Raw genomic sequence first — 64,358 nt, 5'->3', positions numbered from 1 at the left:
TTCACTACTAACATTTAGACTTCACCCATGTCCTCAAGAACTAAACGAACTACTCACGAGACATCATATGGAACATGATCGTAGGTGATATGATGATGAATAACAATCTGAACATAAACTTGGTTCAATGGTTTCACTCAATAGCATCAACAACAAGTATAGATCGATCACGGGAGAGTTTCCCCTATCAAACAATCAAGATCAAACCCAAATTGCTACGGCGGTGACGGTGTCCGGCGGTGATGACGGCGGTGATGATGGTGGAGATGATGATGATGGTGATGGTGATGATGTCCAGCTCGATGTCGATGACGATGGCGTCGATTTCCCCCTCCCGGAGGGGAATTTCCCGGCGGATTCCTCGCCCGCCGGAGAGCTCTTTTCTCTCGGTGTTCTCCGCCCCGCAGAGGCGGCCGTAACTCTTCGTGAGGTACCCCTCTCGGCTTAGATCTTCGGGACGAAGGGTTTGGCGAAGAAAAGGAGGCGAAAGGGGTCGTGGGCCCCTCACACCACATGGCGGCGCGGCCGGGGCCCGGGCCGCGCCGCCCTAGGGTGTGGGCCCACCCCGGCTCCTCCCCGGCTCCTCCTTCCGGCTTCCTTCGTCATCTTGAAAAATAGGATTTTTGATATAATTTCCTTCCACAGCTTGATCTTCCGAAATATTGCGTTCGACGGTGCTTTTCCAGCAGAATCTCGGCTCCGGTGTTCGATCCTCCAATAATGATGAAACATGCAAAATAGATGAAATAACATAAGTATTGTGTCCCAATATGAAATATATCAATGAATAACAGCAAATTATGATATAAAATAGTGATGCAAATTGGACGTATCACGGGGCGCGGGATCCGCCAGCGGTGACCTCAGTGCCATGCTGCTGACCCCTGCCGGCTCCGCCTCCGCGGCCGCGTCCTCTTCCGCCTCCTGAACCTCCGCGTTGGAACGCCATGGCGACCATGTCGGATCCGCCACTCTTCTGGTCATCAGGGTTTTTGCGTTTATGGCCGTTGTTGTTTCCGTTGTCACGGTTCTTCTTTTGTTGGTGCAGGGGGATTGCTGTAGCTGCGATATCACCGCCTGCATCGTCATCGGCGGCAGTGTGGTCACTGGCAATGGAGATCATCTCATCCAAAGTCAATTTATTGGCGTTAGCCAAACATGTGAGCTTATGCCTCAGCAATCCTCCTCTCTGCAGTCCACCAATGAAGGCGTACATGGCAGTGGTGTGGTCGACGTTTTCGCACTCGCTCCTGCATGCCAACCATCGTGTGAGGAAGTTTCTTGAAGATTCTCCCTTCTTCTGGATACAAGCTTGTAGGTCGCTTGCCGTGGCAGGCCTTTTGTAGGTGCCCCTGAAGTGTTTCTCGAAAGCGGTCTTCAGGTCAAACCAGCAAAAGATGGAGTTTTTCTCGAGGTCGCTGAGCCGGATCCGGGCTGGACCTACAAGGTACAACTCGGAGCATGCGGCAGCGATATTAGGGGTTCCTCCGGCAAAGGTTATCGCATTATAGTAATCCTCAATCCAGTATCCGGCCTTTCGGTGCCATCATAATGCTTCAAGTTTCCGGGTAGCTTGAGGGAGCTCCTTGGCTTTGGTTCCTCGCGAATCATCCTCGCCAAAGCACTTCGGTCCGATGTAGTCGGTTCTGTATTCGTTGAGGCGTTCCCGCGCGTCGCGCGAGCCGTGACGGGGGGACCTTGAGCGAGAGCGAGATCTCCGGCCACCGCCTCCGCCTCCACCTCCGCCGCCACCGCTAGGTGGTGGTGAGGGAGACCTGCGAGGGGGCCGATCCGACCTCTTGCTTCCGCCTTCAGATTCTCCCCGGCCCTCCCGGTGCTGGCTCCGGCTCCTGTGGCTGCCTTCGCCGTGGCGCTGGCTGCCCTGGTCGTTCCGGCTCCGGCGGGGCTCCGGGTCGCGCTCCTCATTCCGGCTCCTCCTAGGCTCGGGCTCACGATCGTTGTTCTGATTCCGGCGAGGTTCCGGCGTGCGCTCCATGTTCCTGTTTCTTGAGGGCAGCACGTTGTCGCGGATAACAATTCCACCATGCCCCTGAGGCCTGGTGTTTCCGGCTGGACTATGGCGGCGAGGGGGACGCGGGTAACCATTAGGCGGAGGAGAGGCGTTGCGGTACTTGTCTCGTCCGAGTACATTGGATCCTTTCCTTTCTCGGATCCGACGGTGGCGTCTTTGATGGTACGGGGATCGGATTTGGGTGTTCCCTGGCTTTCCTTCTGCGTTCCGAGGATCCGGTTCGCGATTCGTCATCTCGATGGCGATTGTCGTGGGCGTCCTTCTGCGCAGTGGAGACGCAATGCTCCGGGTTAGATTCTAACTTGCGCGAAGTGTCTGCCTTGCTCTGCTGTTTAACCGCCGAAGCGACGAGTGTGCGTAAGTAGTTGATGTCAATCTCCTCGTCACTTTTCTTCAGGATCTCTGCAGCTTTCGTCATATTGTCCTTTGGGGTTGCGAACGGCTGCTGATCCGTTGGAGTTGCGAAGGTGATCCTGCGGGGAGCTATCAACTCACGCCGGACCTTTTCAACCTCCCGATCAGCTTCAACGATCTTGTCCTCCCAATGCTTTCGGAGTTCCTTGACCTTCGCCAGTCCTTCGTCCACCTCCTGCTCACGCTGGATGAAGTCTTCCACAAAAACTGCGGCATGCTTCCTTTCCTCCAGCATGGCGGCTGCGGTGTCCTTAAACTTCTTGGTTGTGGCCAGCAGCTCCACTCTTTTAGCTTCTAAAGCTTATACGTCTTCGGGAGTGATGGGTTTGTTAAGAATATCCGAGCGATAAACTGCGTCCATGCCTGCTTGTGCGACCATCTCTTCAGGCGACAGGAGGCTCTCCGAGGAAGAATCCCTACGGGGCCTTTCCCGCGACATCGGAGATCCGTGGTGGGATGGCTGAGGGTCGGATTGGGTGCCTGCCTCTTCTGATCCGTTTTCTCCGAGCGCCGCTACAGTTGCAAGCACCTGCTTTGGCTGGGCGGAATCAACTTCAGGCTGGCCACCGTATCCATATTCCCTCACCTTGCGATCGAATTCTTCAGTGTCCATGGACTGGGTGTCTCCGGAGATTGGGCTTAGATTTCACAAAATCGACTCTTCAGCCGGAGTTTCGCTTTCTCCGACAGCCTCTTGCTGATCCGGAGCAGCGTTGTTTTCCGGGGCCATGACCTGCTCGGGACCAGCTCCGGCTTCTTGAGGGGCGGTTCCGGCGGTATGGGCCAAGAAGTGTACGAAGTGACACCTTTGCTTCTCTAACACCCGGGAGACCCGGGCGGATCCGCATTGGTCTTCCACCGTTATCTCCTGCTCGGGGCGGATTGGGTGGGTTTTGATTTTTTCAGATCTAAGGCGGAATCTTCGCTAGGAAGTTCCCGCGTCTCGGATCGGATCTTCGCGACCGCGTCCTGCTCGGCGGCGGTCGCATCGGCGCTACTTACCGGTGGGTTTCCGTCGGAATCGACGGTTTCCCGATGAAGATGTGTATGCCGCCAACCGGGACGATGGAGAGCTTGACGGGGTCGGTTTTAGCCGGAATCCAACACTCATCCGGAGGGACGATCGGCAGATTTCCGGCGTAAAGGACACGCCCCACGGCGATGGTGTCGTCGTAGCTTCCCATGGCGGAACCCTCCCGGTTCCGGCCTCCAGACGCCGCAGGCCCCACGGTGGGCGCCAACCGTCGTTGCCTAATCGACGGTACCTCGGAGGAGGGATCCTCACGAGGGGGAGAAGAAGTAGGGGCCATAGGGCGGAGTGCACACGGGACGGTGGTACGCGAGTTACCCGGCTTCGGAACACCCGCACGATGACGGGGCCTACTGCTCGCTTGTCCGGAATTATCTGGGCGCTTTCGCGTTGTTACAATGAGTTGTGGTTGTTGTCTCTAGGGCTCCCGGGATCCGGCTTATAAAGGCGCACGGATCTAGGGTTTACATGGAGAGTCCTAGCCGGATTACAGATAGCCTAACTACGGTACAATATCTTGCCGTGCACGTCACGGATCCGCCTTCCACATACGTCGTACTGGATCCGGGTTCCTCATGGGCCTCCATGGATCCGGGTTACTCCTACATCAGTACGGATCCGGCTTACTGATCCTGGGCCGGACTTCCTCCTTCATGATCAACAACAACTGGGCCGCCCGATGGGCCACATGCCTCATCACCGTCTGTGGGCCACCCGAGCTTGCCGGATCTAGGCACTGTCGATGGTACACCCATGAAGTATACCCACAACAGTAACTCTGCTTGATTTGAAGATAAATGTGAAATGGTGCTTGATTATTGTTTATGGAGCTGCTCAAATCTGTGATAAAGAGGAGTTTCTGGTGGAACTTGGTAATATTTGCAGTAATCAAATTCTACCAATTTTGGTAGGAGGATATTTCAACCTTATGAGGTTTTTCAATGAGAAAAATAAGGCCATGACTCATAATAAATGGTCTGACATTTTGAACTCTATCATTAATACTTGTGCTTTGAGAGAGATTCATATGTCTAGTGGTCAGTATACTTGGTCCAATAATCATAGTGATCCCACTTTGGAGAAATTGGAAAGATTTTTGATGAGTAGTTTCTGGGAAGACCTTTTCCCTCTTGTAACAGTCCATAAGCTGGTGAGAGATGTGTCTGATCATAACCCTTTAATTCTTGACACTCTTGATATCAAGGTAAAGAATAGAGATTTCAGATTTGAAAAAAGATGGCTCAAAGAGGACAATTTCCTTGATAGAGTTAAGAGATGCTGGGATCAACAGGTGTTTGCCAAAGACAGTTTAGACAGATTGATAAAGAAGTTAAAAAATGTCAAGAAAGTTTTAAAAGGGTGGGGTGCTAACTTGAGAGGTGTTGATATTAAAAAGAAAAAAGATATCTCCACTGAACTAAAAAAGCTTGAGGATTTGGAAGAGATTGGGCCCTTGTCTCCAATCCAAAGAGAAAGGAGTGTTGGATAAAATGAAGAATCCTTCTGGAGGCAAAGATCAAGAGAAACCTGGCTCCTTCAAGGTGACAGTAACTCTGCCTTCTTTCACAGAGCAACTAATGGTTGCAAAAGAAAAAGGACCATTTTCTCTTTAAAGAAAGGTGATACTATTGTTCAAGGTGATGCTGCTTTGTTGGAGCATGCTACTACCTTCTATAAGGATTTATTTGGTCCTGTGATTGACTCAGGAATCAGACTAAGAGATGATGGTTGCGCAGAGGAAGAAAAACTTAATACTTTGGACTGTGCTGAGATGGATAAATGTTTTTCCTTGGATGAAATTAAAGATGTTATTGATCACATGGAGAAAAATAAGGCAGCTGGTCCATATGGCTTTCCCATTGAATTCTATCAATATTGCTGGGAAATTATTAAGTTTGATATCATGCATGTCTTCACCGACTTGTTTGAACATAGAATTGACCTGGACAGAATCAATTATGGGATTATCACCTTAATTCCCAAGTCTGCTGATGCTGACATCATTCAAAAGTTCAGACCCATCTGTTTGCTGCAAGTCTTCTTTAAGATAGTGACAAAAGCTTTGACTGTTAGAAAAAATCATGTGATGAGTAAACCTTTACTTCCATGCCAGACTGTTTTCATCAAAGGGAGGTATATCTCTGATGGTGTAATGTTGCTTCAGGAAATTCTGAGAGAAGATAAATTCAGGAAAAAACAGGGTGTGGTGCTGAAAATTGACTTTGAAAAAGCATATGATAAAGTAAATTGGGGATTCCTGTTTGAATGCTGTAAACAAAAAGGATTCAACAATAACTGGCTGACTTGGATCAAGAAATCTGTTGCTGGTGGGATCCTCAGTGTCAAAGTTAATGACAAGGTGGTCCCATATTTTACTAGTCATAAGGGAGTAGGCAAGGTGATCCCTTTGCCCCCTTCCTATTTAATATGGCAGCCAATAGCCTGGCCAAAATGGTTCATCTGGCCCAAACAAATGGCTTGATTACAGGTTTGGCAGATAATTTGATTCAGAAAGGGATAGCAATTCTTTAGTATTTTGATGATACCATTTTATTGATTCAAGATGTTGCTCAACAAGCTGTCAATTTGAAACTCCTGCTATATATCTTTGAATCCATGTCTGGACTGAAAATTAACTTTGAGAAAAGTGAAGGGCTGATGATTCTGGAAGATGATACAAAACAGAATTTCTATGCTGAGCTGTTCAACTGTCAAAGAGGCAACTGGCCCATCAAGTACTTGGGGACTCCAGTCTGTGCCAAGAGAGCTTCTGTATCTGATATGAGATTCCTGGGGGAAAAGACTAAGAAGAAAATGAGTGGGTGGATTGGAAATTCTATGTCCATTGGGGGAAAGGTGATCAAGATAGATGCTTGTCTTGCTAGCACTGCTGTGTATCAGATGTCTCTGAGGCTCCTGCACAAGTCAAACATAGAACAAATTGATAAACCTATCAGGTCTTTCTTTTGGGCTGGTAGTGCTGACAAAAGAAAATATCATTTTGTCAAATGGAGATGGATTTGTAAACCAAAACAGAAAGGTGGACTGGGGGTTAAAGACTTGACCAAATTTAACATTAGTCTGATGTGCAAATGGTGGTGGAAACTAGAGCATGATACTGGCCCTTGGCAGGATTTTATGAGATTGAAGTATCTAAGAGGTAAAGGCATTTATTATGCAAAGCACAGGCCTGGAGATTCTCCACTTTGGTCTGACATGTTGAAAGTAAGAGATATATATCTCTGTGGCAGAAGGATGAAAGTTGGGAATGGAGCTTTAACTAGCTTCTGGGGAGATTCCTGGTGCAGCATCAGTCCTATCAAAGATATGTTCCCTGTCTTGTTTGATATTTGCAATGATCAGAATATCATTGTCACTGAGGCAGCTTCTATGGGTTGGAGATTCTCATATAGGAGATGGTTGACTCCTGATCTTATCATCCAAGAGGCTGGACTGCTTCAATTGATGAATCAAACACATCTGACACAGGATAATGACTTTCCCATATGGAAATGGTCAAAGAGTGGCAACTTTACTGTGAAGTCTGTATATAAACAAGTGTGTGGGTGTGGAAGGGACAGATCCTTTAGGCATCTCTGGAAGAGCAAAATTCCTCTTAAGATCAAAGTCTGGCTTTGGTTGATTTGGCATAATGCTATTGTTACTAAAGACAATTTGCTCAAACGCAATTGGTCTGGGGATTCAATCTGTCAATTCTGCAATGAGCAGGAAACCATCAATCACCTCTTCCTTGGTTGCTCAACGACCAAGTTTGTTTAGAGTGATGTTGCTACTGCTATCAACTCTCCCACCCGCCCAGAGAGTTTTTCACAATTTTTTTTGGTGGTTTCCCCAATTTATTCCTGCAAGTCGTAATACACAGATAGCTAGTTTGGCAGCTATCTGTTGGGCCATTAGGAAGCTTAGAAACAGAGCTTGCTTTGAAAAAAAAGCTAATTAGCTCTCCTCTTGATCTAATCAGTTACGCTGCTGTGTTTATGAATCACTGGTCAGGTCTGCATGGCGAACAAGATGCTTCCGACCTCCAAGAGGGCGCTGATGGTCTCTTACGCCTAGCTGCGGCGGCTGGAGCTGGAAATTCTTCCTCTGGAAATGCTGGGCGTGCTGATCAACTTCGGCTGGAAGACAAGAAGCCTGATGACACAAACGATGGCACCACTTCCTGATGTTGGTGGTCGAAGATCCGTCTTGTTTGGCGTTGTTAGTTTCGTATGACTAGATAAGTTTGCTAAATGCCGTTCTGTTTCCTGGCTCCCCTTGGCTGTAGGCAGGGGTTTATGTTCTGAAAATTGCTCTGGTCCTGTAATCATTTTTCTTGAACGTTAGCATTGGGCGGCGACCCCCCCCCCCCTTTTTTGCTTTTCCCTTCTGCTATAATACTGGTGTATTTTCATTATCTCCCCTGGTAATGAAAATTCGATCCCCCTGGTGGATCGTTTGGAAAAAAAATTGCACTATGAGCCTGAATTTAAAAGAGGTCAATCTGCACTCGGTGACCAAGGCTGCAAATCAAAATCAGATTTCTTTTTTATAACATTCAACAAATCTCTCTCACGAAATACATTCCACTTTAGGTTTTGTTAGGAAAAGCCCCTAACCAATATTTGTTTGATTTTGTATTTTTTATTACCTTTTCTTTAACGAAAAATATTGCCATTTTCTCCTCAAAATAGAGCTCCATTGGCACAATGCAAAACGTGCACTTCCTAATTCTATCTATTTTTTCCATCTATTTTGCATAAGCAAGAAACCCACGTTTTTTGTAAGCGGGAAATGTGCTTACCTAACATTAGCCTTGCAAAATGGTTTAGTAGTGCTTACCTAATCGCACACGATTCTTGGGAGGAAAACAGCTCCATTTTCAAAAAAAGGAGGTTTCTAATCCTGCACGCGCCAACGGGCGACCCGCTCGTAGCCGTCCGATCCTGCGCCGAGCGGCTAGGATGCGTTTGCGGAGCAATTACGGAACTGCCCCTGCTTGACCTCCGCCCGACCTGTTCGTCCGTGACCGCTGACCTACATAAGCCAAAGCACCAACGGCGCAGACAAAAATGGAGGAGAGAGGAAATTGTTAATTTTGGGCAGGAGAAGGCGATAGGAGGAGGAGGAGGAACAGGAGGAAGCTAGCTCCAAGCTTCGGTTCCTGCCCTGCCCTGCCTGCCTGGTACGCGCGGATTGCTTCCTCTGCCTTCGGTTTCGGTAAATTTTGTTTGCTCCGGCCGATTGCCGAAGCTCGCCGTCTCGGTTTCACCCATTCGCGTCCAGAGCTGCTGCGGATTTCGATTCGTCGCTGCGAGCTTCTGGGTGTTGATGTGTCCGTGCTGGGTATTGGATTCGCTTAGCTTAGTAGTTGGGTATAAATGCTCCTTTTTGTGAGTAATGCTCGTGGGATTTGGTTTCCTGTAGCTGCTGCTCGCCTGTTCTACATTCGTTCTGACGGCGCCGGTGATGTGGTGGGAAATGGACGAGCGTTTGTGATTAGGAAGGGTCCTTGCTGCAGAAGCTGTGCTCCTCCTTTGCCGTCGATTTTTTCAGCTAATATTTCGATGCGGCGTTTGAACTAGTACTTTAAGCTGCCGGAATTGGTATTCGTTTCTAGAATTGGTAGATGGTATAACGGGTCAACAAATCCATCCCTCTCGGTTGTTGCATACCAGTAGGAAATGTTGTGTATTGACTTCTTGTTTACCTTAGAGATTTAGATTAGCCTGTTTTTCCTTGCATTTGGTTTGTGGCCAGATTTATAGGATTGCAAGAAAATTATATATAATGTCAAATCTTGGATTGCAAGAAAATTTTAATTATATATAATGTCAAATCTTGGATTGGAAGAAAATTTTGATGACAATTTTAATTCTATAATGTCAAAACTTGGAAGACACTGATTGAATTTTGGATGGCAAACGAGGTTTACATTAGTAATTCAAATTAGCGTTTTTTCGTTGCATGATTGGTCTGTGGTAAAATTCTAGTATCTCAAGAAATGTTGATGAAACATTTAAGAATCCTATAATGTGGTCAAATTGTAGGATCATGAAAATATTAACGAAACATTTAATAACTCTATAATGGAAGGGTAAAATCGAATTTGGGATGGTAAATGAGGCTTACCTTACACACAGTCTCTGGTCCTAAGCAATCTTTAATAAAAGTCAGGCTCTGATCTTCCCTTCAAGTGTAATCCTACCTATGATATGTGATCTCTTACCTTACACAAAGGCTCTTATAATTTAAGCACACAGATTGACAGTTAATTGACGTTTCATAACAATTTTCTTCCCTTCAGGTACACCAAAAGTGGCATGCAGGTGGAAGTGTAGAGGGCAAAACTCATCTGTTCAGAGTGTAAGAAAGATATAGAATTTGGTTGAGAACAACTGCATGCCAAGGAAAGTGTCGAGCTAAGGTGCTGACTGAGTTCCAGTTCACAGCCGTTCTTCATATCGAATCACAGGGTGAAGGTGCAACAAATTACCATCCATCACTGATGGATCACCATGTAAATGTCACTCGTAATGATCACACTATCGACATACCAAGGAATGATCTCACGTCACCGTCAACATCTCATCCGCACAATCACACTGACTTGGATGAGTTGAACCGCAACAGGGGTCCTCCAAATGAAGTTCCTCCTGTCCCAGAAATTTCTGGCACAACGGGGTTTCCTGACTTTCGAAGCGCATCTTTCACGAGAAGGGATCAAGGCAATCGTCAGCAGAATCCTCTGAATTCTGGCCTATGGATCTCAATCGAGCTTATCGTAAACCTTGGTCAGATTATAGCAGCGGTTACAGTGCTGTCGGTATCAAAGAATGAGCACCCACAGGCTCCACTATTTGAGTGGGTTGTTGGTTATATAATAGGTTGTGTTGTTACTATTCCCCATCTATATTGGCGCTATCTCCATCGCAACTGCCAGACCATCGAGCAGGAACCAGCAGCCCAGGGTTCCTCTCAAAGGAACATATCCGAGTCTGATTCTTTTGCAGCAATTTCAGCTGCTCACGCAGCAGAAGCTGTGAACGAAAATAATAGTACTGGAGTCTCGAGAAATAATTTCCCGATTGCAAGTCCAAGGTAACTTTCTCTTTGACCGAGCTTTATCCTAGTGTAACGAGCTTCTCTGTGAACGTCCATGAAATATCCATTGGCAGCCTTAATAACAAAGAATTGCTAATACACTAGATCATTTTCCTGGGCCCTGGATGAGACACACATTAAGAACTGTTCCTTATGTCCGAGGTTACTATATATAGTACTAAGTAACAATATATTTCCTGCTTGTAGGGTCTACGCATTAGTTGCCTGCTTGAAGTTGGCTCTGGATTGTTTCTTTGCTGTGTGGTTTGTTGTGGGGAATGTGTGGATATTTGGTGGCCGCTCTAATGTCCATGACGCTCCTAACTTGTACAGGTATGCTAGGTGCTGTGAACCATATGTTCCTTCTGAACTTGTATATTTGCTCATTGGTTTGCAATAATTTTTCAGGCTGTGTATAGTGTTCCTTGCGTTCGGCTTCATTGGCTACGCATTGCCTTTCATCCTCTGCACGATGATATGCTGCTGCCTACCCTGCATAATCTCCATGGTAGGCTTCCACGAGGATTTGGATCTTAACAAAGGTGCCACCACAGAGGTAATCAACGCGTTAGTGGCGTACAAGTACAAGTCGATGAGGATTCGGGATGGAGATGTGGGGGAAGATAATGGCGGAGTCCTGGCGGCTGGAACTGAGAAGGAGCGAACTGTTTCTGCGGAAGACGCTGTGAGTTTCAACCCGTTTTCCATTTTACACTCATGAAGCATGGGATCTATAGTAGTACCACATTACACGATTATCTGACAACTGCAAATTTCTGGGCTCTGCAGGTTTGCTGCATCTGTTTATCGAGGTTCTCGAACAACGAAGATCTACGAGAGCTTCCGTGCGGGCACGTCTTCCACATGGAATGCATCGACAAATGGCTCAAGATCAACGCGCTGTGCCCTCTTTGCAAGTCCGAGCTAGGCGGCTCAAAGGATTCTCCTGACACTAGCTCCGAGGGCCATCCACACGTCAACAGAGTAGGAGACGACGTGGAGTCACAGCGATAGCTGTTCTTCTGCTTCCTGCCCTGAACCTGACGAGGATGAGGATGGAACACGCCCTTTCATGTGGCATCTGAATTTACATGAAAAACAACAAGTAGGAGGACATGACAAGTCCATTTTTTCGTGACGGAATTGTCTCGTACATATTGTATATACACACACACCTGATAGCTAGCGACGACAATGTTTTATAAAATGTGGCATTGACCGGATACAATATTTATCAACTGTATGGATGATAGTATTTATCAAATGCGTCTCTTCTACAAACATGAACTGGATCAATGAGATTATTCTCTGTACCTCTGTATGTAGTGAGCTGATAGACCATGCGCTACAAATAACAATAAGAAGGAAGGGTGACAGAGGAGAAGTCCTGGACTCCTGGTCCACCCAGTATTACTCATACTTGAGGCAATTCCAGTTTGTAAATACAAAAAAATTCTCTCTTTGCCAAATAATTTGCGTTCGGAACAGTAAGCGTGGCAGGTGGCGAGAACTATAATTTGCTTCTCTATTCGATTTTTTTTTGTCCACTACGTACTTTTCTGCAGACTTTTTAACTTTCCAATTTTGAGCTTCAGCGTGGCATCATCGATCAGGCTTGGCCTCCGCTTGTGTTGTCAGGCTACACATTACGTTGGTCACCGGCTCATTTTGGTTGGGCTTCATTCAAAAGCAGCCCAAACGAACCCAGCAAGCAAAGCCGCTAAAAATAACAGAGCGAGCAGCTGTGCAGCCGTGCCCCCCTCGTTTAGTCCCACCTCGCGCAGCCAGAGTGAAAGGAGGCGAGAGGACGCGCTATATAAGCAGACCCTGGGCGCGGGGGAGAAGCATACCTTTCTCGGCCTTTTGGCTAAGATCAAGTGTAGTATCTGTTCTTATCAGTTTAATATCTGATATGTGGGCCATGTGCCCACAACGATATTAAATTTATTTTTTGTGGGGGAGGGTTCACCACAGTGGCTTGCCGCTGGGGCCCTTGCGTGTCGCCTAGATGTTGCACTGCTGCCTGGGCCTGGCGCACCCCAACCAAGATCAATTCAAATTTTGTGTCCTTTTTGAAGCTTTTTGGATCATAAATTTTAGTGGAAATTGAAACAAATAATTTTTTGTGGTGGGAATTTCTCGTTTAGGAGGGATGGAGTAGTTGTTTGGCCTTTGCTGGTGCTTGCTGCTTCGGCCCTTTCATGGAAAGATGCGTGCATCTTCCGTTCACCCCTGACTCCGGTGAGCCGGCGATCTTCGGATTCAAAATCTAATGAACAGCTAAACCGCCTGCACCCCTGCACGGTCGCGTCTTCAGCTTTTGTCCGTTCGATTTTAAGCGCCCGCGTTCCTCCTGACCGGATCTACCCTAACCCCGTGCCGCGGGTCTCTTAGCCGCAGGTGCTCTCGCGATGGCCGCCTCCGCGGAGGGCGGAGCCAGGGATCCAGAGTCCAACGGAGGGGAGAAGCCCTCGGAGGAGCCGGAGGAGTTCGATCCCAGCCGGAGTAAGTAAACGGGCCGCTCCTCCCCAACTTCCTTCGCTTCGTCCATACAATTACCTGCGCATTGTTCCTGCTCTAGGCTAGTTTTAGCTTCGCCAGTAGGAAACCATGAAGCGGATCAAACAGAAAACGAAAATTGTTCGGTGCATACGTATCGAATTAGGCATCCACGGAGAATGTGCCCATTTGCTGTTAAGAATTCACAGGAATCCTCAATGCGCTTGTACACTTGTTGTCGACCCAGCAGGAAGCCATGAATCGGATTCACAGAGATCAATTCATTCACATAACCAGGGTTGTAGTTTTTGTAGCATTTTTGGAATCTGTACCGGATCCTGTTTTCTTATCCCTTAATTTCCAATGAATTTTTGATTTTCTAATTGCTATAACTTTCTCATCCTACATATGCCCTTATGGCGACATATGAATGAATATGAGTACTCAAATATATAAGGAGATACAAGGACTCCTGAGAGTGGACAAGCCTCATAGAAGACACCACACCAAATCAGCTCGAACTAGAGGCCTGATAGGTCCATTGAAGCCTGATAGGTTCAGTAGTTCAACCTCCCAAAGGTTAAAGAAAGACATCGATATTAAGACCACTCCTGGCCAAGGACAAGGCACTGCACATGACCATTTCCCCATGTCTCTCACCCCCACGAGTTGTTATTTGGCGCCCAGCCAAAGGCCAGGTTGAAATCATGGCAATTTCCGTTTACAAAACCATGGGACTCAACTTGCTTCATCTCTCTTCCACCTTGTGAGAACTCTAAGGTGATAGTATCATTTTTACTCTGTGCTACTACAACCACCTTTTATACCATGGTGTGGCTGTGTGCGGATGTGGACCTTTCCACACTTCTTTTTTCTGAACCACAATAATGTTTCTCATAATGTATGCTATTGATTATTCATCATGTACATGAGCAGGAAGCATGTGACTCCTATCTAGGACCACTTTTATTTTCTAGAGTTCTGGTGCACATCTTTATGAAGTTTCAGTGCAGGACAATATGGTTACCACGATTTTATAAAGTTTACACTATGCATGTTAAACACTGGGTAGCCAAGTGCAGACAGGATACTCACTGAAAGGCAGGGGGTAGCCAAGTGGCCCATCATTAGGGTACCATTTACCCTCTTTGGGTAAAAAAATGAACTAACTTGATGATGTCATGGACAAAAGTTAGGAATAATGAGGGTAGAGGGTACCCTAATGATGGACTACTTGCATCATTAGGGAGTAGGGAACATGTGATAAATCATCAAGATTGAGCATGGAAATCTATAAGAAATCAATATAGCATCAATTACACAACATGGAATAGTTGCATGGAGAGAAAAATACCAGTAGACACGCATCCAACCAGTGCTATGAAACAGTTTAGGTGCCTCTGGAGACTGGAGCCGTGAGGTACAAGTGGTCCTTTTCATTTGCCAGTGTTGGGAAAATCAAGTGATCCTTTTCATTTGCCAGATTTTGCTATTTGACTTTTCATCAGAACCCATTAGATCCTTACAGCATTCTGACACATAATTATTTGATGCCTTGAAGTGATTGGCATCATCAAAAGGAAGGCATTTATCAAAGAGATAACTGCTGCTTACCATGCTGAGTGCCTAGCATGCTGTAAGGAGCTTCTGCAGTTTCAGAGAAAGTGGGAGGAGGTATGTATCCTGTTCTCCAAGATGTACTGCTGTTCTGTTAATTTTCTCGTGCATTTGGGATCATGAAGTAACATTACCTGCCTGCCTAATCTGTCATGTTATAAATACATAATCTGTCCTGTTAGAAACTGACAGTCTTTCAACACCTAGATCGTGCAATGCTACTCTCACTTGTCAGATCGTGTTTCTGCATCGAGCCATTGAGCTGTGACACAAGTGTGACTGTTTTCCTGTGACAGTAGCAGCATAGGCTGGGCTTGAACCTTGTTACCCGTGAGGCCGTGACTGCCTAATGTTATGGGGCTGTCTTTGCATTTGTTGGATCATATTAGGGTTGCAATCGGGCATCCCGCATAAGCCTGCAAAAGCATTATTTAGTTTAAACTAGACTAATTTTCTAAAAAAAAGTTACAACCAATCAAACCTGTTTTGACTACTAAGCGGGGCTGATCTGGTACCGCTCTGCAACTCTAGATCTTCTCATTAGACAAATGTTATGTGCCAACAGGATTTTTCTTCCCAACGTAAAGCGAATATCAGTCTGTACCTATTTCCCCATTTCCTTGAGCATCTATCCATGGGAAAACTCCTCATTTTCCCATCAGCTTCCCCCTTCTTCAGTTTAGTTTATCTTACTGCTTCCTATTTCTTACGCTTATAATTCGCTGCTGCTGCCTTCCACTATTACGGAGCTGTTGTACCAGTTAGCGAAATCTTCAAAACCTTTCTCTAGGGCTGTATGTCTTATCTCTAGTATAATCTCTCAGCACAGCATTTGTTTTCTGCATCTTACTCCTGACAGCACATTCTTCATTTCTCCAAGCAAGACATCTATCCCTGACGTGCTTGTTTCTTTTAGTTTTGTTCTGCAGGAGCAACATGCCGAGGCCAAGATGCCTGAAGAACCCAATACATCGTCCGCAAAGCCCTTGAAGCGCAGGAAGAGGTAGCTTGAGAAGACTACTAACTGCTTGTCTTTCAGCATAGATGAAAATAGTGTTGGTCGATGTCTGCCACATTGTCAGTGCTGATTGTTAGCTTAGTTGAAAATTTTAGTAGCGTTCAGGAAGAAGCTTAGACCTTGTTAGCGTAGGCCGCGTGTGCCGGTGACCTTGTCATAGTGATAAAGATAGGTACTCGCCATGTCATTCCGAATTGGTATGTGAAGCAACACCTGGGGTTCCCGGTTAGTTAGAGCATCTCCAGCCGTTGAAAAATGTAACCCATTCTTTCGTTTTTTTTAGCTCACTGGCCATCCGCTGGCAGTTTCGGGCTTAATACCAATATTTTAGCAACAAATCTAAGGGCTCCCCAGGCCCGAAATTCAGCGGTATTTAGCGCCGGATGGATGTAAAATTTGGTCTGGGGAGGTTCATATTCTCAGCGGCGAGCCCAGAATGGATGTAAAATTTAAACAAATATAGTCGAATTCAGACAAAACCAGATGAAATACGTTCAAACATAGGCGAAATTTAGAGATATTTGATATTTACCATATATAGGGGAGTTCGTACATATATTGGCCGAATTCGTAATACATTTGAATTCGGCGAGGGGGAATGCCAAAATGGCGGTAGAACGCCGTGTAGCCGCCACCGCCGCCATCGTCGTCATCGCTGTAGTGGCCGCCGTCCACGGGCTCCCGTGCCGGCGCGGCAAGGAAGGCGCCACCGGTGGCGGCATCCCCAGCACGGGGTAGTTGCCGCCCTAGATGTGCGCGAGCATGTTCTCGAGGATGCGGCCCGGCCCGCTCCACCAGCGGCGACGGCCGGCGGCGTTGTTGCGCGCGGGAGGAGGGGGAGGGCCGTCGTAGGCGGCGAGTTCGCGCTCGTACCTTTGCCGGAAGAGAGAGAGAGGTGGGACGCGAGTGAGTCAACTGGTTGAGTCGCACCTTGTCGAGTCGCACCGGCTCTCTTATCTGCTCCTGCCCTAACGGCTCAGCACCAGCAACGGACGTTTGCTATGACATGTGGGACCGCCTGGTTAATTCTCGTTTAACTCCAGAGTTGCTCAATCTGGTTAATTCTCGTTTAACTCCAGAGTTGCTCAATCTGTTACGACCTGCGCCCAGAAGTTGCACTTACTTGAAAAAATTACCAGAGTTGGTACCTACTCGTAACCGTTGCCCCAAAAGTGGTACCTATATTTACTCGAATGGTTTTGGAAGCATTTTTTTTGACAATCAATACCACATATATTCATAGCAACAAATAGTACATGGTAGAGATACATAAACTGACTCCAACGATTACAAAATAAAGTCTAAAAGATAGTAACAAATCTTCGAGGTCTTCAATTTATTTTTTCTTCCAGAACACAATCTTGTACAAATATAGATACCGAACCATAGACCTGTAGATACCGACGAAAGTTCTCCCATAATTTTTTGAGCCGCAATGCCAAGGCTGCGTGCACGCACGCAACCATTAAAACAGTTATACAACATCGACAAGAGTATCAACATCAGTATGTCAGGAATAATAACCGACTAGCTTTGTATTGCCAAATTTCGGTTTTCATCTATCGAATGATTAGTAGTAGTCTGATGGAGGGATTTCTTGTTCGTTCTGCTAGCTGCTCTGGCCCAATTAATTCATCAATAGCGTAGAGGATGCGTGCGTCTTCCGTTCACCCCTGACTCCGGTGAGCCCCCTTCTCGCCGCCGGCGATCTTCGGGTTCAAAATCTAATGAACAGCCCGCCTCGTAGGCGGCCGAGTAGACGAAGCTGTCTTCTGCCGCACCCCGGCTCAGTCGAATTTTTCTCTTCTCCCCATTCGGTTTTGAGCACTCGTGTTCCTCCTGGCTGGATCTACCCAGAAACCCTAACCCCGCGCCGCGGGTCTCTTAACCGCAGGCGCTCGCGATGGCCGCCGTCGCGGAGCGGAGCCGGGGAGCCGGCGGCCAACGGAGGAGCCGCAACAGTTCGATCCAGCCGGAGTAAGAACTCTCTGCGCATTGTTCGTGATCTAGGCTGGTTTTAGTTTCGCCAGTAGGAAACCATGAATCGGATTAACAGGAAACTAAATTTGTTTGATGCATATGTATCGAATTAGGAATCCACGGAGAATATGCCGATCCGCTGTTAAGAATTCACAGGAATCCTCAATGCGCTTGTACGTTTCCTGTAGACCAAGTAGGAAACCATGAACCGAATTCGGAGGGATCAATTCATTCACATAACCATGGTTGGAGTTTTTGTCGACCCGGTAGCGTTTTTTACTCTGTACAAGATCGTGTTTTCTTAGCCAAGTGCTATCATTTTCTCATGCCGCATATGTGGCGACATATGAATAGGAGTACTCAAATATACAAGGAGATAAAGGACTCCTGAGAGTGGACAGGCCTCATAGAAGACCACACCAAATCAGCTCGAACTAGAGGCTACTCAGTGTGGCTGAGAGAAACTAGTCTCCTTCGTTCCACTCGTCCTTGCTTTTTTTTCTTCTTCCTATCGGTCCCAAGGTCAAAGAAATAGGTTCAGTGGTTCGACCTCCCAAAGGTTAAAGAAAGACATCGATATTAAGACCACTCCTGGCAGAGGAGAAGCTACTGCACATGACCATTTCCCTATGTCTCTCACTCCCACGAGTAGTTGTTATTTGGCGCCCCATCTAAAGGCAAGGTTGAAATCATGCCGATTTCCGTTTAGAAAACCATGGGACTCAACTTGCTTCATCTCTCTTCACCTTGTGAGAACTCTAGGCGATAGTATCATTTTTACTCTGTGCTACTACAACCACCTTTTATAACATGGTGTGGCTGCGTGCGGATGTGGACCTTTCCACACTTCTTTTTTTGTGAACAACAATAATGTTTTACAAAATGTATGCTATTGATTATTCATCATGTACATGATCAGGAAGGAAGCATGTGATTCCTATCTAGGACCACTTCTATTTTCTAGAGTTCTGGTGCACATCTTTATGAAGTTTCAGTGCACGACAATATGGTTATCACGATATTATAAAGTTCATGCTGTGCATGTTAAACACCGGGAAGCCACGCGCAGACAGGATACTCGCTGAAAGGCAAGTAGTATAGTGGTCCATCATTAGGGTACCATTTACCCTCTTTGGGCCATAAAATGAACTAACTTGACGATGTCATGGACAAAAGTTAGTTCATTTCATCATTAGGGAGTAGGCAACACATATGATAAATCATCAAGAGTGAGCATGGAATTCTATAAGAAATCTAGCATCAATTATTCAACATGAAATAGTTGCATGGAGAGAGAAATACCAGTAAACACGCATCCCACCAGTGCTAGGAAACAGAGTCGTGAGGTACATGGAGGCTCCAAACGTGTAGTTTCTTGTTGTCGCTGGAAACAGGTTTAGCTTATGCTGATCACTAGCTGTACTTGAAGAATATGTGATTCAATACAAGTAGTTCCCAAACCGTACTAACAAACTTAAATCATGGATGCGATCATGTGAGACATCATCGTCCTGCGCAGATCCAGCCAATAAGTTGATATCTGAAGCGCAAATTGTACTTCCTATGGTACACTATCTCACCCCTCTGTAGCTTCACTAATTTAGCATACAATGCTTCTGGATTTATTTTTTCAGAAAATATTCACCGGACACTACTACCAATATTCTATTTAAAACGCTGTTAAATAAATTTGCTAGGTTACATTATTACTGCATGATTCCATTTAGTGCAGTATTAGGATTTTCTTGAAAATCAAGTGATCCTTTTCATTTGCGAGTGTTGGGAAAATCAAGCGATCCTTTTTCATTTGCCAGATTTTGCTATTTGACTTTTTGTCAGAACCCATTTAGATCCTTAGAGCATTCTGACAAATAATTACTTGTCGCCTTGAAGTGATTGACATCATCAAAAGGAAGGCATTGATCAAAGAGCCAGTTGATGCTTACCATGCTGAGAATATGCCGATTTTCTGTTGAGAATTCACAGCAATCCTCAATGCGCTTGTACAGTTCTTGTCGACCCAGTTGAAACCATGAACCGAACTCACAGGGACCATTTCATTTACATACCCAGGGTTGGGAGTTTTTCTCGACCTAGTAGCGTTTTTGGACTATCATATCATGTTTTCTTAGCAAAGTGCTGCCATCAATTTCTTATGCTGCCTATGCCCTTATGGCGACATATGAATAGGAGTACTGAAATATATAAGGAGGTAAAGGACTCTTGAGAGTGGACAAGCCTCATAGAAGACCACACCAAATCAGCTCCAACTAGAGGCTACTCAGTATTGCTCAGAACAACTAGTCTCCTTTATTCCACTCGTCCTTGATTTTTTTTCGTCCTACCGGTCCCAAGGTCAAAGAAATAGGTTCAGTGGTTCGACCTCCCAAAGGTTAAAGAAAGCCATCGATATTAAGACCACTGCTGGCAAAGGAGATGGCACTGCTCATGACCATTTCCCTATGTCTCTCAGTCCCACAGTTGTTGTTATTTGGCGCCCCATCCAAAGGCCAGGTTGAAATCATGCCGATTTCTGTTTAGAAAACCATGGGACTCAACTTGCTTCATCTCTCTTCCACCTTGTGAGAACTCTAGGCGATAGTATTATTTTTTACTCTGTCCTACTACACCCACCTTTTATAACATGGTGTGGCTGCGTGCAGATGTGGACCTTCCCACACTTCTTTTTCTGAACCACAATAATGTTTCACTAAATGTATGCTATTGATTATTTATAGTGTACATGAGCAGGAAGCATGTGATTCCTATCTAGGGCCACTTTTATTTTTCAGAGTTCTGGTGCACATCTTTATAAAGCTTCAATGCACGACAATATGGTTATCACGATTTTATAAAGTTCACGCTGTGCATGTTAAACACCGGGTAGCCAAGTGCAGACAGGATACTCGCTGAAAGGCAAGGAGTAGTATAGATCAAGTTAGTTCATATTTTGGACTAAAGAGGGTAGAGGGTACCCTAATGATGGACCACTTGCATCATTAGGGAGTAAGAAACATGTGATAAATCATCAAGAGTGAGCATGGAAATCTATAGGAAATCAATATAGCATCAATTACACATGGAATAGTTGCATGGAGAGAAAAAATACCAGTAGACATGCATCCAACCAATGCTAGGAAACAGTTTAGGTGCCTCTGGAGTCGTGAGGTACATGGAGGCTCCAAACGTGTAGTTTCTAGTTTTCGCTGGAAACAAATTTAGCTTATGCTGATCACTAGCTGTACTTGAAGAATACGTGATTCAATACAAGTAGTTCCCAAACCATACTAACATACATCAATCATGGATGCGATCATGCGAGACATCATCGTCCTACGCAGATCCACCCAATAAGTTGATATCTGAAGCGCAAACTATAATTCCTATGGTACACTATCTCACTACTCCGTAGCTTCACTGGTTTAGCATACAACGCTTCTGCAATTTTTTTTCCAGAAAATATTCACCGGACAGTACTTTGGTACTAATATTCTATTCAAAACGCTGTTAAATAATTTTTCTAGGTTATGTTATAGTACTGCATGATTCCATTTAGTACAGCATTATTAGGATTTTCTTGAAAATCAAGTGATCCTTTTTCATTTGCCAGTGTTGGGAAAATCAAGTGATCCTTTTCATTTGCCAGATTTTGCTATTTGATTTTTCATCAGAACCCATTAGATCATTAATTACAGCATTCTGACACATAATTACTTGGCGCCTTGAAGTGATTGGCATCATCAAAAGGACGGCATTGATCAAAGAGCTAGCTGCTGCTTACCATGCTGAGTGCCTAGCATGCTGTAAGGAGCTTCTGCAGCTTCAGAGAAAGTGGGAGGAGGTATGCATAATGTTCTCCAAGATGTACTGCTGTACTGTTAATTTTCTCGTGCATTTGCAATCATGAAGAAACATTACCTGCCTAATCTGCCCTGTTATAAATGCATAATCTGTCCTGTTAGAAACTGGCGCTCTTTCAGCACCTAGATCGTGTAATGGTACTCTCACTTGTCAGATCGTGGTTTTTTGCATCGAGCCATTGAGCTGTGACACTAGTGTGACTGTTTTCCTGTGACAGTAGCAGCATGGGCTGGGCTTGATTGTTACCCGTGACTGCCTAATGTTATGGGGCTGTCGTTGCATTTGTTGGATCTCATTAGGGTTGCAATCCGGCATCCCGCATAAGCCCGCAAAAGCATTATTTAGTTTAAACTAGACTAGTTTTCTAAAAAAAGTTACAACCAATCTAACCAGTTTTGACCACGAAGCGGGGCTGATCTGGTACCGCCCTGCAACCCTAGATCTTATCATTAGACAAATGTTATGTGCCAACATGATTTTTCTTCCCAACATAAAGGTAATATCAGGCTGTACGCCGCTACCTATTTCCCTATTTCCATGAACATCTATCCAAGGGAAAACTCTTCATTTTCCCATCAGCTTCCCCCTTCTTCAGTTTCCTTTATATTACTGCTTCCTATTTCTTACGCTTATAATTCGCTGCTGCGGCCTTCCAGTGTTATGGCGCTGCTGTAGCAGTTAGCGAAATCTTCAAAATCTTTCTCTAGGGTTGTATGTCTTATCTCTTGTATAATTTCTCTGCACATCATTTGTTTTCTGCATCTTACTCCTGACAGTACATTCTTGATTTTTCCAAACAAGGCATCTATCCCTGACGTGCTTGTTTCCTTTGGTTTTGTTCTGAGCAACATGCCAAGGCTAAGATGCCTGAAGAACCCAAGATATCGTCTGCGAAGCCTTCAAAGCACAGGAAGAGGTAGCCTATTGAGAGAATTAATTCAGAAACACATGAAATAGAAATTATGGCGATATTAGAGAATTAATTATCACAACTTCTTGGTATATCTGGTGGATAAGACAACAGAAAGTTGATGGTGAGGAGAGGCAACCTATTGAGAGGATGATCAGCGTAGAAAAAAAGAGAAAGAGAGCTGCTAGAGCAAAGCATGTGAATGATTCGTTTCTTTAAATGTAGATGCAGCTTTTGACATCGAGACACAAAAAGGAGCAACATGAGCTATGGTACGTGATGATAGAGGAAATTTTCTAGCGGCAAGTAATAATATGGTTGATCATGCTATGGATGTTGCAACCACTGAAGCTTTGGAAATTAGATATGGGCTATATCTAGCAAACCAGTTGGGAGTTAATAAGGTGATGATTCAATCTGATTTTCTCGAAGCAGTGGAAATCATGAGGGATGGAGGTTTTTCATCTACTGTTGCAGCACCAATCTTAGAAATTATTTGTGTTCAGGCACAACTTTCAGTAAAGTTATTTTTTTTCCCTAGAAATGCAAACAAAGTAGCTCATATTTTAGCTACGAATGTTTTTCTCAACCGAATGCTGGTTTGATGAACAACCTAGTTCTATTATTTCTTTGTTAGTGGGTGATGTAAGTGTGGTTTGATTAATAAAGGTCATGGGAGTTCCAAAAAAAATGTTTGAGGAGGCCCATGATTTGAAATAGATATGTGCCATAGAAATAAAATTTAGTGGCGTGACATTTGTGGCGCATGGAATATGCGCCACATAATTCAAAAAACGTGCGCCACAAATATGCAATTTCCTAGTAGTGTCTAGGAAGACTAAAATGGACCGTTTGGTTGCCCGGGCTACCCCGCATTGTTGCATGAACCTGATTTTAAAGTAGTGTTGGGCATTTCCTGAGAGGAACGGCCGAACCGGCCGTTTCTATGGAGTTGTTGTCGTAAAATCTGCATGCCTTTACACGAGTGGAGAAACACGGGAGGGAGACGCCTCATTTACTTGTGTGCACGGTCTCCACTCCAGTCACCACCCTCACTCACTCCCTCTCTCCCTCCCTCCCATCACTCCCTCACTGACGCTGACTATCTCATCAACTACCGCTTCCATGGCCTCGCCCGCGCTGTCCGCGAACGCCTGCCGTGGCGAAGCTCAATTCCTGGCGTGCCTCCCTGCACGCGCGGATGATCTGCGAGCGACTACGAAGCATGTGGCCTCCGTGATGCGACTTCGCCGATTGACACAACAGTGGCGGCCCGATCTCGACTTCAATGGCGGCACTAGGATTCAAGGGCCGTGTATTCATTTTCAATCATGGGTATTCATTTTTGCCAAAATCCTTGTTGTTCGCTAAAAAATTCTCTATTTTACCTAATTTTTGTTGTTTTGTCAAAATCATGGGTATTCATGTTCATATATGTGAATACACCTAGCGCTGCCAGTGATCGACTTCGTGCGCTTCATGGAGGCATAGTCTATGAGCTTCTATGTTGCGGTTGATTCTCGTCTCCTAGTCTAGGCACAGCTCTGCGGAAATCCTAAGATCTGGGTCTCCCGGATCGGCGATGGCAGTGTGCGGTGTCGTTCTCCCTTGTGAGGGTATTATCTTTTTGAGTGAATGCTACATGGAGGGGTCTGAGGCGGAGAAGTTTGCATCTACCTTGTCGATGTTGGCGCATCGAGGTCTCGAGGATGGATGTGCCTTGATGGACTATGAACACAAAATCCAGGAAGATTCTGAAGTAGTCCGATCCTTATCAGATTCAGATAAATCAGGTGGACCATGTCTGACTCCGTATAGGTCTAGGTCTGCACGGACAATTCATACATGATATTTTATTAAGGGTCTGCCTAGGAAGCAGTCGACTGAGAATAACTAAAGTCTCGGTCGATTGATGGTATAGGTAGCTAGCTCCATCGCGCGTACAACTATGGACGTTTGTGTCCTTGTATTTGTGTTTCCTTCGGCCTGCGAAGAAAATAACAGTTCCAGTTTCTAAAGGCCCACTAGATATTTTATGGAAAACGCTTGCCGACCGATCGGACGGAAAGATCGGTCGCCTGATCACGGGATGTCCCCATCGCGAGCCCACGCATGTGCAGCGCCCCATTCACTTATTTCTTGGTTCGACTGCCTTAGATCCTTAGAGCATCTCCAGTCGCGTCCCCCAAACCGTCCCCCAAACCGCGCCGGATCGATCGTTTGGGGGACGTGTTTTGTTCGTGCCGCGTTTGGGGGACGTCGCTCCCCAGCCGCGTCCCCCAAACGCCGCCCCCAAATGAATATTTATGCACGAAAATAAAGGTTTTCATTCAATTTTGATTATATATTACAAAGTTTGAATGAAAACGGCTAGATTTCATCTAAACCTAGACTACTGATCGCCCGGCGGCGCGTTCGACGGCCCCGCCCGTCGTCGCCTCCCCTACGCCGCAGCTCCTCCTCGCGCGCGCCTCCTCTCCTTGCGTTCGGCGGTGGCCGGACGGTGCCGCTCCCGCCGCGCGTCCTCCGCCGTCCCCTGCCTGCGCCGCCCGGAGGGAGAGCTCGATGGCGCGACGAATATGCGCCTCTTCGAGGGACACGGGCGTCGTCCCGGAGCTTCTTCTCCGACTCGAAGGACTCGACGAGGGCGCGTTGCCGATCGGCCGTCTCGTCCGGGTGCGGCCCGTCGTCGTCCGACCACTCGAACTCGTCGTCGTCGTCGTCCTCCACCTCGGTCTCCTCCGCCTCGGCCTCCTCCTCCTCCATTGGCGCCTCCTCCTCCACATCTCGTTGGCGCCTCCATCATCGCCGCCGCGGCCTCGTCGGCCGCCGCCAGCCGCTCCGCCCGCCTCCCCATGGCGCCGTAAGCGCCGCCTCCCGCCGTCGACGCTCCTCCGCCGTCGCTCGCTGGCTGGAGCTCGATCGACTCACGCCGCCGGCGCTCGATCGAGTCACGCGCGTTCACGGAACGGCGCCGCCGCTCATCGTCGCCGGCGCCGGCGCTCGTCGACCCATCGTCGCTCCATCTCCTCCCGGTGCGGCGCCGTCGCGCCTCTTGTCCCGTCGAGGCGTCGAACGCCGCAACGGTGTCGCACCGCTTGCTCGTGCCACGCCTGCGCCTCCGCGGCCTCGTCGGGCCGCGGAGGCAGGGCGGAGAACGCCGCTAGATCCGCCGCTCGCTGCGCCTCACGCCGGCCGGCGGGCCTCCTCCTCGAGTGCCTCCTCGAGTGCCGCACGCCGGCTGCCGGCTCGTCAATGGAGAAGACGGCGGTGGAGGGAAGTGGCCATCGCCGGGCGGTTTGCCATTGCCACGCGGTGATGGAGGAGACGGCTGTGGAGCGACGAGGGCTGTGTTTGTTGCCGGCGGGGTGCGGTGGCTACCATTGATGAGCCGGGAGACCTTTTATAGACGCCGGCGTCGGGAAGAAAGCGCGGGAACAGATGAGAAGAGGCGGGAAGATCGCGCGGGAACGGGCGGTGGCGTGCGAACGCCGGCGACGCGTGGAGGCTGCGCGAGCCACCGACGAGACGTCTCGCTCCGCCCCTCCGTCGCCATTAAGGCAAAGATGCCGGCTGCGCGCGAATAACTTCCGTCGCGAGGTAGGCGACGGTTAGGTTTAAATTAACCGTGCGTGGCCGACGCGTCGGCCCGCGCCTCCTCGCCTCGCTTTCGTTGTGTCCGGCGTTCCCGGAGCGTCCCCGTGGGACGGGGACGGGCTCGGGGCGCCGGACACCGTATCGGGCCGCGCCGGACAAAAAAGGGCTTTGGGGGACGCGGCTGGAACGCTTTTTTTGTCCGGCGCGCCCCAAATCCCTTTGGGGGACGCTTTGGGGGGAAGCGACTGGAGATGCTCTTAGATCCTTTGCACCATACGTTCCGGAACTAGTGTGCATGCTTTGGATTCTTGGTGGAGCCCACTCTCTGCTTGTGCGAGTACCTGCGGCGCTGCTGCCTTGCATGCATGCGCTGCTAGATGTGTTGTCACTTGCCAGCTATGCTGGTCTGCTGCTAATTTGGCTCTGCATTTATTACATACCCAGCTGCTATTGTGTCACGCATAGGCTACACGTGAATTTGTAGCATTGCAACAAAAAGTTCACAGTCACCACTAAGATGACTTCTGATTTGTGGAGTTAGCTGGAATTTGTCGTGTACTATTGTTGTAAACATACAATATTTTTATAGAAATTTTGGCAGACTATTGTTGTAAACAACCAACATTTTTGTATTATTTTTTTTGATTATTGTTGTTAATAATCTAATGATCTATTTTTTGTTGTAATATTTTTATTTTTTGTTGTAATATCTGGTGATTTATGTTGTTTCTTAATCCATAGCAAATCAAAGTTCACATGTTTTTTTGTTGTAAAAGGTTCGGATTTTTGTAAAAATAGTTGGTGACTTTTGTTGTAAATCAATCATTATAAAAATTAGTGTTGTTTAACCTTCTTTTGTAGAAGTATTTTTAAAATGTTGTAACATTTTTTTTGTCGTAATAGTGTATTTTACATATATGTGGGCGAGAATTTATATCATTTTGATGCCACGTTAACAAATGATTTGTACAACTAGTGCGTGAAACTAAAGTGTTACGGGACACAAGTCTGAGCAATCAATGACCATGGCAGATTTTTCAACTGGCTCCACCATGTGAGCAAGGATGTGTGCACACAGGCGTGATACGACAAGACTGGACGTAAGCTTCAGTGGCGGGCTCCACCCACATGCAAAAGAATCTAATTAATCCACCGTTGTTTCCTATACGCACGATTTACATCAAACGGTTCTGGTACCACCGATCTTCGCGTCCGGATCGGCCGACCGACAGATACTTTATCCTTCACGCCGTAGTAAACATATCGGAGACACCTGCATGCATATGCATGTAAAAGCTTTTTTCTTTGTTCGCGAAGTATGCTGGTAGCTACTAGCTTAATTAACTTAGCACTTCATCTGTATTAACACCCTTACGTTGGAAACATCACAGTGCAACTCAAAACCCGGATAGAGTTACACATTTTCTTAAGAAAAATGCAAGTCGTATCAAAAATTAACTATAGTTGAAACTCATATAAAAAATCCGGTTAGAGTTACACATTTCTTGAAAAAAGTGCAACTCATATAAAAAAACTGGTTAGAATTGCAACTTGTATAAAAAGTGGAATGGAATTGCACATTTTTTTGAGAAAAGTGCAACTCATATAAAAACCGCTTAGAGTCAAACATTTTTTGAGAAAAATGCAACTCGTATGAAAACGGTTATAGTTGCACATTTGTTTAGAAAAATGCAACTAATAACATAAATCCGACAGAGTTACACATTTCTTGGAAAAAAGTACAACTCATATAAAAGACTAGATATAGTTACAAATTTCTTAAAAAGAGTGCAACTTGTAAAAAAAACGTTTATAGTTGCATATTTCTTGAGAAAAATGCAATTAATAATATAAATCCTACAGAGTTACACATTTCTTGGAATAAAGTGCAACTTATAAAAAAACTAGATAGAGTTACACATTTCTTGATAAATTGCAACTCATATAAAAACCGCTTAGAGTTGAACATTTCTTGATAAATCGGATAGAGTTACACATTTATTGGAAAAAGTGCAACATATGAAAAAACCAGGCAGAGTTGCACATTTCTCGAGAAAAGTACAACTCATATAAAATACTAGTTAGAGTTGTATATTTCTTAAGAAAAATGCATCTCATATAAAAAACATAGAGTTGCATGTTTCTTGAGAAAAGTGCAAACTTACATAAAAGCGATTAGTGATGATGATGTTTTGAGAAAAGTGAAATTCATGTAAAAACCAGCTAAAGTTGCATATTTCTTGAAAAAGTGCGACAAGAAGTGCGATAATGATGAAATGGTAATGCCTTTGTTTAGTGTTTAGAAGAGCCCATACACAAAGAGTCAAACACAAGAAAAAGAAGTACTGAGGGAAAAGAGAAAAGAAGGCCGTCATCATTGTACCAAAAACCCATCCTCCTCGAAATAGGCTTTCGCCCCGCTATATTAATATAGCAAACGACCCGATACAACGAACGCGCTGGGGCCGCAGCACAACCAAGCCCAAAAGAAAAGAAAAAGAAAGGAAAGAAGAAAAAATGCCGACACCGGCGGATCGACGAAAACGATGATGACCCGCAACCGCTGCGCCCTCCGGAGAAGTACCACCACGCTCCTAGCACGCCGAGGCACCGCATACCAAGCAACACCTTCACCAAGGAGACAACGATGACGCCGCCTGCTGCCCGGACTAGTCCTAGGGTTTCCCCCGGTATGCGGAGGGGATTGGGGAGGAGGTACACCCGACGCCCTTCAGGAAGGAAAGGTGACACCCGTAGGCGTCACCGCGTCGGTGTCGAGCATGCCGGCAGGGATTTCTCCCGACCACCAAACCGACCACCCCAGACGCTCCGACGTGCTCCACCTAACATGCCGCCCACCCGCACACGCCACCACGGTCTTGTAGCCATCCTCGCCGCCTAACTGTGGTCACCGGAGCAAGGCCTAGACGAAGAAAAGGGATGCGGCGGGGACGGGGGTAGCGGCACCGCAGCCACGCGGGAGGGAACCGCCTCCACCGCTTTCGCGGTAGCCGACCGGACGAGGCTACGAGGCGGACCAGGCCCGAACCGGCCCGGCCGGACCCAAAGGGCCCGTAAAGCCCCGCCGCTACGCTGCGGCTCGGCCGGCCGAAGTGCCGCCGCCGCCCACCCACCGCCGCCCTCGCCTTCTCTTCCTCCGGGGAGCGCCGCCGGCGTGCCAAGAGCGGAGACACCGCCGTGCCCCTCCGGGCCCCGCCTGGGCCCAGATCTGGGCCGAGCGGGCCCTGCCATGGCGCCGCCTGTGCAGCTCCGCCGCCAACGGCCGCGCCGCCACCCCTCCTCCCACCCGACGTGGGGATCTCACCCCGGACGCACCTACCCCGCGCAGGCGCAGCGCCGAGAGGGGAAAGTCGAGGGGCCGCCGCCGCCGGCGCCGCCCGGGCCTTGCCCGGCGATGCACGCCGACGACGGCGGAGTAGAAGAGGAGGAGGGGGGAGCTGGACGAGGGTGGGTGGCGGCGCGGCCCCGTCGCCCGCGGGGGACGACGCGGTCGCGAGAGCGTTTTTCCGTCCCAAAAACCCATCCCGCCTCGTTGCCGCAAAAGGCCAAGAGCAATGCGCGCATGTCCACTTTTGCGGCAAGGAAAAGCTAATCGCGACAGATCAATTGGATCGGACGGCCGGAACGATCGACTGAGACATAACATAATCTCAGTCGACTGATTTTTAGCAAATCCGTTGTATTAATAGATCGATCGCGAGCTAGCGCCTGTAATCGATCCCGGCGATCCGCAACTCACAGGCCTGTAGTCGATCCCGGCGATCCGCCACACACATACGTTGAGTCCCTGTCAATCCGGCCGCAATGCACCTGCAGACACGGTGGCCCGATCTCCTGCCAGATCTGCTCCGTCGGGTCTCCGGCCGCCTGCACCACGCCATCGACTTCGTCCGCTTCCACGCAGTCTGTAGGCCGTGGCGCGACTCACATGACCCAACGGCGACGTCCCAGCCCTTCCTGCCATGGCTTCTCACGACGGTACACACCCATACCCCGCCACCAGACATGAAGGACAACGACGAGCTCTGGTTGACATGTGTCTTCTCCAAGACCAGGTACCCTGCGCTACCGTTGCCCGCCTACCCGAACTGGGTGGCCGATGCCGACGGCACTGCTGTTAGGTACCTGGGCAACCACCCATACTCTACCCTACACAACCCTCTCACGGGAGCCACCACCAGCGTGTCCACCGTGCTAGACTTAAACAATTGGAAGTACACACGTCCTAAGGGCGTACTCTTCGGCGACGGCACCATCCTTCTGTACTATACATATAGAATCGAGGAAGAAGATGACGAGGGTGCCAGGGCGACCAGGTTCAGCGCGGCGCTGCTGCGTCCGGGCAATGCCGCCGCATGGACGGTCATTGAGAGGACCCTTGAAGCCTCCGAGTACGGCAAGTTCTGCGTTGCGTATCTGCAGGGTGGCAAGATCCTGGTCTCCGTCGGGGCTAGCCAGTGGCACGTGGTCACGCCGAACGACGATGTTGCTAACGACGTGATGATCCCAAGTCCATGGACACCGGCTGAGCGCAAAAAATACTTTTACTGGTCCGGCCACGTTATGGAGTCTCGCGGCGAGCTGTTATGGGCATCAATTCTTTTCCGGAATACTTGCATACTAGAAGATTGGCGTCGGGACGTAGGCAACCTGGTTCAAGCACTCTCGGTGTCGGTCTACACATTGCAGGATGAGGGCCGAAGAAGATGCAGTGGGTGCGGAAGGACAGCCTGAGCCTAGCAGACCGTGTAATGTTCCTTGGGTGGCCTAACAGCTTTGCAGTAGACGCCTCACGGTTGAATTGTGATGGTGGGTGCGCCTACTTCGTTTATACCGGCAGATCTTTGCACTATGAGTGGTCCGCTGTGTTCAGATACAACCTCATTGAAAACAAGGCCGAGTTCGTCGACTGGTTGCCTCAAGGATGGCATGATGATAAGTGTGCATGGCTCATCCCCCAGCCCACCATTTCTCCAATCCACGCGTATACCATGTAAATCTAGTTTTCCCTTTGGATAAATATTTTAGGCATTTTTCATATGCTTATTATTCTAAAAGATTGAGCAATAGTGAGGTTGATGATAGAAAATGGTTGGTTTATTCTAAGCATGTTGCAGAGTATTTTGCTATTGTTGTAAGCTTTTTAGATCTCAAAACAATAAGAGTGCCTTAGGGACGAGGTTTTAACTCATCAATGCCCTACGGATTGTAGACTTAGGGTTTCGTGAAAACAGAGGGCAAGTAGAACTCGAAGGTGGTCAGACGAACAAAGACGTCCAACTAGAAATAATACGGTGGCTAGGGTTTACAATGATCGATCCCCTCTTCGCCCTCAGCTTCGGCCTTATGTATAGGGAGGCGAAGCCGAGGCTTTCCATGTCATACAATTATACAAACGTCGGCCCATGTTGGGCCTTTTCATATATTGTTAGAAGTTTCCATATATCGACTCTACTCTCATGGGCTGCACATCTTCGGCTTCGTGGGCCTCCAAGTCTTCAGTTCCATAGTCCTTTGAGTCCTCAGATACCTAGAAGCATAACCAGGGGTATACTCGTGATATGCCTATTAGGCATTTCCATGTCAGTAGCCCCCGAGATTTTATACGAGTCGTAGAATCGGGTAAAATCTCCATCCTTCATCTCCTTCGTAAATATTTCGAGTCCTTTAAGATGCTATTTTTATTAGGCATCTGTACTGTACAAGGATACCAGTAAATGAGGCTGGTTCATCTGATGGGTCAGGTACCAGTTAATTGCACTTGTGGAAAATCCGCATAAACCTACTTCAAATTTGAGTCCCCGGACTCGAACCTGGGATACTGGCGTAATTCAGGACGTGCCGCTTTAGGACTTACCAAAAATTGAATTCCAGCTAAGTTATCGGGTACCCAATGCGTCCGCTGGGATTTTCTTCGCATCTGTTGATGTGGATAAAGTGGAAGAGCGTATTCGGGTGAGATGCCACGCCACACAGGATGGATCCTGGGGTCTTACCTTTGTGACCCTTTTACAAGTCACGACATTCAAAGTTTTTACCGCGGCGGACACGCTCTGATAATATATCATCGGGTTCCTTTGTTTGGCTAATGGAATGCTCCATTTTTTCGGGTTAATATATTTTATTGAATAATAAAATCTTGGCACTCCCGATGGGAGTACATGACGAGTTTATAAAACTCGAAGATTTCTATCCACCGCCGAAATTCCTCGGGTTCATCTATATTGACTTGCTATATTGCTCTTTCTTTATTGAAAAATTTCATCGGGCGCACGACCAGCGCTCCCGATGGGAGTAGCCCCCGAGGCTACAGCCGATTGTTTGCACTTAGGTGTAGGCTCAACTTTGCTTTTAATCAACTCCATACTTTTTCATTATTTTGCATCTCATCTGGAGTGTGAACAATGCTGCCGATAAGAGTAGCCCCTGAGCCTATGATCGGGTGCTTTGCAGCTCGACATAGGCTCCTAATTTTATGTTGCCCATCCTATTTTGTCTTGTCAAATCGAATATTTTCTTTCCCTTGGCGTCAATGCTAATGAAGGCACTGTGTTGTCGACTCGTTAGACTATAACTGTTGGTGGACCACTGTTTTGTGGGTCCAACATGACTGCTCTTCTCCCACGTTGCGCTTAGTGGGTTTCTCACGTTCTCCGAAGCGTCCGGCACGCGCGCAGTAACTCCGTTACTTCCTAGTGGAACTTATGTTTTTACTTCTCTGCCACGCATAGGGCTAGGATTATCTCTTGTCCATCGAACGGCCAATCCGCTTCGCCTTCCAGGTTAAAAGGTAAATCTTGGTCCTCGTTCATCCCCTTCTCACTCCGCCGCACAAAACCTTCTCCTCGCCATTGCATGCGCTCTCTGCTCTTTCTTTGTGCTACCATGGACAGGTCAAAACGTGTCAAGAACACCTCCGCCGGCACCGCCACCGGTGAACATGCTGAAAAGAAGAAAGTGTCCGGATGGGACAGATCTAAATCCAACCTAACGGAGCACCGGAAGTTGAAGAAATTGGGGCTGCTAACTGACGAGGGGAAGATGAAGATTCCCGGGGACGAGACGACCCCCAATCCGCCCAAAGGTTATCGGATAATTTTCTCTGATTTCCTCCTTCGCGGCCTTTCCGTGTCTGTTCACGAGTTCCTTCGGGGACTCTTCTTTGTTTACGGGATTAAGCTGTACCAGCTAATTCCCAATTCCATCCTCCACATCTCTATTTTCATCACTCTTTGTGATGCTTCCTCGGCATCCGCCTCCACTGGGGCCTGTGGAAACGCATATTTTACCTCCGCCGCAACAACCCAAGGGATGCCATCTACGACGTAGGTGGTGTCTGTATCTGCGTGCGGCCTGAAGCCGGGTATTTTGATTTGAAATTCACCGACTCAGTCCAAGGTTGGCGAAAGAAATGGCTTTATGTGAAGGATGAGAGACCACTGGCAATCAGCAATACGGCCTCGCTCCTTTCGACATGTCGCAAGAAATCTTGAGGCGTCAATGTTAGGATGCCGAAGCTACTCCGGAAGAGGTTGCAGCTACAAAACATTTGATGGAGCAGATCAAGACATTGTAGACTAACCGAGGAAAAGAGATTTCAAGTGAGATAATAGCACATTTTCTGCGGATTCGCATACAACCTATCCAAGCTTGCTCGGGTCCTCTCTGGCTTTACTTTGGCGCTGGTGATGCTGCGAGGATATCCGAAGATCTTCCTGTCGAGACTTGGAAAAACTGGTCCGCTTCACCTCGCTTAGTAAGAAAGTTGAAGTTCCCGCATCTTGCCGCGTGAAGATATTCAGTGGCCCATGCACCCTTCCTGCTGTAAGTTTCCTTCTCGATTTTTTACTTATTTTTCCTGCCTAACTTATCTTTGTATGAATCTAAGTTAGGCTTCAAGCTTAGAAACTACAACTAAGTAAGCAGAGGGCGAAAGTTACACGGGCATAATTATTATGATTTTTTTCTTGACCTGGACTACGGCGGGCTTAGGTCAGCCTGAAATCATATATAATCACACCACAGTTTTACAGGGGGTATCATTACAAAGAAGAAGAGGGGGGCCAGGGGGGTGAAGAGAGAAGAAGGAGAAAGAAGGAAGATCTCAAAGCAGATCGTAGCCATTACACCAAGAATTAAGAAGGTGGGATGAGGTGGGAGTGGTACAGCGATAAGTCTAATGTCCTCTAGGTAGCGTCGAGTAACCAACACAATTATTATGTCGTGGAGGGTTTGCATGAATTCATCTCAATCAGCACAAGGAGGATTTGTAAACCAGATTGTACATGACGTGACGTCCCTAACCTCCTCAATATGCAGATGATGACTCCGATTCTGGAGAGGGGAAACCGTCTTGTATTCTTGAGGAAGAATATAGTGAGCTAGCACGGATATTGATGAGTCGGTCCTCAGAAAAAACAATCTCCGCTCCTGGACAGTGGAGGATGCATTGCATGATGAGGAAGAAGGTTTAAATTTGAGGCCTTTTGTGGTACTTATGTTCAATCAACTCATACGGTGCAACTGATGCTTCACTTGAGCTCATTGGAGGGGCATGCAGATCCCCACAGAGGCACAAACCATAATCATTTGATGGGTTTGGCTCCTCTGCAGTCCTATTGTTACTGTACGGTACTGTAACGGTGAGATCTACACCGTTCAGTCTAATCGAAAGGTTCTTCTTCTTCCCTCTTAATTCTCCTGTTAATTAAAAAGAAAACAATTAACTACACGGAGCCAGGGATACTGCCATGGCTGTCCTCATACTCAGGGCTGCTCATGCTCACTGCGTCGGCAAGCTCGGTTATCTGCACAGCCGCGAGGTGAAACCGAAGCCAGCACCGTGGGAGCTTGCTAACTCGCTGGCCTCGTATAGATTGAGGCTGCCGTACAGGAATACAGGAACCAGAAAGAGCCACATTGTAGTCTGTTAGCTGGAGAGTGTAACAGAAAACGAGCTGATTGACTAGCAGCAGTGGGGAAGTTCATGTATCGATTTGTTCTGTAGCCCCTCTGCAAGGCCGGTTCGCTCCTCGCCAGCGGCGACTTCGGCGATCTGCTGCGCGCAGGCTTCACTTGCGTGCTGCCAACAAATCGAGCCGGCCGGCGCAAGAAGTATGAGGATCACCGTGGCAGCGGCCATGGGTTTCTGGGCGTCTCTGCCGTTCTAAGGTGAAGTATTGTTTCATCAGTAATCAGTTAATTAAAAGGATTATTAAGCGAGAGGACCAGAGCCCTTGGATTGGAGTGGAACGGTGGATTATGAGAACTACAGCACACATACAGTAATAACAGGACTGCAGAGGAGCCGAACCCTTGATGAATGCAACTATGCAAGGACTGAACAACGTAGTATTATTTATGTGTCTATCCACACGTTTATTTCGCACACTACATACAGAGATCTAACAACCTGGTTCGGTCCTCCTAAACTGTACTGTGACTGGAAAACTTTATTCATTGACTGAATTATTAAAATCAACTCTCATATTTGGTGGATGTTTCATTCTCTTTTCCTTGTATCGGCACGCCGGGAGAGGAGATCTCCAAACTATTGGTCATCGTCCATTGTTTGCTATGCGACTGTGCAGACAGCACAGCTAATGACAAGCACTCTTGGTGTCTGTTCCTATCGATCTAGCTGCTCCTGCATTGAAGTTAGCTGGGTTTGATAATGACCTTTTTCTCAGGCTCTTACACGGATCGGCGGAGATATTAGAGCATCTTAGCCGAGCTCGTATATATAAACTGAAAATTTCGTTTTTTACTCCTGTAAACTGCACCTAGCCGAAACCCTATGCGGTTACGAGTAAAAAATGATACTCCTAGTGTGCGAAATTAAAACTCCAACCGGTGACCTGCTCCAATTCGATCCATCGACGGCCGGCCGTCTCACAGCCTCGCTGCCCCTAGCCGTTGTTGTTCAATTTGTCGCCGCCGACTTTAGCACATCCATGGAGATGGAGTTGGTCGAGCCAGGTGGAGTGCAAGCTCTTGCCATCATTGGAGCGCTCGAACCTGCGGCAGTGGCCTACCATTCTCATCCCGAGGACGCACCAATAACGTCAGATACAATGGCTACAAGGTATTGTTTTCTACTTTTTTTCTTGTGAATAAGGTAGGAGATATATGCCGGTGTGTTTACACAATTTGATTTGAAATTCTTAGTTTGGTGAAGAAATACAAAAGCAAAGAGCTCAATTGGACCGAGGATGAGGAAATGCATTGTATTTTGCATGGAAGGATCAAGTTCATTTTCAAGAGACATTGTACCTGAACAGTGGAAAGCAACCGTTCGAGGAATTTTGGCAGCAAATTCATGAGCAATTCAAGTACAACACAAGTGGAGAGCTAGATCACTAGCATCCCTCTTAAATACGTGGCACATTCTTGGTATGCATGCCAATGCCACCGGCTAGGTTTGAGTTTAGAACACTATGATTTATGCAATTGTTTTGTTTTACGATCTATAGGATTTATGCATTATTACACTATGCTATTGATTTGTAAGACTACCCAAAGGAATGCATGTCTATGCTCCTGATTTGTATGACTATGCTATGGATTGCTATGATTTGTATGCACATAATTTTTTTAAAGGAAGTTAAGTTTAGGAGAACAGAAGAAGGCTAATTTGTCTGTTGTACTACGTGTCTTCTCGTTAACTTAAGTGCTAGAGATGAGAATAAATAATACGCATTGTATCGCTTATATTTAGCTTCTTCTGAAAGATGACGTGAGTTGCAAAGAGAATAGGTGTCTTTGCCGTAGGCGTAACTACTTGGGTACATGCACTAAGGGAAAAACGGTAGTTCCTGTGTTGCCGAACCTTTGCCGTGTGCCTAGCGTCGCGGAACACGGCAATTACAAGCTTTGCCGTGTTCCACGGATAAAGAACACGGCAAAGATATAAAACACGGCAACATACACAAAAAGAACACGGCAAAGAACCAACCACGGTAAAGGTCCGAAAAAGAACACGACAAAGAGGTGAACACGGCGAACTTCGCCCAGGACACACGGCAAAGGTCGGCGGCACGGCAAAGGCTGCGCCACGTGTCCCGAGGGAGTTCTCGAGACGGCGCCGTCATAACGACGTGGCTTTGCCGTGTGTCCCCAGCGGACACACGGCAAAGGTCCTTGTCCCGCGCACAACTCTCCTCTCCCGCCAACTTTTCCCGCGCGAAGTAATATGTCGGCAGCATTTTGGCGCGAAACCTTCGCCGTGTGCAAAATAGCAAGGAACACGGCAAAAATGGCTTTGCCGTGTGCCAGATTAAAAAGAACACAGCAAAGATTGCTTTGCCGTGTGCCACATCAAAAAGAACACAGCAAAGTTTGCTTTCCCTCTTCTTCCCCGCCATTTCTCTCTTCTTTCCCGCCATTTCTTTTCCTCCATTTTAGCACTCGCCCTCCCTATATATACCCATGTCTCGGGCATTTCTCCTCCACATCCACCAGCACTTCTCCTCTCTAGCACCGGCAACCAATTCTCCTCCAAACACCACCAGCGAAGAATCCATCCTCTGCAGCCGTCGAGATGCCTCCTCGTCGCCATACTAACCATAGCAACACGAGCTTCACAGGCGTCCGTTTGCGGCCTGGGGGCCGTTTCACGGTTGAAATCTCCGCCGCCGGAGTTCCGCGTGTTCCCAACTTGGTGAACCCCGACATGCGGTTCTGGTGGTTCGTCATTTCATGTGAGTCCCATTTTGGGCAGAAATGTATCGAAACAAAGTCGGAAATATGCGAGACGTTGCGGGGCGTCGTTTTATGTGACCTAGTAGCGAGAACAAAAGACGGATGTGGGATATGGATGTTCTTCTGAAAAACCCTTCACGAAATGAGCTATCATGTCCGGAGTTATATGGCTTTTAGGGCAAAAGAGCTAGGTATTGCCCTCCGAACACGCATAGTTTCTCGGAACGAGCCCATATCGGGCACGTGCGTGTGCCTTGGGACGGGAAGCAACGCCGTATGCAGTGTTTCCCTTTCGGTGCAACGAAAAACCTGTTTCCCATTTTCCGAGTGCTGAAGCGGGCTATTTTTGTGAAGCAGCTACAGAGGGCGCATTCAACAATTCAGCGGGACCTCTGCACGTTGATAGAGGAACGCATATACACCGCGGATCACAAGCGTGCCGCGTGTGTTAGCTTTCTGGGTAGACATGCGGCTCCGTGCGGTGTCCTGCCGATTCCGCTGGAAACGGTCCGGATTTGAACTAAGCGTCCACTTTCTGTCGCCCCAATTTTTTTGGAAAAATCATTTTTAGAACCGGGACACGTTATTTTATGTGTAAAGGTAACCTCGATTTCGCGCGTTCCCAACTTGGTGAACCCCGGCCTGCGGTTCTGGTGGTTCGTCATTTCATGTGAGTCCCATTTTGGGCAGAAATGTATCGAAACAAAGTCGGAAATATGCGAGACGTTGCGGGGCGTCGTTTTATGTGACCTAGTAGCGAGAACAAAACACGGATGTGGGATATGGATGTTCTTCTGAAAAACCCTTCACGAAATGAGCTATCATGTCCGGAGTTATATGGCTTTTAGGGCAAAAGAGCTAGGTATTGCCCTCCGGACACGCATAGTTTGTCGGAACGAGCCCATATCGGGCACGTGTGTGTGCCTTGGGATGGGAAGCAATGTCGTATGCAGTATTTCCCTTTCGGTGCAACGAAAAACCCGTTTCCCATTTCCCGAGTGCCGAAGCGGGATATTTTTGTGAAGCAGCTACAGAGGGCGCATTCAATAATTCAGCGGGACCTCTACACGTTGATAGAGGAACGCATATACACCGCGGATCACAAGCGTGTCGTGTGTGTTAGCTTTCTGGGTAGACATGCGGCTCCGTGCGGTGTCCTGCCGATTCCGCTGGAAACGGTCCGGATTTGAACTAAGCGTCCACTTTCTGTCGCCCCAATTTTTTTGGAAAAATCATTTTTAGAACCGGGACACGTTATTTTATGTGTAAAGGTAACCTCGGTTTCGCGCGTTCCCAACTTGGTGAACCCCGGCCTGCGGTTCTGGTGGTTCATCATTTCATGTGAGTCCCATTTTGGGCAGAAATGTATCGAAACAAAGTCTATTTTGTTGTTATTTATGTGGTTATGATGATATGGTGACACCGGCTATGATGATATGGGAATATATGGTGATATATGATGATATTTGTGAATTTTAAACTGTTATATGTATATTTATTGCTTTCTATGCAGGGATTAAAAGGAAACAATCAAAAAAAAAAAACGGGGTGTGCCTTTGCCGTGTGCATGCACACGGCAAAAAGCACACGTGGCAGCAGCCTGTGCATCCGGAGCGCCCATTTGGTCATGCCAAACGGCCTTTGTCGTGCTCCGTAGTTGGTGGCACACCGCAAAGAGGGAGGACCTTTGCCGTGTTCCCCGGTCGGTGGCACACGGCAAAGCAGGGAAAGGGGTAAGCCGGGGCTTTTTCTTCGCCGTGCTCGTCTCATGGTGTGGCACACGGCAAAGAAAAGCTTCTGCCGTGGTCCTATATTGTAGGCACATGGCGAATATTTAAATATTTGCCGTGTTCTCTGGTTTGACGCACACGGCAAAAACCATCTGACGTGGCGCCGTCTGTTAAGTCGAGATTCCGTCAACTGTATTTTTGCCGTGCTCCTGGATGGAAGGCACACGGCAAAGGCTTTGCCGTGTTCCACGCAGAAAGGCACACGGCAAAGATCGTTTGCCGTGCTGTTTTTCGCCGTGTGGACTTTGCCGTGTTCCGCCACACGGCAAGAGCTTTGCCGTGTTCCGAAGGGGCTTTGCCGTGTATTTGGCCAACACGGCAAAGTCATGTTTTCCCGTAGTGATGGGTGCACACACTAGTAGAAAACCTCTCATCCATCTAAGCCTTTAGTACCGGTTCCCTTACGAACCGGTACGAAAGGCGTTATTAATACCGGTTCCAGGGGTGGGACATTTATACCGGTTCGTTATGGACCTTTAATACCGGTTCGTAACACGAACCGGTATTAAAGGGTTTCTCCCGGTTTCCGGGCGGTGGTGGGGCCAAGGCTGCACCTTTAGTACCGGTTCGTGTAAGGAACCGGTACTAAAGGGTCCATGCCCTATATCAGCGCGCGGCGGCGCCGAGCTCCCTGCATATCTCATTTCCTTCTCATCTCTCACATTTCCAAAAAATTTGCACCTCTCACACTCCAAAAATTTTCATTTTTCTCAACCATTTTAACAAGATTAACGGCATACATCTATCCAGGGTTAGCAATATCATCCTTCCTTCCGGCGTTTCTAATTTAGCTCAGTTCTTTGGTAGTTTTAACTCGTACTATTTTTGTAGTGCAAGCAAGGTGTTCGATGAAATGCCTAAGTTAGTGATTTTATTTTTTATATGCAATTTGAGCTGAAATTATGGTATGTTTTGTAGGTTTTAATTAGTATCATCCCCGTCCTTACCGCTGTCGATCGCCAGCTTCGTCCCCTAGCCGGCACGGTACCACCTCGGTGAGCCCCTCTTCTTTTTTATAAAAAAACAATTAGTTTTATGTGATGAACTTGAATATTAATTAAGTTGGTCACTCATATATCCATGATGTTGTGTATTTAATGATTTTTGATATACATATAAAATGCAGATGAGTCGACAATGGATGTACGGTGACCGGTGCCATCCCGAGTTCATTAATGGCATGCATTATTTTCTCAACGTGGCTGAGGCAAACAGGCGGTCGAATGGTTTCATGTATTGTCCATGTAGTTCCTGTAAGAATATGAAGGATTACTCTACCTCGAAGACCCTTCACGTCCACCTGCTGGAGAACGGTTTCATGCCCAGCTATAATTGTTGGACCAAGCACGGAGAAAAAGGGGTTATATTGGAAGACAACGAAGAAGAAGAGGATAGTGACAACTATCCCTTATTCACTGAAGACGGTGGTAGTAGAATGGGGGAAGACGAAGGCTGAAGAAGAGCACATTTTCGATGAGCCGATTTTTGATGACCCGGATGACGATTTGGGTCGGGCCATTCTTGATGCGAAGATGAACTGCGGAAATGAAAAGGAGAGGTTGAAGTTGGAGAAAATGTTAGAGGATCACAACAAACTGTTGTACCCAAATTGCGAAAATGGTCGAGAAAAAGCTGGGTACCACGCTGGAATTGCTGCGGTGGAAGGCGAGAGAATGGTACTTCGACAAGGGATTTGAAAAGTTGCTGAAAATAATAAAGAAGATGCTTCCAGGGGAGAACGTGTTGCCCTCTAGCACGTACGCAGCAAAGAAGGTTGTCCGCCCTCTAGGATTAGAGGTGCGGAAGATACATGCATGCATCAATGATTGCATCCTCTACCGCGGGGAGTACAAGAATTTGAATGCATGCCCGGTATGTAGTGCATTGAGGTATAAGATCGGGCGAGATGACCCCGGCAATGTTGAGGGCGAGTCCACCCCCGGGAAGAGGGTTCCTGCGAAGGTGATGTGGTATGCTCCTATAATACCACGGTTGAAACGTTTGTTCCGGAACAAAGAGCATGCCAAGTTGTTGCGATGGCACAAAGAGGACCGTAAGAAAGATGTGATGCTCGAGACACCCCGCCGACGGGTCGCGGTGGAGAAAAATCGACAGAGAGTTCAAGTCATTTTCAGATGACGCAAGGAACTTAAGATTTGGTCTAAGTACGGATGGCTTTAATCCTTTCGGGGAGCGAGCTCCGGTCATAGCACCTGGCCGGTGACTCTATGTATCTATAACCTTCCTCCTTGGTTGTGCATGAAGCGGAAGTTCATTATGATGCCAGTGCTCATCCGGGGCCCGAAGCAACCCGGCAACGACATTGATGTGTACCTGAGGCCATTGGTTGAAGAACTTTTAGAGTTGTGGCGTGACGAAGGTGTACCTGTGTGGGATGAGCACGAATAAAAGGAATTTAACCTACGAGTGTTGTTATTTGTAACCATCAATGATTGGCCTGCTCTTGGTAACATTTCAGGGCAGTCAAACAAGGGATACAATGCATGCACACACTGTTTAGGTGAGGCCGACGAGTAATTATTTGGGAAACAAGAATGTGTACCGGGGCATCGTCGATTTCTTCCAAAACAACATCACGTAAGAAAGAGAGGAAAGCATTTCGGAGGTGAGGCAGATAACCGAACGAAGCCTACCCGCCCTACTGGGGAAGTTATATATGATATGGTCAAGGATTTAAAAGTGATCTTTGGAAAGGGTCCCGGCGGACAATCTGTTCCGCATGATGTTGACGGACACGTACCCATGTGGAAGAAGAAGTCGATATTTTGGGAGCTACCCTACTTGGAAATTCTTAGAGGTTCACTCCGCAATCGACGTGATGCACGTGACGAAAAATCTTTGCGTGAACCTGCTAAACTTCTTGGGCGTGTATGGGAAGACAAAAGATACACCGGATGCACGGCGAGGACCAGCAAAGTATCCATGAAGGAAACAACACTGAATCCGAGAGAAGTATCAAGGTCCCGCCGGCTACGCTCTTACCAAAGAGGAGAAGGAGATCTTTTTTGAAGTCCTGAGTAGCATCAAGGTCCCGTCCGGCTTCTCGTCGAATATAAAGGGAATAATAAACATGTCAGAGAAAAAGTTTCAAAACCTAAAGTCTCATGACCGCCACGTGATTATGACACAATTACTTCCGGTTGCATTGAGGGGGCTTCTGCCGGAAAATGTTCGAGTACCCATTGTGAAGCTATGTGCGTTCCTCAATGCAATTTCTCGGAAGGTGATCAATCCACTTACTCTACAAAATTTACGGAAGGATGTGATCCAATGTCTAGTTAGCTTCGAGTTGGTGTTCCCACCATCCTTCTTCAATATTATGACACATCTCCTAGTTCACCTGGTCGAAGAGATTGGCGTTCTCGGTCCCGTATTTCTACACAACATGTTCCCCTTTGAGAGATTCATGGGAGTCTTAAAGAAGTACGTTCATAACCGTGCTAGGCCGGAAGGAAGCATCTCCAAGGGCTATGGAACGAGAGGAGGTCATTGAGTTTTGTGTTGACTTTATTCCCGACCTTAAGCCGATCGGTGTTCCTGAATCGCGCTATGAGGGGAGACTGCGTGGAAAAGGCACGCTAGGAAAGAAATCAGCAACGTGTATGGACGGACATTCTTTCACTTAAGCACACTACACAGTTCTACATAATTCCATCTTGGTGGCTCCGTACAAAGAGGAACACAAGGATATCTTACGCTCTAAATACCCGGAGCAACGTGAAGATTGGATTGATGGAGAACACATGAAGACTTTCGGCGGTTGGTTGCAAACACGTCTCATGAATGTCACCGATGACGAGCAGCTGTACTTGTTGGCCAAGCAACCATCTTCTACTATATCGACGTTTCAAGGGTACGAGATTAATGGGAACACATTTTACACTTTCGCCCAAGACAAAAAGAGCACCAACCAAAACAGTGGTGTCCGCTTTGATGCCGAAGATGGCAATGGGAACAAGGTCACATATTATGGGTACATAGAGGAGATATGGGAACTTGACTATGGACCTAATTTCAAGGTCCCTTTGTTCCGGTGCAAATGGTTCAACTCTGAAAGATGGGGTACGGGTAGACCCGCGGTACGGAATGACTACGGTGGATTTCAAGAATCTAGGGTACGACACCGAACCATTCGTCCTAGCCGGTGAAGTGGCTCAGGTTTTTTATGTGAAGGATATGTCTAGCAAACCGAAAAAAAGAAAAGAAAGGCAAGAGGACACATCATACGATGAGCCAAAGCGGCACATAGTTCTTTCGGGAAAAAGAAACATCGTGGGAGTAGAGGACAAGACGGACATGTCGAGAAGATTATAATAAGTTTGACGATATTCCACCCTTCAAGGTAAAAATTGACCCAAGCATCATCTTAAACAATGAAGATTGTCCATGGTTGCGTCGCAGATAAGAAGAAAGGGAAACAGACGAAGAAAACTCAGAAGACTAGCTAGCTACATATAGGGATCATAACTTGTGTATCTCAATATGGAAATCACTTTTGTGTAATGATGTTACTATATGTAAGATATTAACAATGGAGATGGTCGGCTTATTTTACTAGTTAAGTAGCTTTCACGGGCTTGCAGGGAAATTTTTCCGAGGCGGAACTTCCGAATATGCCATATATAGGGCATGTGCACCAAGGGCATATTCGAGAAGTTCCGCCACGGGAGATTTCCCAACCCTTTCCCCAACATTGTTAGAGGAGATGGAGTCTTTCACGGGCTTGCAGGGAAATTTTTCCGAGGCGGAACTTCCGAAGATGCCATAGGGCGTGTGCACCAAGGGCATCTTCGAGAAGTTCCGCCACGGGAGATTTCCCAACCCTTTCCCCAACATTGTTAGAGGAGATGGAGTCTTTCACGGGCTTGCAGGGAAATTTTTCCGAGGCGGAACTTCCGAAGATGCCATAGGACGTGTGCACCAAGGGCATCTTCAACAAGTTCCGCCACGGGAGATTTCCCAACCCTTTCCCCAACATTGTTAGAGGAGATGGAGTCTTTCACGGGCTTGCGGGGAAATTTTCCGAGGCGGAACTTCCGAAGATGCCATAGGGCGTGTGCACCAAGGGCATCTTCGAGAAATTCCGCCACAGGAGATTTCCCAACCCTTTCGTCCATCCATGGTGATGAAACTCTCCATCCATGCTGGCTTGTTGAGCTGCTTGCCATGGCGTATAGATGCTCCTTTTATAGGCACGACGCCGCTTCTACATTGTCTTCTTCCTCCGACAGGGCGTCGTGCGCTACATGATTTATCTCATCGAGCAGGGCGTCCTTATCCTGCCGACAGCTTTAGTACCGGTTGCACCCACCAGCCGGTACTAAATGTCACCCACGCGTCCTTATCCCACCGACAGTTTTGTTACATGACAGAAAAACCAGCTTTAGTACCGGTTGCACCCACCAGCCGGTACTAAATGTTACCCACGCGTCCTTATCCCACCGACAGTTTTGTTACATGACAGAAAAACCACCTTTAGTACCGGTTGCACCCACCAGCCGGCACTAAATGTTACCCACGCGTCCTTATCCCACCGACAGTTTTGTTACATGACAGAAAAACCACCTTTAGTACCGGTTGCACCCATCAGCCGGTACTAAATGTTACCCACGCGTCCTTATCCCACCGACAGTTTTGTTACATGACAGAAAAACCACCTTTAGTACCGGTTGCACCCACCAGCCGGTACTAAAGGTTTCCCGCCTATTTTCTTCCCGCGCTTTCCACCGGTTCCCGCCTCTGTCTTCCCGCCATTTTTTCACTATATATATGTAGGCTTGGCCTCCATTTACATATCACATCTAGACTCATATCCGCAAACCTCATCATTCTCTCCCATGGCTTCCATCGTATCTCTAACCCCCGGGAGGCGGAGGCGCTTTGCGCCTCGAACTACCCCTGCCCGCCGGGCTACCGCGTCCCGACCGGCTGGTTGCTAAGCGTCGGAGGCGTACCGGTCCCTCCGGTCCCTCTAGGTGTGGCGCGCGAGATGGCCATCACGAACCACTACTACTTCGAGCTCACGCCGAGCAGCGGAGGAATCCCCGGTGGCATCCCGACTACAGCCCGACTTGGGAAAGCTTTTTCATCAATCGGCGTGAGAGGGCGCTTGCCGAGCACGAGGAGGGCGGCCCGCCTCCTTCGAACTTCAACGAGGCCGGGCGTCGGGCTGTGGTGGCGCGGCCGGACTCTCCAGGGCGTCATGGCCTACCGTGGCCCCCGCCTGCGCTACCCTCGGTCCCGGCCCACGCGTGCTCTCCCGCCGAGGTTCGACTACCGCGACCCCGATGCCAGCGACGATGATGACGGCGACTACGACGACTACAGTGGCGAGTATTATAGGGCTAGGCACGAGTATGACTGAATGACTCCAACAGTCAAATGTGGCCATGTATCTTAATTTTCAGTTGAGCTATGTACTTTTAATTCGAGTTCAATCGTAATAAATTTTATTCCCGCCCTTTCTTTCTCGCCTTTTTTCTCCCACGCGCGGCGTCGTGGCGGGAAAGTTTCCCGCGCGACGTCGAGGCGGGAAACTCTCCCGCGCGAACGGCGTCGTGGCGGGAGTAAAGAAAGAAATAGAAACAATAAATAGAAAAGAAAATAAATAGAAAAGCAATAGAAAAAATAAATAGAAAAGAAACAGAAAAGAAAAGAAAATAAATAGAAAAGCAACAGAAAAAATAAATAGAAAAGAAATAGAAAAGAAAATAAAAAGAAAATAAAAAAAAGAAACAGAAAAGAAAAGAAAAGAAACAGCAAAGAAACAGAAAAAGAAACAGAAAAAGAAAAGAAAAGAAACAGAAAAGAAAAAGAAAAGAAACAGCAAAGAAACAGCAAAAGAAAAGAAAACAGAAAAAGAAAAAGAAAAAACAAAAAACCCTTTGGCACCGGTTGGTACCACCAACCGGTACGAAAGGCCTTTCGTACCGTTTGGTGGTACCAACCGGTACCAAAGGGTCTTCCTCAAGGTTTTGACTTAGCGGCGCGGGCCAAATTGCCCCAAATCCTCTGCGCGCCACGCTCCTCACGCACAGAGACCCCGCGCCGCTCCTCGCCGTCGCCGTCGTCCACGCACGGAGACCCCGCGCGCTCCTCGCCGTCACCGTCGCAGCCTCGCCGTCGCCGTCGCAGCCTCGTCGTCATCCGCCGCCCGCTCCTCTCCGCGCGCGCCTCTGCAGGTATGTGTGCGCCGCCCCCGTCGCCTCCCTCCCCTTCTCCGGCACCGTTGCCCGCCGCCGATGCGCCGCCACCGAGCGAGACCGTGGCCGCCGCCGCTGCGCTCCACGCTGCCGTTCCCCTGCTAGAGGCCATCGCCATCCGCGCCACGCCGCCGCACACCACCTGTCGAGGCTGCACACAAGGTGCTCGACGGAATGCACCTGCTTGCCGTTGCCCGCCGCGCGTGTTCACCCAGTTGCCTCGTACCGCGTTCTGATGAAGGGCATCAGCGTGGACTCGATGCGGCTGCCGGTGCCGGAGCGGCGGCTCCGGTCGACGATCATCGACTCCGGCGCGTCGATCACGACGCTGCCGGAGGACGTGTACGAGGCGGTGAAGGCGGAGTTCATCGCGCAGGTCGGGCTCGGCGCTTGACCTCTGCTTCTCAATGCCCGAGACGGCATCACTGTTCTGGCGGCGGCGGCTACCGGAAGTGCCCGTGCACGTGCTGTCCTTCGCGCCGGCGCGGTGCGACGAGCTCGCGGCGTCGCTGTAGCGTTTGTGCATAACTCCTACAGTAGTACTGATCAGGCGAAACGCTCTGTAGCGGCAGACTGAATTTTGCGCTCGGTGCTTCGGTCGATTCTGCTTCTGAACTGGACCGTCCGTGTTGCTGATCCGACGGTGTAGACGTGTGTGCGCCCTTCCAACAAGGACAAGGGCAGGCTCTTTCGCTTGTACAGAGTTTTCAAATTGCCAAAGCAAACAGAGATTGTGTCCAAAAAAAAAAAAATCTTTGGATGGATTTCATTATTTTCCCCGCTCTGCATCTATTGCACTTGGATTGTGTATCGGTGAAGCATGGCTATCAAAAAGAAAGTGACAGTAAACATATATAGTATACATATTTTAGTTCTAAATATATCTATACATATTTTAGTTCTAAATACATTCATATTAGCCAAATAATATGAACCGGAGTAATTATCAGTATCACCTGATACTTAATTTACGGTGAACCGAGGCATGTCCATTTGCCAGCAGACTTTATGTCTATTCTCACCAGAAAAGTGAGAGGATTTCAAATCTTGCTCATGCATCATTGGCATCATCTCTGAATTATCCAAAATAAAACTTGCAAAGTGAGAGGGTTTCTGGTCCGTTAGGGTTTTTGCTTTCTTCATTTCAATTTGTTATTCATCTAGCAATCTGTTATATGATCATTACATGAGGAATGAAATACAATTGCTTTCTTAATTTTGCAGTGACATTGAGGTATGGAGGACGGCACCTTCGTCCGAGATGAGGAGGGGGAAGAAGCGGTGCAGAAATTGATCTATGAGAGTGCCCGTGGTCCGGAACCCGACGATGGAGATGACAACGAGTTCCAAGACTTTCTGAATGATTTCGGCGAGGGACTTTAGTCTGAACAAATTAGAAGAGACAACGAAGTGTCCATCACAAACTCCGGCGAGGTGTATATCTATGTATCAATTAGTCTATATGTTCATCCCTAGATGCATTCATTTATTTGTATTGCACTTATTAACGAATAATTTTTTCTTTTAGCCTTCTGGATCATCGAGCAAGTCTGTTAGATCAAAACGAGGCCCGACGCGGGTGCTAAAGAGCGAGGGCAGGTTAGCCCTCACGACATTCAAGGCTAATGGTGAACCAGAGCATCCCAAAGAGTTTTGCCGCAAATTTACAAGTCAAGCCGGAGTTCTTGTTAGGGATCATGTACCGATCGGCATTCAAGAGTGGCATAAGCCGAAGAACGCGGAGAGTGGTGCTAGTTATGTCAACGAGACGATGAAAACATTTCTTTGGGACACGCTACGACAAAGTTCAGCCTACCGGAAGACATGACGGAAGGCCGGAAAGAAAAAAGTCAAGGAATGGACATTGAAGAAGATGGCCATACAATTCCGGACACGGAAGGAAAATCTATGGGACAAATATAAGAATGAAGATCCGAGTATTCGATGATAATCTAGTGAAGATAAAAGCTCACCGGCCCGCATTTAAGGAGTATAAGCAATCGTCTACTTTTCTGTCCCGATCGAAGAAAAATACCGAAAATGCTTCAAAGAAGAAACTTCCGCATCATTTGGGGTCGGTGGCTACAAGAGTGCCATTCCGAAGTGGACAGCGTTTGAGAATAAAGCTGATGAATGATGGAATCACTCCACGAGACATGGGACTGGCCCGAACGGTCCAAGTTCTGGTTGTTCGCTCATGGGCAGGGTTGGACCCAAAGACAGGGCTGATCGTTGCGAAGGGAAAATGGAAGGAAAAAATTGAGTCAATTGTACCGAAGCTTGTAGATGCAATTAATAAGGTCATAAAGGGAGAGTACATTCCCGATCGAGAGAATGACGAGCTGACACTCGCTCTGGGGAACCCTGAACACGTTGGACGGGTACGAGCTCGCCCAGGTCTCACCATGAAGGAAGCGTGGCCGGACAGCGCTAACACTTATAGAAGCCGTTCGCGAAAGAAGAAGAAGGACGCCGACATTGTAACGGAATTGTTAACTAGGGTGGAGGCTCTTGAGAGAAATCGGAGGGCACTCGATCAGCCGTCTGTTTCTACGGGATCCACATGGCGATGCTGCCCCATCTCGGCGAAGAAGCGAGTGTCGGTTCCTCGGATCTTGACGGGTGTGGAGGAAGCTACCTCGTGGATTATGTCACGGAGAAGACAGATTGCGAGCTACATATGTTATTCAGGACCGCGTCCGTTAAGGTGGCGGTCGGCTATGTGTACCCAAGTGAAGATGGAGCAATGCACCATCATATGCCCATTCCACCTGGTCGTGTTCGTGTCGGGGTGGATGAAGTTGTTCCGGGTTTTGAAACGAGTGGAGCTTGATATTCCTAGAGGTGAAGATGAGAGGACAACGGCCGATGTCAAGCACGGTTTCGCCCTATGGCCGAAGAAGTACGTCGTCCTTTTGCAAAGGCCACCGACTCCTACACATGAGCAGCAAATGCCATCGACTCCTCCTGGTGGCAGTCCTGGTGAGCAGCCAAGTCCACACCTACACGAGAAGGACCCCGGCGTGAGTCCACCATCTCGAGATCCTCCGCGTAAGACAGCGTCCGTTAAGCGGAACGGTACGCCGCCTAGGAAGAAAGCTAGAAAGGAGAAACAACTGCCGCCCTGCGAGAAGTTACCTTGGGAAAAAACTCCGGAGGAAAACGCGGAGGCCGTTCGGGCCGAGTTGAAGAAATTTTTGCACCGAAAGTGCCGGAGATACCTTTCGAGAAGACACTAGATCCGGTGAAAGTTGTGCGTACTCGTTGACAATCTATATGACCCTGTACCATCGCCGCCATCCGACTATGCGCGTTCTATTGAAAGGTCGTATGACAAGATGATCGAGGCGACAAAACCCGTTAAATCGGGTATCAGGGAGATAAAAGGGATACACCAAGTCTACCAGCTCGGACAACAACCCGTTCAATCGGTCGCCCCTCTCAAGGTGTTTGACGGGAAGACCGTTCAAAGTTCTCGACAAGACGCAACTGATTACGCCTTCGCTGAGCGAGCATATCAATTTGTTCAAGGGAAAGATTTGGTCGAGAATCTCAGGAAGGTACCAACATGTATGCGTAACTTGCATTCGTGGTACCTTAATGCCTCAAAGGAAGGGATCAAGACTATCATGGTGCGAGTTAGGGAAGAGCACTACTTCCAGGAGTATTGTGTGAACGTTGACTTCGCCGAACTCTTTCAGTTATACAATCTCCGGGCCCTCGACAAATCAATCATCAGTTGCTATTGTATGTAAGTGATTTATTTATTTAATTTGAGAAGTCTTTAGCTCAGCTCGTTCATTGTCTGCAGATTATAATCTTTTGTGCGCTATATTATGCAGATCGAAGATGCTCGAATGCAAAAGGGACGAAATCACAGACATTGGGTTCATTGACCCGCACACAATGCATGTTAAAACCATAGAGAATCCCCTCTATAACAAGGATACACCGCAGACTTTGCTAAGGTTTTTGAAGCGACAACGTGACAAAAAGCTAATAATTTGGCCTTACAACTTCAAGTGAGTCTTACTGTCTTATAACACATTATATTTTGCTCACCATATATATATGACACTACATATTGAAACGTGCGTAGGTTTCACTTTATTCTTCTCGTCATCAATATGGAAATTGGAGAAGTTGAAGTCTTTGACTCACTAAGCAAAAAATCGGAACTATACGTGTCTTGTTTTTTAATGCTCGGAAGGTAATTTTAATTCTTATCGGTTTGTTTCGTTAATTTCCTGCTTTGAACTAATTGATGACTCTTTTATGCATTTTCTTTTGTCGAGCAGCGTATGGCAAACTTTCATCAAGGAAGATACGTCCCGTGAATGGACACCGAAGGCTGCGATGGCGTGCGAAAGTAAGTAGTACTACCTAGATCCACACACCTTTTAATTATCATACTTGACTATTGTTTGATTGAATTATATTCTTGTAAAGAAATGCCCGCAACAACCACAAGGGACCGATCTCTGTGGATTCTTCGTTTGCGAGCGAGAGAACGAATAATGAAAGAAATAAAGAGGTACAAAAACAATCTTCACAAATTTGTTTCTTATCATAAGTTGTGCTGAGTTTCAGTAATAGTTGATTCATGTATTCATTTGTATCTTATTCTTTTATAGTTGGCAAGAAAGCGGAACAAGCTCTCAATCGATGACCACTTCATAGCAATAGGCGAGGAATTGGCGGGATTTTTCCTTCGGGACGTCATACTACCATTCGCAGAGTACCACTATGAATGAAGATGTACATGTTACATATATAGTTGACTCGAAGAGTACCACTATGCTACATGTAATAGACATATATAGAGTACGCCTCGGAGAGTACCACTATGCATGAAGATCGATCTTCATGCATAGTGCTACTTAATTTGCGATCTTATGCAATTACATGTGTGTTATATTATATGCACCAACTTGCTATGCATCATCTTGATCTTCATTTCCTACCTAAACCCAAACGCGTTTCTGGTGCATCGACGCGATATGAAACAAACCGATATCCCTAAACCCCTCCAAAAACCCTAAAAATCCAATTCTCTGCCGCGGCAGAGATTTGGGCATATTCCCTGCCGTGGGTGGGAACCTTTGGTACCGGTTCGTATTACCAACCGGTACCAAAGCTCCTTGGCCCTGAGCTCTCCTGGTGGCCCACGTGGTGGCCCCTTTTATATCGGTTCGTAAGCAACCGGTACGAAGGGGGGGGGGCTTTAGTGCCGGATAATTAATACCGGTTGCTCAACCGGTACTAATGCCCCTCTGGAACCGGTATAGATGAGCGTTTTTCTACCAGTGACAGATGTACACCCAGGCATATACATGAATCTGATACATCTCAATTCAATTTGCTCATCTGCATTTCAGCACAACGAGTGAACGGCAGAGCTCAACACACGCTGTTTTTCTTCGAGATGTGAGGCAATTTGCGATTCCGGTGATGTGGGTCGCTGTCGTGTGTAGTCACCTGGACCTGGAGAGGGAGAGCGCTGAGCGCCACCGGTCCGAGCGGCGAGCTAGCTGCAGCCTGCGGGGATGGCGGACTACTAGAAGCTGTAGATTTTTTTTTACGTTCTGTACACCCTCTTCGCTATCATTGTACGTGTCCTAACATGTTGTACAATGGAGAAACCAACCTTATCATCTTAGCTAAAGGAAGCCAAACCCTTTTTCGCATTTCTCTCTCGCTTCAACTCAGCAATTATCTTACGTGGCAACACTAAGATAAGACTATTATAAACGCCCTAATTACCCTAATTACCATGCGTGCAATCAGTTATCATTGCTACTAGGGCAGAAGGGATATACAACAACAACAATCAAATCTTTCAGTCCCAAACAAGTTGGAGTAGGCTAGAGTTGAAGCCCATAAGATCTCAAAGCCAAGTCATGGTTTCGGAACGTGGATAGCTAACTTCCACGCATCCTTGTCCATGGCAAAATCTTTATCGATATTCCAAACCTTCAGATCTCTCTTAACGGACTCCTCCTATGTCAAGTTTGGTCTACCACGACCCCTCTTAACATTCTTAGCACGCTTTATCCGTCCGCTATGCACTGGCGTTTCCGGAGGTCTCCATTGGATATGTCCAAACCATCTGAGACGATGTTGGACCAGCTTCTCTTTAATCGGTGCTACCCCAACTCTCTCGCGTATATCGGGATATATCATATGTAAATTTTGATCTCTCCCAGGAGCCAGGATAAACGCAAGGCAGGTCGATCGAGTCTCTCCTGCGCTCATCCGCGTACACACACGTCTCTCTTGCCGTGTCAAATTTTGCACGCGAAAGCATCCGGCCTACATGTACTCAGCAGGTGTGTGAGCGACAACCCACGAGGGGGTGCTAGACTTTGGTACGGTGCGTTCGTTATCGTGTGCGAAGTACTTAGCTGTCATCTGAACGTAGGACGAGTTGCCTGCTGATGCCTGATGGTGCATTACTAGTGCGATATTGGCGTACGTGCGTGTTTGACTGTGAGAGGAAAAACGAGGATGCGCAGGAAGCTGGGCGCGCCGCGCGGTGGTAGTGTGGGCGCGCGTGCGCGTGTGGGCGCGCACAGTGTGGCGATGAGGGAAGGACGCCGGCCGGGGCGGCGGGGCCGGGAACGTGGTGTGTCGGAGGAGGAAGACGACGAGAGGACGCCTATCTCTCTCGCCGGATCGACCGCCACCCTGTTGCGCGCGCGCGGTGGCCTGGTATACGTACGTGCATGCGTCCCCGTGCGTGCGTGTAGACGCCGACGTACGGCCCGGGAGGACGACGCATGCACGCCGGCTGGACGCCGGCTATCTGTCGGTGGACCGCGCGCTCAGCACAGGGGCTCCAGTCCGACTGGTCTTCCGGCCCACTCCTGCTTGATCATGGAGCGAGGTACTTACAATAATCCTACCCTCGCTTGTCTTCGTCACCGGCTCGGCTCACCGCTGCCGTTCAGTCAGAGCAACACGCAAGAGGGAGACGGCAAAACGCCGTCACTGCGCAGTCACCATCCAGTCCACCGGAGCCGCGGCCCACCGCCACGTGCTGACGTGCACTCCACCTCACACGGGACCGACCCTGAACCAGAAGATCCATCCACCGGGCCTGGGCTTATTTAAGCACCGGCATGCCGCCGATCGATCGCTCTATTCCCAGTTTCCCACTCCCGGTCTCAAAGCTTCCTCCACACCACTCCCTCATCTCGTTCTCGTCCGTTAAGCCACAACAACCGCTCGATCGGCTCACTTCTTCCGGCCCCATCAGCAACATGGAGCTCCCGGCCGCCACCGTCCCCCATTCCGTGTGCACGGCGTACTGCCACCTCGTCACGGCGTCGGCGGCGGCGCAGCGCTCCCGACGGAGGCCGCCGCCGCGGCAGAGGCAGGGAAGGTGCTGCGCCGCGCTCAAGCAGCACAAGACGAGGCTCTACATCCTCGGGAGGTGCCTGGCCATGCTCCTCTGCTGGCACGACCGCGACGACTCCGACTGAATCACTCTCCAGGGTGGTCCATGCTGATACATGAGAAGCATGAAATCGAATCCATCGATCGGCTATGTTTTGTGCAGGCTTTTCTATTATTTTTGTTTTTGTTTGAACAACACACATTGATACATACTACTCCTATACTAGCAGCAGAGAAGAGAGTTAGAGATACGATGAATTCTAACTGTTCACTGTTTGGTTCGTTGGGCAGACGATGAATCTATACGAAGTGTATATGAAAAGTTCTCTATGTATAATTCCACCACGTTGCATACTTTTTCTCGTTCGTTTCGTATCCTCTCATGTGATTACCACTTCTGTGTAATTCGATTCTTTTTCACATCGTCTCGTCGCCCGATTTCAACATTCATGAGATTGTGGAGTACTAATGTACAGTTCCGTGGGTGTTTTTTTAGAGCAACAATGTATATCATTAACAGAAAATTAAGTTAGAGCAACAATGTATATCTCTAGGGTATATGCGCACGTTGAAAAAGGCGCCGAGCCTCCACCATTGCTAGATGCAAAGAAGCACCATTTCCAACGAGGGTTTGTCAGTTGCTGAACATGCATGTTGCAAGCAACAAGGCAAATGTCGTTGTGGCAAGTCGTTCGGGGACGTCCCCGTGCTGCACTGGATCAAGATCCACTGTATCGCGGGTCGACGAAGTCATGGAATTACAATAGATCCACCACTTGTGGACCAAAATCCTTGCTCCGGAGCATCCACCTCGCCCTGCCCCAGTGCCGCCATGGATAACGAGGAACATCAGTAGCACATCGAAAAATAAACCCCACCAAATCCGAAGAACGGTGAGAAGACCAAGTTATCGATCTGAAGGATCGACAAGCACACATTGCCATCAACTCTGAGACGCCGCCGTAAAGGTCGTTGCCGAAGGGGAGTAGAGTTGAGGCAGATTTTTCCGTACAGACGCAACTCTCACCACCCCAATGGCGCACCACAAATCCTAACTACTAAATGGAGATACGAGGCCTCCCGCCTGCTTTTGCCGCATCGAGCAGCAAGTAGAGATAGAGAGAGGGGGACAAACGCTGTAGCCGGTGGAGATCGGAGGGAGTTGGTCTCCGCCTCCCTTGTCCCACAAGAGAGAGAGAGGGGAGTGATACGTCCAAATTGCACCAGTATTTTATATTATAATTTATTGTTATTCATTGATATATTTCATATTTAGAGATGATACTTATGTTACATCTATTTTTGCATGTTTGATGATTTTTGGAGAATTAACTACCGGAGTCAGAATTTTGCTGAAAAAAGGACGGTCAAGATACCATATTTCTGAAGAACAACAAATCCCATAAAATACCCAGAAACTCCTATTTTGCCAGATGACGAAGGAAGCCAGAAGGGGAGTCTGAGGTGAGCCAGGAGGGGCCCACACCACCACTAGGTGCGGGCCACCCCTGGCCGCGCCTAGGCATGATGTGGTGGCCCTGGCCCACCTCTGATGTTGTGCCCTCGCGTATTTCATCTCCCCGAGAACCCTAAGACTGAGGGAGTGAACAGAGAAATATTTCGCCGCCGCTACGGGGCGGAAAACCACGAAGAGAGAAAAGCTCTCCGGCAGGCAAAAATCTGACGGGAAAATTCCTTCCCAGAGGGGGGAAACCATCGCCATCGTCACCGTCATCGAGCTGGACTTCATCAGGATCATCATCATCATCATCTCCACCACCAGCACCATCATCACCGCCATCTCCACTCCGTCCCACTGTAACATCTTGGGTTTGACACTTGTCTAGTTCATAGGAGAAACTTTACCGGTGTTGATTACTCCTTGTAGTTGATGCTATTGAGTGAAACCATTGAATTAAGGTTTATGTCTAGATTGTTATTCATCATTATATCATCTCTGATTATGCTCCACATGATGTCTCGTGAGTAGTTCGTTTAGATCTTGAGGACATGGGAGAAGTCATGATGTTAGTACTGGAACTATGTTGAGTAATAATTAATGGTTTGATATTTAAGTTGTGGTGTTATTCTTCTAGTGGTGTCATGTGAACGTCGACTACATGATACGTCACCTTTGTGGGTCTAGTGGAATGCATCATGTATTTGGCTAACAATTGTGGGGTTGCGGGAGCGACAGAAACCCAAACCCCTGTTAGGAAACCGGTGCATGAGGGAGTGTAGGATCTCAAAGTTTAAAGCTGTGGTTAGATTTATCTTAATTACTTTTTTGTAGTTGCGGATGCTTGCAAGGGGTATAATCACAAGTATGTATTAGTCCAAGTATGGGATAGTGCATTAGCATAGGTTCACCCACAGAAACACTTACCAAACCATGAAGATTATTCAGCTACGTGAAGCGAAAGCACTTGACGCAATTCTCGTGTGTCCTCAGGAACGTTTAGTCATCATAAGTACAACAACCGGCTTGTCCTTTGGTCTAAAAAGGATTGGGCCACTCGCTGCAATTAATATTATTGTCTTTTATTTACTTGTACTTTATTTATCTGCAACACCAAATACCCTTATAACATTTTTGCTAGTGTTTACAGTGAATCCTTGATCGAAACTGCTCGTCAACACCTTCTTCTCCTCGTTGGGTTCGACACTCTTATTTATCGAAAGTACTACGATACACCCCCTATAATTGTGGGTCATCAAGACTATTTTTACGGCACCGTTGCCGGGGAGTGAAGCGCTATTGAAGAGTGGAATTGGTAAAGGAAACTTTTACTGTAAGTGATGTTTTTATTTCTGTCTACTGCTTTATTTCATTATGAAGACATCTCCATTTGACTCCCTATTTGGGATTACTACTAGCACTGCTACGGTAGTAGATGAACCACCGCATGCTTAATTGGATCCTTTTAAGATACCTATGAAAATTGTTGAATGTGTTATGACTAACTGCTATTTAGGAGATGGAACTGTCCATCCGGGTGATCATTTATTCTTTATACATGAATTATGCGAGTTGTTCAAGTGTGCACATATTTCAATGGACCAAGTTAAGAGTAAGTTATTCTCTCTATCACTTAAGGGAAGAGCTACGAAATGGTATAAGATGCTGAAGAATGGACGATCTATTGGATGGGAGGAAATTGTACCTCTCTTTTATTCTAAATTTTATCCTCCAAGTGAGATTCATAAAGATCGGAATCAAATATATAATTTCTGCTCTCAAGATGGAGAGAGTATTGCCCAAGCGTGGGGGAGATTGAAGTCACTAATGCTCAAATGCCCCATTCATGAGCTTCCCAGTAATATTTTTATTAATAACTTCTATGCAAGGCTTTCACTTCATGATAAGAATTTATTGGATGCTTCTTGTTCTGGATCATTTACACGTATGAAAGAAGAAGCTAAATGGGATCTTCTCGACTGCATTCAGAAAAAATATGAAGGATGGGAGAATGATAAAAGGAAGAAAGTCAGGTATAAATTATGATTATGAATACATTGAATCTTTTATGCGAATTGATGACTCTCATACTAGTGTTGTTTATGGTCTTGGTTCTCAAATTCTTGCAATTTTCTTAAGGCCTTTGCGCCTCTTATCTTGATGTTCCCAAAAAGGAGTGGAACAAGTACCATGCACCTTATAAAGATCTTGTTAATTGTGTTCCTGCTAGAAATGTTGAAGTTTGTACTGTTGATCGTGTTTTTCCTTAACCTTATATTGAGAAAGTAACTTTCCCTTCCAAGGTAAAGGAACATTCTATTATAACTAGTATGTTTAATAAAAGTACAAAGAAAGCTATAGTACCTGCTGAACAAATAACTATTGAACCCGCGGTAGCAATAGTAAAGGACCTTGTTACTAAAATTGTAGAAGATGGGCACATTATCTTTTGTGAAGATGCTTCTAATATTGTTTCACATCCTAGTAAATCCAAAAAAACTAGTGTTCCTCTGCTTTCTATCAGAATAGGTGATCATTGCTATTATGGTTTATGTGATATTGGTGCAAGTTCAAGTACTATTTCTTATGAGCTTTACAGGGAAATTATGCATGAAATTGGTTCTTGTGAACTTGAAGAAATTGATGTGGTTATTCAGCTTGCTAATAGAGAGACCATCTCTCCAATTGGTATTGTTAGAGATGTAGAAGTTTTATGTGGTAAGATTAAATATCCTGCTTATTTTCTAGTACTTGGTTCAGCTGCTAGTAAGACTTGTCCTATAATTTTTGGTAGACATTTCTTGAATACTTGTGGTGCTATTATAGATTCTAAGAAGGAGAAAATTCTTACTAAATTTGATGGAGACTCTTATGAGTTTATTTTCTAAGTTTGCTAAAGCTCCTGATGAAACTGAATTGCCTAATGAAGATTTTAGAGTTCAGCAACTTGCCTCTATCGCTTTTGCTCCTAACAATGCTTTGCAGCAATATATGGAGGAGCACACAAGTGAGATCTTTATGGAGGAAAGAAATGAGATTGACAAGACTCTTCTTCGTCAACCGGAGATGCTTAAGCACAATTTACCTGTGGAAGACTTGGGTACCACACTACCACCCAAGGAGGATCCTATTTTCGATTTAAAACCTTTACCTGATGATCTTAAATATGCTTATATTAATGATAAGAAAATATATCATGTTATTATTAGTTCTAAACTTTCAGGACAAGAAGAGGAAAGATTATTGGGAGTATTGAAGAAACACCGAGGAGCTATGGGTTATCACTACAAGAAAAGTTCTGATAGACAACGTCCCAAAATCGTCAACTAAGGGGCATTTTTCGTCGCCTATGGGCCTAACCCGACGATATGGGTTCTGTTGTCGAAACTGCGTCAGGCAAAGTCCTACGACGATTTTTCGGTCCGTCGCGCTTGGGCGCCCTTCCGCCACGGAAAATCGGACCGTTGCCCAAGTGTTTCCGGGAGCCCGTTGACTGGCGACGTCATGCAAGCCGACACGTGGCGGACGCCGATTAGCGCGGTTAACGGCGTTAGCCGGCTGAAACCCGTGGTAGATGGTAGGCCCACACGAGGCACTGCCACGTCTTAAGCGGGCCGGCCCATTAAGTTTGTGGGCGGGCCGGTGACTTAGTTTGACCGGTCAACTATATAGGCTGGGCTGGTCCATTAGTTACGTGGGCGGGCCTAACCTCTAAGGTTGATCGGTCAAAACTTTAATGGGCCGGCCCACTAAGCATGTGGGCGGGCCGAATGCACTCGTTTGACCGGTCAACGAGGCAAAAGGGCCGGCCCACAAGACATGTGGGACCCACTTTCTCGGTATCGGGCCGGCCCATTTACAAAGTGGGGTCCACATTAAAGCAACCGGGCCGACCCAAGAAGTTAGTGGGCCGGCCCAATTAGCATGTGGGTCCCACTTTCTGCTATCGGACCGGCCCATTTAGTACGTGGGGTCCACATTAGATCAAATGGGCGGCCCAACAAGCCGATGGGCGGGCCAAAAGCACTAGGTGGGTCCCACTTTCCAGTTAAAGGGCTGGCCCATTTAGTACGTGGGGTCCACAATATAGCAAGTGGGCCGGCCCAACAAGATAGTGGGCCGGGCCAAAACACAGGTGGGTCCCACTTTCCAGTTAAAGGGCTGGCCCATTTAGTATGTGGGGTCCACCATATAGAAAGTGGGCCGGCCCAACAAGATAGTGGGCCGGGCCAAAACACTGGTGGGTCCCACTATCCTGTTAAAGGGCCGGCCCATTTAGTATGTGGGGTCCACCGTATAGCAAGTGGGCCGCCCAACACGCTAGTGGGCCGGGCCAAAAGCACGAGTGGGTCCCACTTTCTGTCAAAGGGCCGGCCCATTTAGTATGTGGGGTCCACCATATAGCAAGTGGGCCGGCCCAACATGCTAGTGGGTCGGGCCAAAAACAAGGTGGGTCCCACTTTCGTCTTACGGGGCCGGCCCATTTAGTATGTGGGGACCACCACAAAAGCAATTGGGCTGGCCCAACTAGTTAGTGGGCCGGCCCGGTAGTCGGTGGGGTCCACCTTAAAGCAAGTGGGCCGGACCAATAAAAGTGCGGGGTCCACAGTAAATCAAGTGGGCTGGCCCAATAAGTAAGTGGGCCAGCCCGTTTAGTTGCTTGTTTATATGCCGGCGTAAAAGGCGCTTTAGGATTTTGCGGGCCGGCACGTATGTGATTTCGCTTAATTGGGCCGTTTAAGGGATGGGAATTCGTGATTTAGATATCGAGAATATTTACGCGGCATTGATTTACGTCGGATAGCCTCACTTACCACAAGCACCAAAGAAAAAATGCGCGAAAGAACTATAAAAACTAACTAAATATTACATCAGTTGCAAGGCTTTGAAAAAATATTACGGAACCCGGAGAAATTGAATGGTAATTAAACCTAGCAATACAATGAAGCGATCCGGCAATCTTTTAAGTTGTCCATGCAGCACCTATATCCGAAACAAAGACATTACAAGTTAAGACAGACAACAATGGAAACACAAAGACAACTCGCAATATTGTTTGCCAAAGAATTTGGAACTCATCATTTCGTCGTTATAACAAGATCATTGTAATGCGCACAATAAGCAAACAAAGAGTGCATGCCGCATACCAACTGACCAATATAACAGAGCATGTTAGAATGAAACAGCAGACTTACTACTGTCGAGTACTACTGTCGAGTCCCATGCAAACCAACATGTTCAGGGAGTACAAAATTGGCATGAACAACATAGTAGCAGGCTATAAATTTTGTAACAAGGACTGAGCAAGATGAAGTTATGATGGCTACATCTACAAAGCGGGGAATGTAAACCAAAAATAGAAGTTACGATGGCAAAAGCTAAAGAGGAGGGAATGTGAACCAACATGTGCCAAGTGCAATTACTTCATTTTGGCCGTGAACTAAATAATACTCCTGAACTTATAGTGAAGGGGATGCAAATCAAGATGTTTCGGGATATAAACTTGTAATGAGCAACACATAGAGGATAGTTAATGTCTGGAGCTTAGGATGGACCGGATACGAGAATATAGTGGGATCACCTGTGAACTTGTATAAGAGGGAATGCAAACCAATATGTTCAGCTTTCCATATGTGAGCGTCATGCCAAGTCAGAGAAACAAGTCAATAATGCAGCTTTTGAAGAACAAGATGGCACGCAAAATTATTATCTAGTAGTATGACAAGTATATTTGTACTACGAGGCTAGATAGCAGAGTGATAGCATGCCAAACTAAGTCCTTACTTTGTTAGCTTACAATGAACTAGATACAAAACAATGGCATCACCTGTAGTACAGGGAATGCAAGCCAACATGTTCATGGAGTAAAAAATTGGCACAAACAACATAGTAGCAGGCCATAATTTTTGTAACAACGGCTGAGCAAGATAAAGTTATGATGGCTAGATCTACAGAGCAGGGGATGTAAACCAAATATAGAAGTTACGATGCCAAAAGCTATAGAGCAGGGAATGCGAACCAACATGTGCAATTACTTAAAATTGGCCATGAACTAAATAATAGCAGGATGTTACTATAATACCTATAATCCACATCATCTAAATTACTGTGGCAGTTAGATCTAAAAGTTACGGTTAGGATTAAATAAAATATTATTAATTACGTAACATATGTAACGTGTCAGATTAGTCATGTAACATATTGAACCTGCCAAATTATTTCTAGCGTAATATGTTGACACGGTTCATGTTGACAGGAGATATACTAGAGGTGGACTCTTATGTACTTGCCTGTAAACGTGTAAGTAGTTGTCCTAAAATAATAACCACGTCTATATTCTACCTACCATGGCTGAAAGTTGTATCGTATTTTTCAACAAAAGGAAGAACCTACCAAGCTTAACGTGGTGGTGGCAAGGTGAGTAAAGCTGGTAGGATACGATCAGTTTGGCAAAAAAATATGTTGGATCGCTTACCGATCAAACAAATTATATTAGCCATTAAATCTGTTATCAAAGCCATGATTTAATTAACACATTAGTTCAACATAATTTCAACATGTCAAGAGTCCTCTAACTTGCAAATGTCTAACACGCACATGTCCATCTTATATCTAAATGGACACTCACATATTGGGTAGAACGTACTAGAAGCAGACTCTATGGCTGATCGGTCATTATAAAAGATAGACTTATTGATACGTACCGAAGCCACCTCTAAAAATAATGGACGATGAAAAAAATACCAAAGAAGATATGTATGATCCGATTTTAGCTTATACTCATGCCTATACGGTTACAACATACGGGTATTTATGTACGACATGATGGCAGCCTCACGGGAAAAATACGAGATGCTGTAAAATTTGATAAATTTGTAGATACAAACATAAAGATATCACAGAATACATTCCCTCAATTAAATATCACAATACAATACAAAACTTATTTTTTTACGGAACTATGAATGATACAAAATTTGAAGACCATTTTTGTAGATGTTAAATTAACCTTAAATGTTTGAAAATGCACATGAGACCTAAGTCATCAAACGCGAATGATGCTAGAGACACCATCATGTTGCTTAAGCCATAGGAATTTACAGTCATGTAGAAAAAATAGTGACCGATTAAGATGCCAAATCGTCCATGATAGTGTAGTCATGTTTCGTCAAACGACAAATATAAGGGATCAAGCAGACAAAATGAATGGATTGAAGAATAGGGTTAACTTAACAAAGTTAAAAAAATTAATCATAATATTACATCTATTGGCTGATCGGTCATTAGAAAAGAAGCTAGACTTATTGATATTTATCGAAGCCACCTCTAAAATTAATGGGTGATGGAAAAAATACCAAAGAAGATATGTACGATCTGATTTTAGCTTATACTCATGCCTATACGGTCCTAACATATGTATATTTATGTACGACATGATGGCAGCCTCACGGAAAAAATATAAGATGCTGTAAAATTTGATAAATTTGTAGATACAAACATAAAGATATCACAGAATACATTCTCTCAATTAAATATCACAGTACAATACAAAACTTTTTTTTACGAAACTATGAATAATACAAAACTTGAAGACCATTTTTGTAGATATTAAATTAACCTTAAATGTTTTGAAAATGCATATGAGACCTAAGTCATCGAACGCGAATGATTCTAGAGACACTATCATGTTGCTTAAGCCATCGGAATTTACAGTCATGTAGCAAAAATAGTGACCGATTAAGATGCCAAGTCATTCATGATAGTGTAGTCATGTTTCGTTAAACGACAAATATAAGGGAGCAAGCACACAAAATGAATGGATTGAAGAATAGGGTTAACTTAACAAAGTTAAAAAGTTAATCATAATATTACATCTATTGTAAAATGGTACCCTATTATTATTGTTAAGTAGATATATTACTAAAACATGACAACAGAAACTAACACTAATAAATTAGTGATAAAAGGTATTGCAAAATTTGTGGCCAAAGTTATATATCGTATATTATCCATCTCACGTTATGTATTTCACAACATGAGAGGGTCACATATTTTTACAACAAATAAAGGAAACAAGATGTTGAAAAAGAACATTTAAATGTAGAGTAAATTTCATAATCTTTCTTCGACCTTTATCTTATATTAAGAAAAAGTATTTTTTGTTCCATTAGAATGATTTTAACATCTTATGATCACTGCTCAAGAAAACCGTGCGTACTTAACTATATAATGGTTATCCTTGAATACTTACTGAACGTCACATATAAAACCTGACTAGCTCATGGTCTAAACTTTTGTGAGTTCTATTGACCCATTTAAGCTCATACAGGAACTTCACATATGTTTTTTAATGTATTGTTTTGGTAATGCATTATAATCTCTCAACCATAAAGTGGAGACAGTAAAAGATGTATTCTAAGCATGTGATATACATTTAGCATATATATAATTTATTTGTATTTTTGTAGCATTTGGAAATACATTAAGTTTCTGATTATAGGTGATGCCCTCGCATTTGCGAGGGCCCTGTGCTAGTTTTTGTAACAACGACTGAGCAAGATAGAAGTTATGATGGCTACATCTACAGAGCAGGGAATGCAAACCAAAATGTTCAATCGCTTAAAGTTAGCAATGAAGTAGAAAATAGCAAGGTGTTAAGGTCATAACTAGGAATGAACTAAAAGAGCTTCAGACAAACAAGCATC

At 46.6% G+C, this 64,358-nt stretch overlaps 2 protein-coding genes, 1 non-coding gene and 1 pseudogene across 3 annotated transcripts; all 4 read left to right on the top strand.

Moving 5' to 3' along the window:
* The first annotated feature begins 8,560 nt into the window (after positions 1-8,560).
* Positions 8,561-11,798, top strand: LOC124666466 (E3 ubiquitin-protein ligase At1g12760-like). The gene is made up of 5 exons (XM_047203800.1): positions 8,561-8,661; positions 9,784-10,577; positions 10,788-10,913; positions 10,989-11,265; positions 11,370-11,798. The coding sequence occupies exons 2-5, from the start codon at positions 9,985-9,987 to the stop codon at positions 11,592-11,594; spliced, it is 1,221 nt and encodes a 406-aa protein (XP_047059756.1). The 5' UTR covers positions 8,561-8,661; positions 9,784-9,984; the 3' UTR covers positions 11,595-11,798.
* Positions 11,799-12,426: 628 nt separating this feature from the next.
* On the top strand, positions 12,427-12,623 carry LOC124668935. Its single transcript, XR_006991997.1, has one exon. It is a non-coding gene; the product is annotated as a U2 spliceosomal RNA (small nuclear RNA).
* Positions 12,624-12,991: 368 nt separating this feature from the next.
* On the top strand, positions 12,992-15,713 carry LOC124664763. Its single transcript, XM_047202206.1, has 3 exons — positions 12,992-13,085; positions 14,641-14,753; positions 15,626-15,713. The coding sequence occupies exons 1-3, from the start codon at positions 12,992-12,994 to the stop codon at positions 15,701-15,703; spliced, it is 285 nt and encodes a 94-aa protein (XP_047058162.1). The 3' UTR covers positions 15,704-15,713.
* A 19,120-nt stretch (positions 15,714-34,833) lies between these two features.
* Positions 34,834-43,981, top strand: LOC124664762 (annotated as a pseudogene).
* Positions 43,982-64,358: the final 20,377 nt, after the last annotated feature.

This window comes from Lolium rigidum, chromosome 6, assembly GCF_022539505.1.
Source record: "Lolium rigidum isolate FL_2022 chromosome 6, APGP_CSIRO_Lrig_0.1, whole genome shotgun sequence".
Classification (NCBI taxonomy): Eukaryota; Viridiplantae; Streptophyta; class Magnoliopsida; order Poales; family Poaceae; genus Lolium; species Lolium rigidum.
The sequence above is the reverse complement of the archived record's forward strand: the minus strand, read 5'-3'. Positions and strand labels throughout refer to the sequence as shown.

What these genes read in the sequence shown, in the direction of transcription:
- LOC124664763 (XM_047202206.1), top strand. Translation starts at nt 12,992, where the DNA reads ATGGCCGCCTCCGCGGAGGGCGGAGCCAGGGATCCAGAGTCCAACGGA. An exon ending in GGAGTTCGATCCCAGCCGGA is followed by an intron (nt 13,086 to 14,640) that starts GTAAGTAAACGG and finishes GATGCCTTGAAG; the next exon opens with TGATTGGCATCATCAAAAGG. An exon ending in TTCAGAGAAAGTGGGAGGAG is followed by an intron (nt 14,754 to 15,625) that starts GTATGTATCCTG and finishes TTTGTTCTGCAG; the next exon opens with GAGCAACATGCCGAGGCCAA.
- LOC124666466 (XM_047203800.1), top strand. Translation starts at nt 9,985, where the DNA reads ATGGATCACCATGTAAATGTCACTCGTAATGATCACACTATCGACATA. An exon ending in TTCCCGATTGCAAGTCCAAG is followed by an intron (nt 10,578 to 10,787) that starts GTAACTTTCTCT and finishes TCCTGCTTGTAG; the next exon opens with GGTCTACGCATTAGTTGCCT. An exon ending in CTGTTTCTGCGGAAGACGCT is followed by an intron (nt 11,266 to 11,369) that starts GTGAGTTTCAAC and finishes TGGGCTCTGCAG; the next exon opens with GTTTGCTGCATCTGTTTATC.